This window comes from Bubalus bubalis, chromosome 4, assembly GCF_019923935.1.
Source record: "Bubalus bubalis isolate 160015118507 breed Murrah chromosome 4, NDDB_SH_1, whole genome shotgun sequence".
In the NCBI taxonomy this organism is placed as follows: Eukaryota; Metazoa; Chordata; class Mammalia; order Artiodactyla; family Bovidae; genus Bubalus; species Bubalus bubalis.
Genome location: NC_059160.1, coordinates 92,849,050 through 92,903,535, shown reverse-complemented (window position 1 = coordinate 92,903,535; position 54,486 = coordinate 92,849,050). Strand labels below are relative to the sequence as shown.

Below are 54,486 nucleotides of genomic sequence, written 5' to 3'. Positions count from 1 at the left end.
TCATTCCCTTGAGCTTGGCGTCAGTCATTGTTTATAAAGGAATCAAGACACACAATTCAATATGAGACACACAAATAGGTCTGGGCTGAGACACGTGACACTTTAAGGAGGGCTCCAGTCCCATAATTGTCTCCAAATGACAACGACTGAAGCTTCTGATATAGGTCAGCTAAGTCTATAACAGAGGCCGTGATAGAATTCAGCAAATGTAGCACAAAGCAGTACAGCTCAAGTGCAAGCTTGACAGAAGGTGGCAACACAGCTCAAAGAGCCCACTGGCCAGAATGCAGCAGCTCAAAGTGCACATTGCCATGCTGCAAGCCAAAACAAGGAAAGAAAGATCCCAGTGATAGCAGTCATCATCTAGACATCTTGCTCACAACACCAATTATTGTGAACACCTTCACTCAAAATGTAGTTCCACTATTGAGGCTGATGACTTCACAAACACACACATACACACAGATGGTATGAAAATGACATTACTCACATAACAAGGTGTTCTGAAAAGAGCAGGGCAGGCCTCCCAAGCGGGTTCACTATTGTTTAAAAGAGACCAGAGTGGGTTTTTTATGGTGATTAGGAATGGGGCCAGGCCAAGGAACCCCGCACCTACTTCGAAATTTCCACTAGTTATAAAGGAGGGATCATCTGGGCTTTCTTACCAGTTTTCTCAGGTGTAGGTAGAAGGGGAAGGGCAATGGGCGGGGCTTAGAAGCTGTCAACATTCATCAGAGTAGAAAGAATGAAATTGTATAATATATGTTCATATCAAAAATATAAATAAATCAGAAATGAATAGCAGATAACTGGCTATACCCCCAATACAAAATAAAAAATTTAAAGGGTGAAAAAAATTAAAACCTTCTGCTCTGCAAAAGATATTGTCAAGAGAATGAGAAATCAAGCCACAAACTAGGAGAAAGTATCTGCAAAATATATATCCTTTACAAAAGACTGTTATCTGAAATATAAAGAGCGCTTGAAACTCAACAATAAGAAAACTAATAACCCAGTTAGAAAATAGGCTAAAGATCTTAGCAGATACTTCACCAAAGAAAATATACAGATGGCACATAAGCATATGAAAAAAATGCTCACATCATATTTCATTAGGGAAATTCAAGTTAAAGTAATGACATACTGCTGCACACCACTAGAATGGTAAAAATCCAAAACTCTGAGAATACCAAATGCTGTCCAGAATGTAGAACGAGAACTCTCATTCACTGTTGGCCAGAATGCAAAATGATACAGCCACATTGGAGTCAATTTGGGCATTTCTTAAAAAACATACTCTTACCGTGCACCCCAGCAGTTGCACAAATTAGTGTTTATCCAAGTGAGCTGAAGTTTTGTTCACACGAAAACCGGTTATGTGATGTTTATAGCAGTATAGATTCATCGACTGTAAAAAATGTACCACTCTGATGTGGGATGTTGATGGTGGGGAAGGCTATGCATGTCAGGGACTATATGGGAACTCTGTACTTTAAGCTCAATTTTGCTGTGAACCTAAAACAGCTCTAAAAATTGAAGGGTATTTTAAAAATGATTCAATCATTTTAGAAAACACAGACATTTACTTGTGTGTAAGTGTGTGTGTGTGAGAGAGAGGAATGGAATTTACTATGGTTCTGGTTATGTACACACACTGTGCGCCTGGCTGGACTGGTTGTACATTTACTGCTGATGCAACTATATTCCCAGGTATTTATTTAAGCAAAATGAAAACATACATCAACACAAAAACTCACAAGTATGCTTACAACTGTTTTATGGAAGGAAACTTCAAACTGGAAATATTTTAGGAAGCCATCAGTCAAAATGGGTAAAGAAACTGTGGTTTGTTCATACAATGGTACTTCACTCAGTAATAAAAAAGGATGAACTACCAATATTCACAGCCATCTGGATGAACTCAAAAACATTTTGCTGACTGCAAAAATCTAGACACACAAATATATACATATATATTTATAAATATGTACGTATAGGCTATATGATTCCATTTATATAAAATTCTAAAATAAATTAATTCAAGGTGTAAACATCACCACAGTGATTGTTTAGGGGCAGTGGGCTTAAAGAGAAAGAGCACAAAAGAATTTTCTGGAGAACTGGAGATGTTATATATCTTGATATTGTGTGGATACTGAAGTGTGCAAATTTGTCAAAATTGATTGAATGCTACACTTGAGATCTGTGCTTTTCACTGTATATAAATTATACCTCAAGAAACAAAAAAAAGTTAAGACAAAGAATATTTCATGTTTCAAGTTTCTAAAGGGGAAATGGAAAAGAAAAAAGTAAATTGGGAATGGAATCTAGATTAGCCAAATCAACAGTTTCTGCCACAGATCCAAACTTTTCTAGCCATCTTAAGCGCTCTTCTGGGCCTATCAGAAAAACCCAAGGTATTTCCAGGGAGTGGCTGAGGGAAGAGCAGAGGAAAGGAGGTTACATATATCAGATCCCCCTGAGGCCTCCTGTGCAATGTTAGGTGTGCAGACTTGGGTCGGAATATCAAAGATCTGTCACTAATTCCAACCCCAGGCCTAAAATGAGGTTATAAAGGATTAACAAATGGAAGTAGCCACTGAATGCCAAAATATCTCGGAAGAGACGGAGGCATGTTTGCTTTCTAGGACATTCAGATGATTTTGAGATGAATTTTTTTTTGGGGGGCGGGGGAAAGAATTACTCCAGATCATCCTGAATTGGTAGGAGGAATTATCCAGCACATTCATAATTCATCAATATTTTCTCTTTACTAAAATAAAGGGAGTTTAATCAGAAGACAGAGGAAGTAAGACATCGGGCATAAGGTGGCATCTCATCCAATCATGCTATTTGAGTCAGATACTCGGTGTGTCTTATTAAAGTGTTGGAGTATTTTCACCCAACTATACTTTTCTTTTAATAACACAGTGTAGTGAGGTGGCTGCTGCAGAAGTGAGGAGGTGAAAACCAGGAGCTCAAAGAGGAAATAAGAAGGGACACAGGGATGCTAGGGAGGCAGTGGAGAGAGAAAGAAACGAGTCCACTGGGAGTTCTTGGACACTTTCTTGGTCCCCCTTGGAGCCCTGGTTTGACTGCCTTTAACCCCTGTTCTTACTGAGAACTGAGGACACATGATGAAGGAGCATCTGGCTCCTTGTCCTCTCTCCATGCTTTTTTTTGCTGCTTATCCTACCCATGCTCCACACTAGCCCTGGAGTTCAGCCTGTTCTCTCCCCATCCTTACAGCTTCTCTAAAACACTTCTCACCTGTAGCATCACTATTGCCTCAGAGCATCAAAATGCCTCACTCACAAGATATCCATTGCTCTTCCTCCAGCTAGTTTTCCCACATTGATTAGGAAAGCCAGGGGTTGTCTCTTCATCCAAATATGCCCTTCAGTCCCAGCCCAATGATGTACTTATCCGTGACTTACACTTTCAAGTACAAATACCTACCCAATACCAATATAGGGTATTGTATAGGGCGAGTTGAAAAGAAATGGACACTTTAAAAAATGTATAACTCAGTAACTAGGTTTTATAAGAACATGTACTAAAATCAGTTGAAGGGAATAATCAGGTTTTTTTTTCTTTCTATAACTGTACAAACACTCAATTTGTGTCCCTCAGGGCACATGACACGCCCCAATTCTGTAAGCTAATATTGCACCCCAATTCATTCCAGACCTTTTGCTGCATATTGCTTCTGGTTGTTGAAATGGCAGCCACAATGCTTCCCTTCATCTCCTCCAGGCTATGAAGAAGAGGTTGGAAAAATACAAGGTTCTTGACTTATCCCACTGGAAGTCACGTGGAATGACATCTCGGGATTTGGGACCACGGTTTCAGAAGTCAATACTTTGAACTAAGCAATCCACTGAGCATGGTGGAGGTGTTTTTCCATCATCTCTGGACCCCAAGATCAACCTATGGTTGAGCCCCATCCTGCTGGAAGAAGGAGTTGACAGAAACTCTCTGCAGCCGTGGATAAAGCCACGGAGATAATCATATCCAGATATGTGACCTTTCACTGTGTTCTCTGCCAAATATGGGTGGTCTGTGGGTGTGAAAATTGAGAAGGGGGACAGTCTACCACACATGTTCATAAACAGCCTGGTTACTAAGTAATATAATTTTGAAAGTTTCAGTATTTTCTGAACCACTCTGTAAATCATAGAAGGCTGCACTTTCCACTCCAACTTTGGTGCTGAGACAGGCTGGGACCTGGGACCCTTTGTTTGCACCTGGACAAACAGCTTCCATGGCAACAAAATACAAAGAAACTAGAAGAGATTAAAAATAACTGTGCACATTGGCAGTTGAGGCAAATTATGAACAACTAGATACAAAAAAGACCAAAACACACCCCAACTGCCACTTCTGAAAACCTAGAGCAAAAGCAGAGTGTGAGTGCTCTCTGCACACAACATCACCAGAGGCGGGGGAGGCAAACCACCCAAGCTACCCCTCCGGCCAGACCCCTGGACACACCCCTACTCTCACCCCCTTTAAGGAACCAGCTGGCCCCTGGGTTAACAAGGAAACCTATTACTTGTTTTTACTCTCCCCTGCTGCAGTAGGAGCCCCAGGAAAGCTTTGCCTGAATTTCTTGTCTGACCTCTGATCAGTTTCTACTGATTAAGAAGGCCAAGAACCCTGATCAGCAACAGAGCTCCTGTCCCCATCCTTCACACATGTGGCTGCATGTTTTTCTCTTTCGATGGGTGCTCCCCAGGGACAGGATTATGTCTGGGATTCCCTTGGAAAGACATCATCCCTCATTGGGGTTTGTAGGATTAGGATCAGGAATCCTACTCTGGAGTTTGCAGGATTAGGGATTTAGTCTTGAGTTTTTGATGGAATGTGACAATGGCCTGTTCCTCCTTCTCATCTGTCAGCTCCACCCAGGGAGGCAGAAAGACAAAGCAAATCCTCTTGATGCAGACTTGCCATGGGCTCAGGCGTCAGGGGATCCCTCTTGCCTTTCTCCATGCTGGGAAAAAAATGCAAAGAGTACACACAGGTTAATCCCTGGACCATAGAACAAAAGCCTTCCTCATTCCACGGCCATCAAAGACAGCACCAGCCTGGATGGAGGCTCCCTGGGCACAGAGTAGAGCCTGGACTTGGCAGCCTGCTGGGGAGGAGGCTGGTTATTGTCAGAGTTACTCACACTGCTTTGTTTTAGTTTCTCTCACATAGCTGCCTGAACGATCACTCTTTGTTTTAATCTTATTATGACGGTCTGGCTTCCCCACCCTGCTCCTCTGGGAAACTATAACTCCCTTAGGCTCCATTATGGGACATGATTTGTGATCACTGAAGAGATTTCATCTGGGAAGTCAATTCTCTAACCATCCAGTGGGTTCCCACTGCCTATGAATACAACCCTCTCCTGGGCACTAAAGCAGGGGAAGAGCGCAGAGGACCAGACTCGGGAAGTGGAAAGAAGTACAGTTTAGTCCAGGTAGCTTTACATTGCTGGTGCTGTCTAGTACACAGGCCAAACCGCACTGGATAATATGTTGCAGTTAAATCATCCTCTGAGAGGCCCCTTACTAACGCGGCACAAACCAGCAATGCTGGTTGCATTTCCTCCCCCTTCATAGGCAAGTACAGGCTGCTCCTGTGTTCAGTTCTTGAAGTGAATGTGAGGTTCCTTCTGCAATTGAATTATATACTTCACTTGAGGGTGAGACACACAGTCCTAAAAGAGGAACAGATCTGATTACCTGTGCTGGTTGATAGAAGCCTGTTCTGGTGTGCACAGCTCAGACAAGGACCCAGCAGAGGGTGGTGCAGGGGAACTTGACTCCACAGGAAGGAGAGGGCAGCCTGCCACGCTTCTTTCAAGGACTCGGATTCTCCCTCCCTCTGACCACCAGTTTTCTTCCAGCCCCTTGGGCAGGGAGCCTCATCCTCTCTGGAGCAGAACTCTCCTCTGACTGCTGCAGTGAGTGCCAGCAAGCTTGCAAATCATACTTCTGATCTCATGCCTCTGCATGGCCTCTGGCAACACTCAGCCAACTTTTATTTGTGGCTTTTGATCCTTACTAATGTGGTACAAACCGGCAATGCTGGTTGCATTTTCTTCCCCTTCATAGACACTTACAGATTGCTTCTGTGTTCAGTTCTTAAAGCTTCTTGTGGATCCCTGAACACACCAAGCTTCTTCATACTTCCATGATAATGACGATATTAGCTCATCTTCGTTGAGAACTTATGCACGCACAGAGTGCAGAGACCTTTACATCAATTATTTCACATAATCCTCACAGCACTGTGAGATAGGTACTATTTTCATCCCCAGTTTACAGCTCTAAAAATGAGTAATTTGCATAAAGATGCACAGGAGCCTGTGAGCCTAAGTACCTTGCTTGACTCAAGAGCTCTTGCTCTTAGCCAGGGGTTGGCAAATTTTTCTTTAAAGGGCCATCTAATAAATCTTTTATGCTTCGCTGGTCACACACCATTCTGTTGCAACCACTACTCAACTCTCTTATTACAATGTGAAAGCAGAAACAGACATGGGACATTGACATAGACACAGGGCATTGGAAAAACAGGATGTTGCTCCAACTTGACTTGCTAGCCCTTCCTACCCATCCCGGCCTCATTCATGTCAAGCTTAAGGACTTTATCCCAAGAAAGTAGCTCAGAACACCATGCCATGGGAAGGAAAACTTCTTTCTCAGAATTGGGTGGAAGAATACTTCTTGGTAAGGCATTGTGCAACCAGGGTGGAGGAAGAGGAGCTGCTTCCATGGCCTTGAGAAGGTATCTCTTTCCTGCCAGATGCCGAATAAGCACTTCTTTAGGTAGGGAATGCCCTGCTCCCCTGGAAACTGCCTCCATAACACTGGAGAGATTGAATTGCTTATAAAATAGTCACAAGAGCTTTTCTCAGGCTCATCTCAGTGTGGGAGTTTGTCTTTCCTCCCCTGGCTGTCCATTTAATCAAACAGTCTTATAAAACACCCTGTCTACAATTGCTCTCAATACTCCTCCATAGTGCTTAATTTATGGACTAAAACAATCAATCTCCTTCCCCCTTAAACCAAGCACCATGATCACTTGGCAGCCTTCCCTCCCTCTAAGAATGTGTCTGGAAATTTAAGATTTCAAGCACTGAGATTAGGAATATAAATTTGGAAGTTACTTGTGACATCATCACACCTGTAAAGACACATTTTTATGATTCACTGTTTCTATATGCCCCTCAACTTTCTGTACACACCCCATTAAGGTGTCTGATCTTGACTCCTAAGAAATGTCAGAATCTATGAGAATATAAATTCAGTGAATTCCCTTCATGATTTTTGTCCTACTCATTTTAGATTCTCAAAATTAAGTTCTAAGTGAACATTCCAAAAAACTGGAGAAAAGGGTGCCTGTGAATTCCATTTGGTAGGAAAAAAAAATGTCCACAGTCACCAGCTCAATGGGAAAGCAAACACTGGGGAGGAAGGTGCAGGCATGGGTAGAAACCATGAGAAGTAAGCTTTTTGGGCAGAGTGGACTTGGGTGATCTCTTATCCTATATCATGAAACTGCCAATTCCACACAAGACAAGCTTGTTCTTATGCTGTAAAAACTCATCTCCTTTGTCCCTCTTGCTTTTCAAAGGAGTGTCATGTCCCCAGAGTAGCCCCCAATTCCCAGGCCAGGCCACCAGGAAGGCAATCAGGAGATCCAGAAGGACATGTTCAAACATGGCCAAAAACCACCGCAAGCCACTTCTTGCTCAGACCACGGGGCAAATGCCTATTAACCCTCAGAGACAGTTCAACCTGATGGGAAGGGTGGTGTGAGTGGAGAAGAAAACTTGTGTGGGAAGGGGGCAAGAGAAGAGTGTCTGAGTAAGCAGAAGGAGGGGACAATTATCACAGATCAGCTCCTTGTCTCCTTTGTTTGAGAACATGACTAACCCATGACTTCAGTGAATTTACATCCAATGGTATTGTGTTGGGATCAAGTCAAGGCTAGAAGCCAGAAGAATTTCTCCATGACTAAAGGAAACCAAAGAAGCAATATTCATACTTCATACCTTTCTAGAGGCAGGGGGTGATCTCACTATTTGTAAAGCCCAGCCCTTCCTAATCTGCAGGCTCACCTTCCAGGACTGAGCCCGGCCCATTTTTTCCATATATAAGCTGCTGCCGGGAAGCTCCTCTCATAGATCTGCTCCTTTCAGCTCTGCCTTCCACCTCTCACACCCTTCTCAACCTATTCTTCTTCAGGAACCATGTCTTACAAATCCACTGTGAAGACCCAAAGCATCAGCCGCAAGGGCTTCAGTGCCGGCTCAGCCAGAGTCCCTGGGGTGTGCCGCTCTGGCTTCAGCAGCGTGTCCCTGTCCCGCTCCAGGGGCAGTGGCGGCCTCGCTGGAGTGTGTGGAGGAGCTGGCTTTGGCAGCCGCAGCCTCTATGGCCTGGGGGGCTCCAAGAGGATCTCCATCGCAGGGGGCAGCTGTGCCATCGGTGGTGGATATGGTGGCAGAATTGGAGTTGGCTATGGCTTCGGAGGTGGAGCCGGGAGTGGATTTGGTTTCGGTGCTGGGGCTGGTAGTGGCTTTGGGCTCGGTGGTGGAGCTGGCTTCGGAGGTGGCTTCGGTGGTCCTGGCTTCCCTGTGTGCCCCCCTGGAGGCATCCAAGAGGTCACCATCAACCAGAGTCTCCTGACTCCCCTCAACCTGCAAATCGACCCCACCATCCAGCGGGTGAGGACTGAGGAGCGGGAGCAGATCAAGACCCTCAACAACAAGTTTGCCTCCTTCATCGACAAGGTGAGCTGGGAGCATCTGCCCCAGTGGGGATTGCAGAGTGCCCAAGAGAGACCCAACCAATGTCTTACCAGAGGGAGCCTTGGGATTTTCAAGAGAGAGGGGACTCAGGCTAGCTCTCCACTGGGATGCAGGGCAGGACCACATCATGTGGACCACAGGCAGAAGGTGATGGTAACCATTTACAATTACTGATCTCTTAAATGTCTTCCATAATTGTGAGGGAAGCATTCACAATTCTTGATAACCCTGAAGCAAAGAAATGAACTGAAAGAATGGAATGAGTTAGCTTGATCTGTTGAACAGTGTAAGAAATAAAAAGGGGAATTACAGTGGAAAATGTACTTCAGCCTTAGTTGAGCTGGAGGGTGTAGGGGCAGAAGGAAAGAAAACTTAAAAAAAATAGAAATTCCAGGGGAAAAAAGACTCAAAAATATGTGAATACCCATAGAAATACTCAACTTGTAGAACCAGATCATAAGCACTAAGAGAGTTTATTTTAGAAGGACTCATACTCTAAATAGGAAACAGGATTAAATCCAATTATTAATAGGATTGGAATTTAATCATTAGATTATAGACATTTTAACATCTCTTTAACTGAAATATGCTCTTTAAAAACCTCTGTGCAATATATGAGAGAAATATGAGTTTTAAATTACATTTGTGATTGTGCTTATCAAAAGGAAGAACAGAAAGGTAAAAAGTCACTGACAGACGTCTCTGGAATAGAGAGGGAGGGAACATCTGACAGCTCCCTGGGGAAACTCGGCTATGAGACCTGTGTGGTGTGAAGCTAAAAAGTCAGGGGAGCAGAACTGTCAGCCTCTGTACAGGCTCTGGAGCAGCCCAGCACCACCAGGACCACCAGATCAGCCTGGGGACTTGTCAACTCACAGATAACTGTCTTGTCTTCCTGCAGGTCCGATTCCTAGAGCAGCAGAACAAGGTCCTGGACACCAAGTGGACCCTGCTGCAGGAGCAGGGCACCAAGACCGTGAGGCAGAACCTGGAGCCTTTGTTCGAGCAGTACATCAACAACCTCAGGAGACAGCTGGATAGTATCCTTGGGGAGAGAGGCCGCCTGGACTCAGAGCTCAGGGGGATGCAGGACACGGTGGAGGACTTCAAGAACAAGTGAGTGACAGGAGACAGAAAGGCTCAGTTTCACGAAGCCCATATAATTAGTTTCAAGCTAATTATATGATCAGGTTCAAATGAGGGCATGATCTTAGTAAAACATGTCCATGAAAATGAAACCACAATTCTTACCTAAACACAAACTCTGGAAAACATAAGGGCCATGCAGGTAGATGGGGAGAGTAATGGAGTAAATAATATAGTGACCACAAAATTCACCTTTGAAGCTTACTGGCTGGAAAGTCCCATTTGCATATATCCATTCTGGGAAGTTGAAATTCCAAGCTGCTTTTTCTGTATCATCTTCACCCCTGACTCAATTAGATTTTATCCTTTCTAATTCCAGATATGAAGATGAAATCAACAAGCGCACAGTAGCAGAGAATGAATTTGTGAATCTGAAGAAGGTGAGATGAGTCAGATCAGGGGTTCTGGTTTCTTTGCTGAAGGGGAAGACTCTGAGAAAACTGTATCAGGGAGACTAAAAGAGGAGCAGACTGGGCATGAGGGCTCATCTGATCTCAGCCTGTTGGCTTCTTTCCCAGGATGTGGATGCTGCTTACATGAACAAGGTTGAACTACAGGCCAAGGTAGACGCTCTCACAGATGAGATCAACTTCCTAAGAACCTTCTATGACGCAGTAAGCATCTTTTCACATTCTGCTTTATTGATTACACTGAGATTTGCAAAGGGTGGAAAATCTCTGGCTGGGTATACCTGTCTAAACGTCATGATCAAAGATGATCGGATGATCTCTGGTTCTGCAGGAACTGGCTCAGATGCAAACCCACATCTCAGACACTTCTGTGGTCCTCTCCATGGACAACAACCGCAACCTGGACCTGGACAGCATCATCGCTGAAGTCAAAGCCCAATATGAGGAGATCGCTCAGAGGAGCCGGGCTGAGGCTGAGTCCTGGTACCAGTCCAAGGTGAGTGGTGAGGCGGCAGCTGAGGAAGAATCCTTGTGCCTCTTCTGTGAACATCAGTGAGGCTGTAGACTTCAGTGGGGAAACTACAACTAAGAAGTGGGGGCCTCTCAGGGTAGACCTTTTGGGTAATTATGTCCGAGTCTCATAGGTCAAAGACCCAAATGTAGGACAAAAGCTACTGTAGATAAAGGCAGAGTGATCTTTGCTTTAGATTTACCCTGATGCTGGTTCTCAGCAAGAGTACAGAACATTGCTTGTCCTGAAGAGAACCAGTCAGTCAGTGGTAGTACCAAGGATGGTATGTGATGGGTACACAGTGTCAATGACCTAGTAACACCAATTTTCATACAATGTCTTGTGGAGAAACCATTAGTTTTGATTTGATAAAACCTTGATTAGTGTCCCGGGAAGCCTATGGACAGCCCCCTTGTCTCCCTCTGGTTTACAGTACGAGGAGCTGCAGGTGACAGCGGGCAGACACGGGGATGACCTTCGCAACACGAAGCAGGAGATCTCTGAGATCAACCGCGTGATCCAGAGGCTGAGATCTGAGATTGACCACGTCAAGAAGCAGGTATGGAGGGGTCCATAGAGCAGAAAAGCATTGTTTCCTTCCTAGACCATCAGGTATCATCAACCATCATGTGGGAAATTTCTGGGCATCGTGAGGGAAAAGCAAGAAGAGCTCCCTCAGGTTAAAGATACGGAGCCCAGCTTACAAGCAGGAAACAGACTCAGGACAGACCAATTCCCACTGGTCAGTGAGACAAAGATACAGTCTAGAGGCAATAAAATGAGATTCTGAAAGGGGAATGATTGATTTGGGAATACAAGACACATGTAGGCAAAGAAACTTTCAGGTCAGAAAGTGTGAAGAAGAATGTTGCATATATGCTCAGATTCAATATGAAAAAGAAGCTGAGAAAAGGCACAGGACAAATGAGGGTTATCCAAGTCTGTAAAGTGGAAGGAAGGCAAGGTCTCAAGAGTTTGAGATGAAATTGTCTTCTCAATGAGAATGTTTGTGGTTTTGTACAAGTTATTATACATCCACATAAACTTATCTAAACTGTCAACATTCAAAACAGAGCAGTAGTTCCATTTCTTTCCATGTCCTCTGGCTTTATTCTGCTGTGGCATCTCCCAACCCCATCCTCACTGATGTGGTTAACACAGAGGGAAATAGGTTTTCATTAGGGACACTGAGACTAGTTAAGGTTTGTAGTTTGAAGAAAGACTGGACAATGAATCAACCTCCTTTTCCACGAGATCTGGGCTCTAGAGCCCTTCCTCACTGGGAAAGTACAGCTATGTTTCCTCTGCCCTGGAGTCCAGATTCAGGTTCTGCCCTCCTCCCCTCTAGTGCGCCAGCCTGCAATCTGCCATCGCCGATGCCGAGCAGCGTGGGGAGCTGGCCCTCAAGGACGCCAGGAGCAAGCTGGCTGACCTGGAGGACGCCCTGCAGAAGGCCAAGCAGGACATGGCCCGGCTGCTGAAGGAGTACCAGGAGCTCATGAACGTCAAGCTGGCCCTGGACGTGGAGATTGCCACCTACAGGAAGCTGCTGGAAGGCGAGGAGTGCAGGTGAGTAACTCACACAGCCTCCGCAACCATCTGGCTCCATCTCCAAGAAGTCCTGCCAATGAGCCCAAGTGGAAGGCGCTCTAGCGGTGGTCATAGTGCTACTGCCAGGAGAGCACTGAGAAGGCAGGCTCCTGGGGACTCTCCTCACACGGAGGCTTCCCATGCGGGGCCAGCTGTGGCTCTGGGTCTCATCGTGGCTGTGTCTTCTGTCTCCTAGGCTGAGTGGGGAAGGCGTTGGACAAGTCAACATCTGTAAGTGCCTTCACCTGCCCCCATCCCGTGCCCTTGTGTCCCTCTGACTGGACTCTGTGTGGCAGAGTGAGCTCACCATCCTGTCCTGACCTCGTCCCTTTGCCTCCACAGCCGTGGTGCAGTCCACTGTCTCTGGTGGCTATGGTGGTGCCAGCGGTCTCGGCAGTGGCTTAGGCGTGAGTGGAGGAAGTGGCTACTCCTACGGCAGCGGTCACAGCCTTGGAGGTGGCTTCAGTTCTGGCAGTGGCAGAGCCATAGGGTGTGGCTTCGGCTCCTCTGGGGGCAGCAGTTCCACCATCAAATACACCACCACCACCTCCTCCTCCAGCAGGAAGGGCTACAAGCACTGAAGTCGTGTCATGGGCTCAAGCTCCCACAATGTCTCAGGCTCCCTCTCCAGCTTCACCACCCTCTCCTCCAATTATTTCCTCTCTCTGCTCCCTTCTTCTCTTACTCCTTGAGTTAGAACTGAAGTTACTTAGTGCCCTTATCTTCTCTCTCCCAAAACCTGTTACCCATGAGGTTCCATTGTTCAGCATTGGAAGGTCACCTCTTGAGTCCTACTCCATAACAGGGCAATCCCACTTGCTTTCCACTGGCCCAGGAGGTCCCATCTCAGAGGTGTTATGTTCCTCCCTTGCAGTGATTACTAAAGTACAAGTGACTGGTTCTTTGATGTACAGGGTTTGTATCCCTGTGGTGCTTCCTCTGCTCTTTTCTCACTTGTATTGCTAAATAAAGCAGATTTATAATATAATGTGTGGTTTCATATAGCTTTTCTTTGTCACCAGTGGTTCTTGAGGTTTTCATCTGATAAATGCCTTCTCAGGAATGAAGCATATGCCCAGTCCCCATGTGCTTCACTCTCCTTGTTTAGATAAATTCAAGAAACAGCAGTTTAGCATCCTGATGCTCAGCAGTCCTCCCATAACACTTGGCATGTGGAGTGGGAAGGATCTGGTTCCATCATCATAGTAAAGTCTGGTTTTACTGCTTGGATCAGGTCTCAGCAGTTTGGTTTCTCTGACTTTTCTTTATGATTCTACCTCCTTCTGCACCTGTTGTCATTCATCAACCTCAGAGAATCATATTACAGTTTAATTAGATCAGGAGAACACTGACTAGAGGGTTAGATGTTTGATATGTTCTAAAATGCCTCATGACCAAGAAACTGTGCCTGACAACATGTATCAGGAGTAATTCAAATGCCCACGTTCCTCAATTGAAAGTATGCTTCTAGCAGTGTATCCTGAGGAAACAGTACAAATACAAGAACTTGTACTTCTGGGATATGAATCCCAATAAATTTCTACCAGGAAATCTTGGAAATACTGGTTAATTTCAAGATCCACAGACTCAGAAACAAAATGCAGGTGCTAATTTTTTGAAGTGTGGAGACAAAATAGGAATGAGAAGGTCTTTTTCCTCACCCCAAAAGCCTCTCACAGAGACTCAAAGAAGTCGAGTCTTTGCTGCTCCAAAGACATGGTCTTGAAACCTCTCTCAGCTGTGTCTTGGCTTCCTTTGACTGCTATGAATGGGAAAGGAAATGTCAGGATACAGTGCAATCAGTATCAGTAGATCAGTAGAACAGTAGATCAGTCATCTTCTTCCTGAGAGCCAGTCACTGTTTTGTCCATGTCCCTAATTCCAGGTTTATACCTCTGGAGAATTCCACCTAATACCTTTAGGAATTAAAGTTCCCTTCTGAGGAATCAAGGAGATAACAGGAGATTCTAGAAATCAAGGAGATTCTAGGAATGGGGTGAAATATACACTAAAAGATGATCTTGGAGCATCTTTTAGTGCCAAAAATGAAGAAATAGTAAAAAAAAGACACTGTAAGAACTCTTAGTAGCCAAAGTGGAACAACTTGAGCTATAAATAAATAGATAGAACATAATGCATTGGAATAAATCACAAATTGTGAAATAATTATTCGTGGAAACTACTGATGTGAATGTGGTTGACTAAATTAATTAATAAGGCATGATTGTCAAGTCTCAGGCAAAAGAATTTCCTTTAATTACGTATGTGGTTCCCATTCAAAGAAGGAGTGAACAAGTACTCCCTGCTGTGTGGGCTGGGCCCAATGAACTCCTTCCAAAGAGTACAGTCTAAAAATGGGGGCAGAGAGTGACTTTCCTGCAGAGAAATTAATCAAACACTTCCTCGGCCAGGTGATCAAGGTTAATACCAACAGTAATAAGTTTTTTCATAGCATGTATCCTGATATGATGTGATGAGAAGTGCAGGACACCTCTGTGGTCTTCCTCCCAAACACCATAACTCTGGTATATTCATGAGACAACATCAGAGAAATCCCAATTTTGGACATCTACAAAACACCTGGGCAGAGTTCCTCAAAGCTTTCTAGGTTGTGAAGACAAGAAAAATCTAACAAAGTGTGTTACCCAAAGAGGGTCTAAGGAGACCCGTGACTAAATGAAAAGTAGCTATTATGAAAAACACTTAAGCTATGGGGCTCAAGGTATTATCTGTATTTTTTACTAAACTAATTTTCACACAAAATCATAAAGCAAGAAAGGTAGAGAGAGAGTCACAAAGAAACAGAAAGACAGTTGGAGGGACAGAGATGCAGAGAAATTATTGAATGACATGTAAAAATAATATTGATAATCTCGTGTTGATTTAACTTCATTACTGTATTTTTTAAGTTGTGTACTTTCTAAATTTTCTGATGTCAAACCTTGTTATTTCAAAAAAGAAAGTGTATCCCCCACGATGTCCTCATTCTATGACATCTGAGATTAAATGTGGTTACACTTTCTGGTATTAAGGAAGAAAAGATTCAATCTCTTGATTAAGGTGCATGAGATTAAAACTTTCAGACTGATTTCCTTTGCCCATTGAGGACTGAATAAGAAGAAACATTTCTTTTGAAACAGCAAAGACTTGTTTTTGAAGCAAGGAAGAAATCAGTAGTACCAAAGGTGGTTAGATACTGGATTTGACTCCTAAGGAGGCTAGCCAACTGCCTCCTTCAATATCAGGTCTGTACACCTGAAAAATACAGAAAGTACATCTTTTATATAACAACCTTAAATAGAAGAATTTTTTCCAGTTAGAAGTTATATCCAAAATTCATCTTATCTGAATCCTCTGTGATCCAGGATGATCACTTGCAAGCCATACAAGGTAGATTCTAGCTATGTTGGCTAGAATCCCCAGCACAGATCAATAATGAATGACATCACAGCTCATGGTGGGGGCAGAGGGCTCAGCACAGCAAGAGGAGGGGACATTTCTGCAGGTCCCGATTGCTCTGCCTGCTGCGTGCACCAGGAGGCATCCCTATGGATCCCCATGACAGCTAACTCTTCATTATACTTGGCCTTGAGAAAACCTAACAGTAGACCTCAGGATGAGAGGAAAAAGGTGTTAAGGAGTCCATCTCTGACAGCAGCTGGATCCCTTGGACCATGACTTTCTCTGGACCATCCTTTCTCTTCAAGGCTGTCACGTGCTGGGCTCCAAGGGTATTCCTTTAGCACTAGAAAGTGAGTAGGGCAGGAAAACCATCCTCTCTGGGTCTTGGAGGCTGGTCCACTCAGATGTGCTATTTCCCAACACTCTTACTGTCCCCAGACTCCACATGTAACTATAGAGCCCCTTCTTGAGCCCCGCTGCCATCTGTATCTGTACTCTCTCACTTAAGAAACTCCTCTCCATCAAATTGAATAATGGAAGACATTTCTTTCCTGCTTCTGTTTGCAACTGCAAAGCTAGAGTTTATCTGGATTCTCATGAAAGTTTCCCTTCATCCCCATTTTCTGTCTCTCCATTCCTCTTGCCTAGTCGGATTTTCTTCATAGCACATGGAGAGTGTAACCACAAAGAAATTAGAAATTGCATTTAGTAGACCTTTCTTTTCTCTTAATATTAGTATTGTTATTTTGCTACTGTCATAGGTTTGTTGTAGGATAGAGCAAATAAGTTAATATGTCATTCAGAGCTAAGCTTTTCAAAGTTAGTAAAATAAATAGTTATAAAATCATCCTGTTTTCTTCTATTAAAACTTGAAATATAGCTACAAACTTCTGATTTAAGTATTTTCTAATAAGTTTTTACATATTTCAACCTCTGTCTTTTGAAAAAGACTTCAAATCTAGAAGAACCCAGTAATGAAGAGCACGCATAGCATGAAAATTCTAGCTTATAAATACCACTTCCAAGTAAAGACACCAGAACTACTCACAGAAATGGCTAATTCCATATCTGTTTCGAGATAAGTGTAAGATAACCTTGAGACAATTGTTCCTGTCAACAAAGAAGCTTTTGGAGTCTAATGGGGCCCTGTCAAAAAGATGCAGGAGCCAATCTGAAGAATTCAAGAGGCCTAAAATGCGACGGTTTATGCACCAAAAGGATTAATGCCTGCAATGGATTGAAACATATAAAATATGGTTTTTCAACTGTGAGTTTATAATTATATAAAACCAAAATAATAAGCAAAACTTCCTTGACTGCATTTGGAAATTACTGTGGTCCCAAATCAGTAGTATAAAAAATTCAAAAGTACAAGCAAGAAGCACTTATTCTGCCTTTCTTGTCTGAATAATATACATACTAGGTTATCTAAAAAGTGAACACTAAAGATTCCATCTTTATAGATGACTCCCAGTTGATAAATGCAGTGGAGGGATATTAAATTCAAAATTGCGAATTTGCAATGTCTAAAGAAACAGTCAATGTGGGAATTGACCAATGAATGTTAAAACATTAGATGATGGATTTACTTGGCACTACTTAATGAAGGGATAAGGCTGGAACTACAGCTAAACTACAGATCAGTCTTAACATCACTAAACTGGACAGCTAGTATTATGTGCCTCAAAATTTCATGCAATATAAAGCACACAGGACCAGCTGGGACATGATTTTTCCTGAAACAATGGAATAAATCTAATTTGCCCATAGAACTAGTACACAGGAAAAACTGGGGTTAGAAGTTATGTGACACCAACAGGAAACAATGAACCAAATCCAGTGTGTAGATACCCTAGAGAAAAAAAACAATTTGTCCACAGATGCTGCTGCTGCTGCTGCTAAGTCGCTTCAGTCATGTCCGACTCTGTGTGACCCCATAGACGGCAGCCCATCAGGCTCCACCATCGCTGGGATTCTCCAGGCAAGAACACTGGAGTGGGTTGCCATTTCCTTCTCCCATGTATGAAAGTGAAAAGTTAAAGTGAAGTCGCTCAGTCGTGCCCAACTCTTAGCGACCCCATGGTCGCTGGTAGCCTACCTAGGCTGGACTGCAGCCTACCAGGCTCCTCCGTCCATGGGATTTTCCAGGCAAGAGTACTGGAGTGAGGTGCCATTGCCTTGGCATTCAAAAGGGATCTATTACAGTATGAAAGAATCTTCAGATCAGATCAGTCCCTCAGTCGTGTCTGACTCTTTTCGACCCCATGAATCACAGCACGCCAGGCCTCCCTGTCCATCACCAACTCCCAGAGTTCACTCAGACTCACATCCATCGAGTCAGTGATGCCATCCAGCCATCTCATCCTCTGTCGTCTCCTTCTCCTCCTGCCCCCAATCCCTCCCAGCATCAGAGTCTTTTCCAATGAGTCAACTCTTTGCATGAGGTGGCCAAAGTACTGGAGTTTCAGCTTTAGCATCATTCCTTCCAAAGAAATCCCAGGGCTGACTCCTTCAGAATGGACTGGTTGGATCTCCTTGCAGTCCAAGCGACTCTCAAGAGTCTTCTCCAACACCACAGTTCAAAAGCATCAATTCTTCGGCACTCAGCCTTCTTCACAGTCCAACTCTCACATCCATACATGACCACAGAAAAAAACATAGCCTTGACTAGACGAACCTTTGTTGGCAAAGTAATGTCTCTGCTTTTGAATATGCTATCTAGGTTGCTCATAACTTTCCTTCCAAAGAGTAAGCGTCTTTTAATTTCATGGCTGCAGTCACCATCTGTAGTGATTTTGCAGCCCAGAAAAATAAAGTCTGACACTGTTTCCACTGTTTCCCCATCTATTTCCCATGAAGTGATGGGACCAGATGCCATGATCTTCGTTTTCTGAATGTTGAGCTTTAAGCCAACTTTTTCACTCTCCACTTTCACTTTCATCAAGAGGCTTTTTAGTTCCTCTTCACTTTCTGCCATAAGGGTGGTGTCATCTGCATATCTGAGGTTATTGATATTTCTCCCTGCAATCTTGATTCCAGCTTGTGTTTCTTCCAGTCCAGCGTTTCTCATGATGTACTCTGCATAAAAGTTAAATAAACAGGGTGACAATATACAGCCTTGATGAAATAGCTGTGAAAAGAAGAGAAGTGAAAAGCAAAGGAGAAAAGCAAAGATATAAACATCTGAATGCAGAGTTCCAAAGAACAGCAAGAAGAGATAAGAAAGCCTTCTTCAGCAATCAATGCAAAGAAATAGAGGAAAACAACAGAATGGGAAAGACTAGAGATCTCTTCAAGAAAATTAGAGATACCAAGGGAATATTTCATGCAAAGATGGGCTCGATAAAGGACAGAAATGGTATGGACCTAACAGAAGCAGAAGATATTAAGAAGAGATGGCAAGAGTACACAGAAGAACTGTACAAAAAAGATCTTCACGACCCAGATAATCACAATGGTGTGATCACTGACCTAGAGCCAAACATCCTGGAATGTTAAGTCAAGTGGGCCTTAGAAAGCATCACTATGAACAAAGCTAGTGGAGGTGATGGAATTCCAGTTGAGCTATTCCAAATCCTGAAAGATGATGCTGTGAAAGTGCTGCACTCAATATGCCAGCAAATTTGGGAAACTCAGCAGTGGTCACAGGACTGGAAAAGGTCCATTTTCATTCCAATCCCAAAGAAAGGCAATACCAAAGAATGCTCAAACTACCGCACAATTGCACTCATCTCACATGCTAGTAAAGTAATGCTCAAAATTCTCCAAGCCAGGTTTCAGCAATATGTGAACCGTGAATTTCCTGATGTTCAAGCTGGTTTTAGAAAAGGCAGAGGAACCAGAGATCAAATTGCCAACATTCGCTGGATCATGGAAAAAGCAAGAGAGTTCCAGAAAAACATCTATTTCTGCTTTATTGACTATGCCAAAGCCTTTGACTGTGTGGATCACAATACACTGTGGAAAATTCTGAAAGAGATGGAAATACCAGACCACCTGACCTGCCTCTTGAGAAACCTGTATGCAGGTCAGGAAGCAACAGTTAGAACTGGACATGGAACAACAGACTGGTTCCAAATAGGAAAAGGAGTACGTCAAGGCTGTATATTGTCACCCTGTTTATTTAACTTATATGCAGAGTACATCATGAGAAAGAATCTTAAGAGACCCAAGAATCTAGTTAGGATGTTGGCACCAACAGGAAACAGCGAACCAAATCAAGTGTAGACATAATAGAGAAAAAAACAATTTTCCTACAAATCAATGTTGTTAAAAAGGGATCAAATACAGTATGAAAGAATCTTAAGAGAACCAAGAACCTAGTTAGGATGTAGCTTCTAGTAAACCAGCATAAAAAGACATCTTGAAATAATCAGAGAAGTGTGGACATAAATGGACATTCAGTTTCATTATGAAGCAACTGTTGCTATTGATATAAAACTGTTATATAGTTAGATTAAAAAGTCATTCTTACTTAAGCATGTATGCATATATTAAGTGAAGTGACTTAACGTCTTAATTTTCTTGAAGATACATCAACAAAAAAGTAGAAGATTTCAATAGGAGAAGTGGGGGAATTAGATGAGATAATACCAAGAGATGTGGATCAGTATTTAATCTGGGAGATTGGTGCATGGATGTTTACATACTATTCTCTCTCATTGTATCCACTGGACTTCCAATGATACAAATTTTGATTAAGTAGTAAAGGAGGTTGTTCCACTGAGAAGAACACTAATATATTTGGGAATGAAATTTCTGATGATGGTAAGTAAATCTGATGTATTGTATACAACTTTCAGGTGACCCCAACAGGCTCAGAAAGGTGAGGGCCCTGAGCACAATGATGTCTTCATTGAACCCAATAGTTCCCATGTAGTGCAAGAAAGGAACAGTAATATTTCTAGCAGCAATTATTGCTTAATATTTTAAATGCTATGTGTTTTAAATATAAATATAAGAATGAAAGACTTCTGAACATAACCAAATGGAGGAAACATTTCCTCCTTAGGAATTGCCTTAAACCAAACAGGGAGAACAAGAATCATAAAAGTAATCTCCACCCTCAACCACCAAAAGGAAAACATCTTAAATTCCTTCAATTAGAAAAAAAAAAAAAGAAAGAAAGAACAGAAAACTCTTCCCACAAAAAGAGAGAAATAAATCACAGATGTTGGGAAACTCAGAGAGAAGATGCCCTCAATGCACATCTCAGAAAATCCAGTGAAGAACACTCTTGAAAACAGACAAATCAGAAGTAAACAATGTGGGAAACACAGAAGAACAGTACACAAAGCTAGCCCTGAGGTCTCCCGTTGCCAGGCACCTCTGACTCATGCAACTCCTACTGCGAGAATGTGAAGAACACATCCTCAGGTGCATATCCAAGAATCGAAGAATCAGTCTTTGCAACAGTCAGAAGTGGATGTGTGGGCCTAGGCAGGGCCTATTTGCCCTGAAGTTTCAAGACACAGGGAAGGCAGGGTTGGGTAAGGAATCAGAGGCAATGCCTATTGGCAGCTTGTCATTGGAGAAGCAAAGAAAACTGAGACTGAACTGTGAGCCACTCTGCAGACATCTTCCTTGGCTTGGATGAATTAAAATTAAAAGAACTATTTACACAGCCTGTGTCCTACTGAGAATTCCTGTTATTCTGGTTGTGGCCTCTCCTCCCAGAAGACTGTCTGTAAAGGCAAGTCCAGAAGGATCTCAAATCATTCAGAGATGAGCCCTTGTTAGGAAGGAACCATTCCAAGTCCCACGAAGAACACTTTACATGAAAGCAAACAAATAAACAAGCAAACAAAAAACACAAGGAACAGTAAAAGCAAGAGGCACTTAAAAGCATTCAACAAAAAAAAGTCAGAATAAAGTATTTCCTAAAAGGGAGTGAAATAAACACCAAGATGAAATAAGAAAGCCAAGGGGCAATAGAGTGAGAAATAAATGATTAAGTATTAGCAGGTAGAGCTCAAACAGAAGAGAAAAAAAGATAAAGCCACAAGAGAAATGAATGCCAAGCTGAAAACAACACAGGACCTTGCCAATGCACAACAATGGACCATAGGTTAAAGGTGAAGAAAACAACCCATAGGAAATAGCACTTGAGACTGCCACAGAATTGAGAAAAAAACAGAGATATGGGAGGAAAAGTATGTACATTACAAGCATAATTGCAAAAGAGAATATATATGTGTTTCATATCTACATATCAGTTCAGTTCAGTCACTCAGTCATGTCCAACTCTTTGCGACTCCATGAAGCGCAGCATGGCAGGCTTCCCTGTCCATCACCAACCCCCAGAGTCCACCCAAACCCATGTCCATCAAGTCGGTGATGCCATCCAGCCATCTCATCCTCTATCGTCCCCTTCTCCTCCTGCCCCCAATCCCTTCCAGCATCAGGGTCTTTTCCAATGAGTCAACTCTTCACATGAGATGACCAAAGTATTGGAGTTTCAGCTTCAGCATCAGTCCTTCCAACGAACACCCAGGACTGATCTCCTTTAGGATAGACTGGTTGGATCTCTTTGTAGTCCAAGGGACTCTCAAGAGTCTTCTCCAACACCACAGTTCAAAAGCATCAATTCTTCCATGCTCAGTCTTCCTCACAGTTCAACTCTCACATTCATACATGACCACTGGAAAAACCATAGCCTTGACTAGACGGACCTTTGTTGGCAAAGTAATATCTCTGCTTTTCAATATGCTATCTAGGTTGGTCATAACTTTCCTTCCAAAGAGTAAGCGTCTTTTAATTTCATGGCTGCAATCACCATATGCAGTGATTTTGGAGCCCATAAAAATAAAGTCTGACACTGTTCCCCACCTATTTGCCATGAAGTGATGGGACTGGATGCCATGATCTTAGTTTTCTGAATGTTGAGATTTAAGCCAACTTTTTCACTCTCCTCTTTCACTTTCATCAAAAGGCTTTTTAGTTCCTCTTCACTTTCTGCCATAAGGGTAGTGTCATCTGCATATCTGAGGTTATTGATATTTCTCCCTGCAATCTCCATTCCAGCTTGTGCTTCTTCCAGCCCAGCATTTCTCATGATGTACTCTGCATAGAAGTTAAATAAGCAGGGTGACAATATACAGCCTTGACGTACTCCTTTTCCTATTTGGAACCAGTCTGTTGTTCCATGTCCAGTTCTAACTGTTGCTTCCTGACCTGCATTCAGATTTCTCAAGAGGCAGGTCAGGTGGTCTGGTATTCCCATCTCTTTCAGAATTTTCCACAGTTTATTGTGATCCACACAGTCAAAGGCTTTGGCATAGTCAATAAAGCAGAAATAGATGTTTTTCTGGAACTCTCTTGCTTGTTTGATGATCCAGCAGATGTTGGCAATTTGATCTCTGGTTCCTCTGCCTTTTCTAAAACCAGCTTGAACATCAGGAAGTTCGCAGTTCACATATTGCTGAAGCCTGGCTTGGAGAATTTTGAGCATTGCTTTACTGGCATGTGAGATGAGTGCAATTGTGCGGTAGTTTGAGCATTCTTTGGCATTGCCTTTCTTTGGGACTGGAATGAAAGCTGACCTTTTCCAGTCCTGTGACCACTGCTGAGTTTTCCAAATTTGCTGGCATATTGAGTGCAGCACTTTCACAGCATCATCTTTCAGGATTTGGAATAGCTCAACTGGAATTCCATCACCTCCACTAGCTTTATTTGTAGTGACGCTTTCTAAGGCCAACTTAACTTCACATTCCAGGATGTCTGGCTCTAGGTGAGTGATCATACCATCGTGATTATCTGGGTCGTGAAGATCTTTTTTGTACAGTTCTTCTGTGTATTCTTGCCACTTCTTCTTAATATCTTCTACTTCTGTTAGGTCCATACCATTCCTGCCCTTTATTGAGCCCATCTTTGCATGAAATATTCCCTTGGTATCTCTAATTTTCTTGAAGAGATCTCTAGTCTTTCCCATTCCGTTGTTTTCCTCGATTTCTTTGCATTGATCGCTGAGGAAGGCTTTCTTATCTCTCCTTGCTATTCTTTGGAACTCTGCATTCAGATGCTTATGTCTTTCCTTTTCTCCTTTGCTTTTCACTTCTCTTCTTTTCACAGCTATTTGTAAGGCCTCCCCAGACAGCCATTTTGCTTTTTTGCATTTCTTTTCCATGGAGATGGTCTTAATTCCTGTCTCTTGTACAATGTCATGAACCTCCGTCCATAGTTCATCAGGCACTCTGTCTATCAGATCTAGTCCCTTAAATCTATTTCTCACTTGCACTGTATAATCATAAGGGATTTGATTTAGGTCAAACCTGAGTGGTCTAGTGGTTTTCCCCACTTTCTTCAATTTAAGTTGAATTTGGCATTAAGGAGTTCATGATCTGAGCCACAGTCAGCTCCCTGTCTTGTTTTTGCTGACTGTATAGAGCCTTTCCATCTTTGGCTGCAAAGAATATAATCAATCTGAATTTGGTGTTGATCATCTGGTGATGTCCATGTGTAGAGTCTTCTCTTGTGTTGTTGGAAGAGGGTGTTTGCTATGACCAGTGCGTTCTCTTGGCAAAACTCTATTAGCCTTTGCCCTGCTTCATTCTGTACTCCAAGGCCAAATTTGCCTGTTACTCCAGGTGTTTCTTGACTTCCTACTTTGCATTCCAGTCCCCTGTAATGAAAAGGACATCCTTTTTGGGTGTTAGTTCTAAAAGGTCTTGTAAGTCTTCATAGAACCGTTCAAGTTCAGTTTCTTCAGCATTGCTGGTTGGGGCATAGACTTGGATTACTGTGATATTGAATGGTTTGCCTTGGAAACGAAGAGATCATCTGTCATTTTTGAGATTGCATCCAAGTACTACATTTCGGACTCTTTTGTTGACCATGATGGCTACTCCATTTCTTCTAAGGGGTTCCTGCCCACAGTAGTAGATATAATGGTCATCTGAGTTAAATTCACCCATTCCAGTCCATTTTAGTCCATTCGCTGATTCCTAGAATGTCAATGTTCACACTTGCCATCTCCTGTTTGACCACTTCCAGTTTGCCTTGATTCATGGACCTGACATTCCAGGTTCCTATGCAATACTGCTCTTTACAGCATCAGAACTTGCTTCTATCACCAGTCCCATCCACAACTGGGTATTGTTTTTGCTTTGGCTCCATCCCTTCATTCTTTCTGGAGTTATTTCTCCACTGATCTCCAGTAGCATATTGGGCACCTACCGATCCGGGGAGCTCCTCTTTCAGTATCCTATCATTTTGCCTTTTCACACTGTTCATGGGGTTCTCAAGGCAAGAATACTGAAGTGGTTTGCCATTTCCTTCTCCACATTCTGGACCACATTCTGTCAGACCTCTCCACCATGACCCACCCGTCTTGGGTGGCCCCACGGGCATGGCTTAGTTTCATTGAGTTAGACAAGGCTGTGGTCCATGTGATCAGATTGGCTAGTTTTCTGTGATTATGGTTTCAGTGTGTCTGCCGTCTGATGCCCTCTTGCAACACCTACCATCTTACTTGGGTTTTTCTTACCTTGGACGTGGGGTATCTCTTCATGGCTGCTCCAGCAAAGTGCAGCCACTGCTCCTTACCTTGGACAAGAAGTATCTCCTCACGGCTGCCCCTCCTGACCTTGAACATGGAGTAGCTCCTCTCGGCCCTCCTTTGCCCGTGCAGCCGCCACCCCTGACCTCGGACGTGGTGTAGCTCCTCTCAGCCACTCCTGTGCCGACGCAGCCTGGCACTCTCTGTCCCCGCCCCTGACCTTGGTAGCTCCTCTTGGCAGCACTTCTGTGCGGTCCGTCACAGCCAGCGATGTATATATGTATGTATATATTCAACATATATTCTCACATGCATCACACGTGCTGTGCTAAGTCTCTTCAGTCATGTCCCACACTTTGCGACCCCAGTGACTGTAGCCCCTCAGGCTCTTCTGTCCCTGGAATTCTCTAGGCAAGAATACTGGAGTGGGTTGCCAAGCCTTTCTCCAGGGAATCTTCCAGACCCAGAGTTCGTACTAGCGTCTCCTGCAGCTCCTGCATTGTAATCAGATTCTTTACCACTGAGCCACTGGAAAGCTGTATGCATCACACATGCCCCAGGAAAAGCACAGAAACATTCAAATGAGGTCACTACAAGGATACACAGGGAAGTAGCCAACACTGCATAGTCTTCCAGTACAGGACTGGGGAATGGCCTTCAGCACGTAATTTTTTCCTCAGCCATGTATTACTTATTAAGTATTTTAAATAAATAAGTAGATGTTTAATATCAATAGCATATAAATAGGCATTCTATGACATTTATATCTGTAATGTTTAAAGTGATAGCTTATTAAACTTCTACTTTGAATTGTCACTTCACAGGATACACGAAGGACACAAGACCACCTAAAATAAGATGACATGATTATGCAGGTTAAACACTCCAAGATTGGACAACTGCAGAAAACAAATACCCTGTTTTTTTTTTCTCACAAATAAACTGCAAGTGGAAAGGTGGAGGCAGATTTAATGACCTGCAATATTATAAAGACATATAACCCAAACACAAAATGAATGGAATTTACTAGGATCCTGATTTGGGAAAACAAAAAATAAAATACAAATAATACACAGATGTATTTCAAGGTTGAATAGATACTCCTTGATGTTAGTGAACATCTAGTATTTAAGGATATATAAATGGTGGTTAGTAATTTTAGAGACCAACTCATTTAAATTTAAATATTGAATTGTATTCTTTTTTTTTATTTTATTTTATTTTGAAACTTTACATAACTGTATTAGTTTTGCCAAATATCAAAATGAATCCGCCACAGGTATACATGTGTTCCCCATCCTGAACCCTCCTTCCTCCTCCCTCCCCATTCCATCCCTCTGGGTCGTCCCAGTGCACCAGCCCCAAGCATCCAGTATCGTGCATCGAACCTAGACTGGCAACTCGTTTCATACATGATATTTTACATGTTTCAATGCCATTCTCTGAATTGTATTCTAAAGATACAACAAGATATCTGGAAATTGCTTTTCAATATATTAAGGTTAATGAGGAATTGCATGGTAGCATGGAAGAAATAAGGCTGACCATGAGACAATAATTCTTATAAAATCGACTAATAGATATTCAGAGACTCATTTATATTGCAGTTCTATGCTCCTATTTGTGGGACATTTTTAGGGAGCAAAAAAGTCATATTTAACTTCAGTAATTAATGACAAATACTAAGTTATAGGAAAAGCAATAGGTATTTTGCTTTCTGGGATCTCTGGCTAGTGAGTGAAACACCATGGGAGAAGAACTCTACATTTCACACACGAGGATTACATGGACAACCTTTGTGTGAGTTGCTGACTAACTCCCAGCTCAGTGAGTTGAGACTAGTCTTACTGTACTCAGAGCTGTCAAAGCTGGAAGGCAGGAGAAATTTTCCCTGACTAAAGGAAACCAAATATGCAATCTTCACATTTTACAACTTTTCTAATAAACCAGATGTGATCTCACTCTTTGTAAAGCCTGGCCCTTCCCAACCTGCAGGCTCACCTTCCAGGACTGAGCCCGGCCCATTTTCTCTGTATATAAGCTTCTGCTGGGAAGCTCCTCTTACAGATCTGCTCCTCTCAGCTCTGCACTGCACCCCTTGCTCTTTCCTCAGTCTCTGCTTCTTCAGGAACCATGTCTTGCAGATCCACCGTGAAGACCCAAAGCATCAGCCGCAAGGGCTTCAGTGCCGGCTCAGCCAGAGTCCCTGGGGTGTGCCGCTCTGGCTTCAGCAGCGTGTCCCTGTCCCGCTCCAGGGGCAGTGGCGGCCTCGCTGGAGTGTGTGGAGGAGCTGGCTTTGGCAGCCGCAGCCTCTATGGCCTGGGGGGCTCCAAGAGGATCTCCATCGCAGGGGGCAGCTGTGTCATTGGTGGTGGCTATGGCGGCAGAATTGGAGCTGGCTATGGCTTCGGGGGTGGAGCCGGGAGTGGATTTGGTTTCGGTGCTGGGGCTGGTAGTGGCTTTGGGCTCGGTGGTGGAGCTGGCTTCGGAGGTGGCTTCGGTGGTCCTGGCTTCCCAGTGTTCCCCCCTGGAGGCATCCAAGAGGTCACTGTCAACCAGAGTCTCCTGACTCCCCTCAACCTGCAAATCGACCCCACCATCCAGCGGGTGAGGACTGAGGAGCGGGAGCAGATCAAGACCCTCAACAACAAGTTTGCCTCCTTCATCGACAAGGTGAGCTGGGAGCATCTGCCCCAGTGAGGGTTGCAGAGTGCCCAAGAGAGCCAACTAAGAGACCTGTTCTACCGGAGGGGAGACTCGGGGAAGAGGTGGGTGGGACTCAGGCGAGCTCTCCACTGGGATGCAGGACAGCCTACATGTGGACCCCAGGCAGAAGGTGATGGAAATCATTTATAACTACTCATCCCTCACATGGCCCCATTCCTGCCAAGGAAATAGTCACAGTTCTTGATAATCCTGAAGGAAAGAACAGAAAATAAGAGAATGCAATGAGATGGCTTGATCTTCTGGATGGTCTAAGAAAGTTAAAAGGGTATTGAAGTGGAAACTGCATTTGAGTCATAGATGGATGCTGGATGGAGGAAGGAAAGCAAAAAACAAAAGGGAATTTGAGGAAAAACAACTCAAGTTTATATCCATAGAAATACTCACCTGTAGAACCAGAAAATGAGCCATAAGGGACTTTGTATCAGCCGGATTCATGCACTATATGGGAAACAAGATTAAATCCAACCATTAATAGAATTGGAATCTAATCATTAGACTATAAACATCTGATATCCCTTTAACTGAGGCATGTGCTTTGTGAAAGCTCTGTGCAATATGAGAAAAATGCTATGATAAAGTACATTTGTGCTTGTTCTTGTCACGAGGAAGACAGGAAGGGTTGAAAGTCACTGACTGACAGTCTCCATAAGTGAGAGGGAGGGAACATCTGACAGCTCCCTGGGGAAACTTGGCCATGAGACCTGTGTGGTGTGAAGCTAAAGAGTCAGGGGAGCAGAACTGTCAGCCTCTGTACAGGCTCTGGAGCAGCCCAGCACCACCAGACCACCAGATTGGCCTGGGGACTTGTCAACTCACAGATAACCATCTTGTTTCCCTGCAGGTCCGATTCCTGGAGCAGCAGAACAAGGTCCTGGACACCAAGTGGACCCTGCTGCAGGAGCAGGGCACCAGGACCGTGAGGCAGAACCTGGAGCCTTTGTTTGAGCAGTACATCAACAACCTCAGGAGACAGCTGGATAGTATCCTTGGGGAGAGAGGCCGCCTGGACTTGGAGCTCAGGGGGATGCAGGACACGGTGGAGGACTTCAAGAACAAGTGAGTGACAGGGGAGAAAACACCTTAGATTCCTGAAGCCCACACTTCGGTCTGTTAGATGACCAGGTCCAAATGAGGGCATGATTCTTAACAAAACATGTCAATAGACATGACATTACAGTTGTTACTAAACACAAACCCTGAAGAACAAAAGGGCCATAAAAGTTGAATGGGAAGAGTAACGAGTAAAGAAATTAGAAACCACAAATTACAACCTTTAGGCTTATTGACAGAAGTCTCATTTGTATATATCCGTTCTGGGAAGCAGAGATCTCAGGCTGCTTTTTCTTGTATCATCTTCACCCCTGACTCAATTGGATTTTATTCCTTTTAATTCCAGATACGAAGATGAAATCAACAAACGCACAGCAGCCGAGAATGAGTTTGTGAAGTTGAAGAAGGTGAGATTGAGTCAGATCAGGGGTTCATGGCCCTTTCCTGAAGGAGAGGAGTCTGAGAAAAGAATCACTGAGGAGACTAAAACAGGAGCAGACTGGGTAGGAGGGTTCATCTGATCCCAGGCTGTTTGCTTCTTCCCCAGGATGTGGATATTGCCTACATGAACAAGGTTGAACTACAAGCCAAGGTAGATGCTCTCACAGATGAGATCAACTTCCTGAGAACCTTCTATGATGCTGTAAGTATCTCTCTACATTCTGTTTTATTGCCTTTAAAGAGATTTGTTAAGAGTGGAATATCTTTGGTCTGCTGCTGATGCTGTTAAGTCGCCTCAGTCGTGTCCGACTCTGTGTGACCCCATAGACGGCAGCCCACCAGGCTCCCCCGTCCCTGGGATTCTCCAGGCAAGAACACTGGAGTGGGTTGCCTTTTCCTTCTCCAGTGCATGAAAGTGAAAAGTGAAAGTGAAGTCACTCAGTCATGTCTGACTCCTAGCGACCCCATGGATTGCAGCCTACCAGGCTCCTCTGTCCATGGGATTTTCCAGGCCAGAGTACTGGAGTGGGTTGCCTTTGCCTAGGTACCTCTAAACATCATGACCAAAGATGATTGGATGATCTCTTGTTCTGCAGGAACTGGCTCAGATGCAAACCCACATCTCAGACACTTCTGTGGTCCTCTCCATGGACAACAACCGCAACCTGGACCTGGACAGCATCATCGCTGAAGTCAAAGCCCAATATGAGGAGATCGCTCAGAGGAGCCGGGCTGAGGCTGAGTCCTGGTACCAGTCCAAGGTGAGTGGTGAGGCAGCAGCTGATGAAGAATCCCTGTGCCTCCTCTGTGAATATCAATGAGGCTGTAGACTTCAGTGGGGAACCTACAACTAAGCAGTGGGGGACCTCTCAGGGTAGACCTTTTGGGTAATTATACCAGAGTCTCGTAGGTCAAAGAACCCAAGTTAGGATGAAAGCTAATGTAGATCAAGGTGAGTGACCTTTGTTTTAGCTTTATTTCAATGTTGACTCTCAGCAAGAGTACAGAACATTGCTTGTCCTGAAGAGAACCAGTCAGTCAGTGGTCTTACCAAGGATGGTGTGTGATTAGTGAAGAGCGTCAATGACCTAGTAACACCAGTTTTCTTTAAATGTCTTATGGAAAACCATTAGATTCTATTTTGAAAACCTTGATTAGTGTCCTGTGAAGCCCATGGACAGCCCCCTTGTCTCCCTCTGGTTCACAGTACGAGGAGCTGCGGGTGACGGCGGGCAGACACGGGGATGACCTGCGCAACACCAAGCAGGAGATCTCTGAGATCAACCGCGTGATCCAGAGGCTGAGATCTGAGATTGACCACGTCAAGAAGCAGGTACAGTGGGGACCATGGAAGAGAAAAGCATCCTTTCCTTCCTAGACCATCAGGTATCATCAACCATCATGTGGGAAATTTCTGGGAACTGAGGGAAAAGCAGGGAGAGAAGGCCGTGTATTTCCTCTCTGGGAGAGTTTCCCCAGGTTAGAGAGATGGAGCCCAACTCAAGAGCAGGAAACAAACTCAAGATAGGCCAAATCTCTACTGGTCACTGGGACAAAGATACACTCTACAGGCATTAAAATGAGATTCCACAAGTGGAGTGATTGAGTTGATAATTCAAGCTGCAAGTTGACAAAGAAGAGTTTAGGACAGAAAGTGTGGAGGAGAATGCTGCATATATGCTCAGATTCATTATAAAAAGAATCTGAGAAAAGACACAGGAAAAATGAGGGTTGTCCAAAACTGTGAAGAGGAAGGAAGGCAATGTCTCGACAGCTTAAGATGAAATCATCTCCTCACTGAGGATGTTTGTGGCTTTCTATAAATTATTGTACATCCACATGAACTTACCGAAACTGTCAACATTCAACACAATTCAGTGGGTCCGTTTCTTCCTTTGTTCCCTGGTCTTTGGTCTGCTGTGGTATTGTCTAGCCCATCATCATTTGGGTGGTTAACACAGAAGGGAATAGAATTTCTTAAGTTGCTCCTAGAATAGTTAAGGTTTGCAGCACTGAGAAAAACTGGACAAAACGAATCAAACCTCCTTTTCCACGAGACCTGGGCTCTAGAGCCCTTCCTCACTGGGAAAGTACAGCTATGTTTCCTCTGCCCTGGAGTCCAGATTCAGGTTCTGCCCTCCTCCCCTCTAGTGCACCAGCCTGCAATCCGCCATCGCCGACGCCGAGCAGCGTGGGGAGCTGGCCCTCAAGGACGCCAGGATCAAGCTGGCTGACCTGGAGGACGCCCTGCAGAAGGCCAAGCAGGACATGGCCCGGCTGCTGAAGGAGTACCAGGAGCTCATGAATGTCAAGCTGGCCCTGGACGTGGAGATTGCCACCTACAGGAAGCTGCTGGAAGGCGAGGAGTGCAGGTGAGTAACTCACACAGCCTCCGCAACCATCTGGCTCCATCTCCAAGAAGTCCTGCCAATGAGCCCAAGTGGAAGGCGCTCTAGCGGTGGTCATAGTGCTACTGCCAGGAGAGCACTGAGAAGGCAGGCTCCTGGGGACTCTCCTCACACGGAGGCTTCCCATGCGGGGCCAGCTGTGGCTCTGGGTCTCATCGTGGCTGTGTCTTCTGTCTCCTAGGCTGAGTGGGGAAGGCGTTGGACAAGTCAACATCTGTAAGTGCCTTCACCTGCCCCTATCCCGTGCCCTTGTGTCCCTCTGACTGGACTCTGTGTGGCAGAGTGAGCTCACCATCCTGTCCTGACCTCGTCCCTTTGCCTCCACAGCCGTGGTGCAGTCCACTGTCTCTGGTGGCTATGGTGGTGCCAGCGGTCTCGGCAGTGGCTTAGGCGTGAGCGGAGGAAGTGGCTACTCCTATGGCAGCGGTCACAGCCTTGGAGGTGGCTTCAGTTCTGGCAGTGGCAGAGCCATAGGGTGTGGCTTCGGCTCCTCTGGGGGCAGCAGTTCCACCATCAAATACACCACCACCACCTCCTCCTCCAGCAGGAAGGGCTACAAGCACTGAAGTCCTGTCTTGGGCTCAAGCTCCCACAATGTCTCAGGCTCCCTCTCCAGCTTCACCACCCTCTCCTCTAGTTGCTTCCTGTTTTCTACTCTCTTCATCTCTTACTTTAATTTAGAACTGAAGTTATTGAGTGCCTTCATCTCCCTCTGCCAATACCTGCTCTACCTGAGCTTCCATTGTTCACCATCAGAAATTAACTACTTGGTCCTAGTCCAGACAGGGAATCCTCCTTGCTTTCCACTGGCCCAGGAAGTCCCATCTCAGAGGTGTTGTGTTTCTCCATTTCAGTGATTGTGAAAGCAGGAGTGACTGGTTCTTTGATGTACAGGGTCTGTATCTCTGTGTTGCTTCCTCTGCTCCTTGCTCACTTGTATTGCTAAATAAAGCAGATTTATCATATAATGTGTGGTTTCACATAGTTTTTCTTTGTTGCCAATGGATCTTGAGGTTTTAATCTGATAAATGCCTTCTCAGGAGTGAAGCATACTCCCAGTCCCCATTGTGCTTCACTCTCCTCCTTTAGAGAACTTCAACAGACAGCAATTTAACATCCTGATGCCAGGACTCCTCTGAGAACAGCTTGGCATGTGGAATGGGAGGGATCTGGGTCCATCATAGTAAAGTCTGGTTTTACTGCTCAGATTAGGTCTCAGCAGTTTAGTTTCTCTGACTTGTCTCTATGATTCTACCTCCTTCTGCCACAGTAGTTATCCATATTCCTCAGAGAATCATATTACAGTCTAATTAGATCAGAAGAACACTGACCAGAGTGTAAGATGTCTGATTTATATTTTAAATTGCCTTATGACCATAAGCCTGACAACATGTATCAGGTGTAATTTAAAAGTATATACTTCTGAACTGAAAGTATGCTTTTAGCAATGTATCCTGAGGAAACAGTACAAATGCAAGGACTTGTACTTCTGGGAAATGAATCCCAATAAAGTTTCACCTGGGAAATAAGGGAAACATTGGTTAATTTCCAGGATCTACAGACTCAGAAACAAAATGCAGGTGCTGATTTTTTAAAGTATGGAGACAAAATAGGAATGGGAAGGCCTTTTTCCTCACCCCAAAAGCCTCTCAGAGAGACTCAAAGAGGTTGAGTCTTTGCCACTCCAAAGACATGGCCTTGCATTCTCTCTCAGCTGTGTCTTGGCTTCCTCTGACTTTCTGAATGGGTAAGAAAACTCTCAGATACAGTGCAAGGTTGGTCTGAGAGTCAGGCAATGTTCCTGAGATTTAGTAATTGTTTCCAGTCTGTTTTGTCTGCAGCCCTAATCTCAGATATGTCTCAGATGATGTCCACCTAATACCATGCAAGTTCTCTTCTGAAGAATCGAGGAGATATGTCTGATTCCACAAATGGGGAGGAGTGTATGCAAAGGTGATTCTGGAGCATCTTTCAGTGGCAAAAAGTGAAGAAATAGTCACAGAAGACACTGAAAGAGCTATTAGTAGACAAACTGAAACTTCTTGAGCCATACATAAATAGATAAATAAATAATATTTGGATTAAAACCCAATTATGAAATAATTATTCACGATATCTACATCGACAAAACAGACTGGCAGGGTTCCTCAAAACTTTCTAAGTCATGAAGACAAGGAAAATCTGACAAACTCTGTTAAACCAGGAAGGGTCTAAGGAGACACAATGACTAAATGAAACATAGTTATTATGGAAAACATTAAGGCAAGGGGTTCAAGTATCATCTGTATTTTTTACTAATTTTCATACAAAATTATAAAACAAACAAGGTAAAGAAAGACAGAGTCACAAAGAAACAGAAAGACAGTTGGAGGGACAGAAATACAGAGAAATCATTGAATGGCTAATGATAAAACAATAATATTGACAATCTCATGTTGGTTTTAACTCCAGTAAACTGTATTTTTTTAATCTGTGCACTTCCTAAATCTTTTGATGTTGAACCTTGTTATTTCAAAAGAGAAAGTGTGTTCCCCATGATGTCCTCACTGTATGACATCTGAAATTAAATGTGGTTACTATTTTGGTATTAAGGAAGAAAAGGATCAATCTCTTGATTAATGTCCATGAGATTAAAACTTTCAGATTGATTTCTTTTGCTCTTTGAGGGCTGAATAGGAAGAAACATTTTTTCTATTGAAACAGTAAAGTCTTGCTTTTGAAGTAAGGAAGGACTCGGCAGTACCAAAGGTTGTTAGATACTAGATTTGACTCCTAAGGAGGCTAGTCAATTGCTTCCTCCAGTATGGGGTCAAGGTACCTGGAAAATACAGAAAATACATCTTTTTCATAACAGTCTCAAGTAGAAGAACTTTTCCTACTTAGAAGCTATATCCAAAGTTCACCTTACCTGAATCTTCTGTGATCCAGGATGATCACTTGTGAGCCATACAAGGTAGATTCTAGCTATGTTGGCTAGAATCCCCAGCACAGACTAATGAATGACATCACAGTTGGTGGCGGCACAGGCTGTGGCACAAGCAGTAGAGGGAACATTTCCAAAGGTCCTGAGAGCAAATTGGTCTTCTCTGCCCGCTGCATGCCCCAGGAGGCATTCCCTACAGACTCCCTGATAACTAACTCTTCATCATACTTGTCCTTGAGAATAGCTAACAGTAGACCTCAGGATGGGAGGAAAAGGTGTTGAGGAGTCCATCTTTGAGAGCAACTGGATATCTTGGACAATGACTTTCTCTAGGCCATCTCTTCTCTTCAAGGCTGTCACCTTGAAGACTCCAGGGATGTCCCTTCAACACTAGAAAGAGAGTTCAGTTCAGTTCAGTTCAGTTCAGTCGCTCAGTTGTGTCCGACTCTTTGGGATCCCATGAATCGCAGCACGCCAGGCCTCTCTGTCCATCACCAACTCCCGTAGTTCATCGAACTCATGTCCATCGAGTCGGTGATGCCATCCAGCAATCTCATCCTCTGTTGTCCCCTTCTTTTCCTGCCCCCAATCCCTCCCAGCATCAGAGTCTTTTCCAATGAGTCAATTCTTCACATGAGGTGGCCAGAGTACTGGAGTTTCAGCTTCAGCATCAGTCCTTCCAATGAACACCCAGGACTGATCTCCTTTAGGACGGACTGGTTGGATCTCCTTGCAGTCCAAGAGACTCTCAAGAGTCTTCTCCAACACCACAGTTCAAAAGCGTCAATTCTTTGGCGCTCAGCTTTCTTCACAGTCCAACTCACATCCATACATGACCACAGGAAAAACTATAGCCTTGACTAGACAGACCTTTGTTGGCAAAGTAATGTCTCTGCTTTTGAATATGCTATCTAGGTTGCTCATAACTTTCCTTCCAAGGAGAAAGCGTCTTTTAATTTCATGGCTGCAATCACCATATGCAGTGATTTTGGAGCTCAGAAAAATAAAGTCTGATACTGTTTCCACTGTTTCCCCATCTATCTGCCATGAAGTGATGGGACCAGATGCCATGATCTTCGTTTTCTGAATGTTGAGATTTAAGCCAACTTTTTCACTCTCCTCTTTCACTTTCATCAAGAGGCTTTTGAGTTCCTCTTCACTTTCTGCCATAAGGGTGGTGTCATCTGCATATCTGAGGTTATTGATATTTCTCCCAGCAATCTTGATTTCAGCTTGTGCTTCTTCCAGCCCTGTGTTTCTCATGATGTACTCTGCATATAAGTTAAATAAGCAGGGTGACAATATACAGCCTTGACATACTCCTTTTTCTATTTGGAACCAGTCTGTTGTTTCATGTCCAGTTCTAACTGTTGCTTCCTGACCTGCATATAGGTTTCTCAAGAGGCAGGTCAGGTGGTCTGGTATTCCCATCTCTTTCAGAATTTTCCACAGTTTATTGTGATCCACACAGTCAAAGGCTTTGGCATAGTCAATAAAGCAGAAATAGATGTTTTTCTGGAACTCTCTTGCTTTTTTGATGATCCAGCAGATGTTGGCAATTTGATCTCTGGTTCCTCTGCCTTTTCTAAAACCAGCTTGAACATCTGGAAGTTCACGGTTCACATACTGTTGAAGCCTGGCTTGGAGAATTTTGAGCATTACTTTACTAGTGTGTGAGATGAGTGCAATTGTGTGGTAGTTTGAGCATTCTTTGGCATTGCCTTTCTTTGGGATTGGAATGAAAGCTGACCTTTTCCAGTCCTGTGACCACTGCTGAGTTTTCCAAATTTGCTGGCATATTGAGTGCAGCACTTTCACAGTATCATCTTTCAGAATTTGAAATAGCTCAACTGGAATTCCATTCTCTCCACTAGCTTTGTTCGTAGTGATGCTTTCTAAGGCCCCCTTGACTTCACATTCCAGGATGTCTGGCTCTAGGTCAGTGATCACACCATCGTCATTATCTGGGTCATGAAGCTCTTCTATACAGTTCTTCTGTGTATTCTTGCCACCTCTTCTTAATATTTTCTGCTTCTGTTAGGTCCATACCATTCCTGTCCTTTATCGAGCCCATCTTTGCATGAAATGTTCCCTTGGTATCTCTAATTTTCTTGAAGAGATCGCTAGTCTTTCCCATTCTGTTGTTTCCCTCTATTTCTTTGCACTGATTGCTGAGGAAGGCTTTCTTATCTCTCCTAGCTATTCTTTGGAACTCTGAATGCAGATGTTTATATCTTTCCTTTTCTCCTTTGCTTTTCGCTTCTCTTCTTTTCACAGCTATTTGTAAGGCCTCCTCAGACAGCAATTTTGCGTTTTTGCATTTCTTTTCCATGGGGATGGTCTTGATCCCTGTCTCCTGTACAATGTCATGAACCTCCATCCATAGTTCATCAGGCACTCTATCAGATCTAGTCCCTTAAATCTACTTCTCACTTCCACTGTATAATCATAAGGGATTTGATTTAGGTCAAACCTAAATGGTCTAGTGGTTTTCCCCACTTTCTTCAATTTAAGTCTGAATTTGGCAATAAGGTGTTCATGATCTGAGCCATAGTCAGCTCCTGGCCTTGTTTTTGCTGACTGTATAGAGCTTTTCCATCTTTGGTTGCAAAGAATGTAATCAATCTGATTTTGGTGTTGACCTGGTGATGTCCATGTGTAGAGTCTTCTCTTGTGTTGTTGGAAGAGGGTGTTTGCTATGACCAGTGCGTTCTCTTGGCAAAACTCTATTAGCCTTTGCCCTGCTTCATTCCGTACTCCAAGGCCAAATTTGCCTGTTACTCCAGGTGTTTCTTGACTTCCTACTTTTGCATTTCAGTTCCCTATAATGAAAAGGACATCTTTTTTGGGTGTTAGTTCTAAAAGGTCTTGTAGGTCTTCATAGAACCATTCAACTTTAGCTTCTTCAGCATTACTGGTCGGGGCATAGGCTTGGATTACTGTGATATTGAATGGTTTGCCTTGACAATGAACAGAGATCATTCTGTTGTTTTTGAGATTGCATCCAAGTAGTGCATTTCAGACTCTTTTGTTGACCATGATGGCTACTCCATTTCTTCCATTTCTTCTAAGGGATTCCTGCCCACTATATCTATATAGTAAATATAATGGTCATCTGAGTTAAATTCACCCATTCCAGTCCATTTTAGTCCATTCGCTGATTCCTAGAATGTCGACGTTCACTCTTGCCATCTCCTGTTTGACCACTTCCAATTTGTCTTGATTCATGGACCTGACATTCCAGGTTCCTATGCAATACTGCTCTTTACAGCATCGGAACTTGCTTCTATCACCAGTCCCATCCACAACTGGGTATTGTTTTTGCTTTGGCTCCATCCCTTCATTCTTTCTGGAGTTATTTCTCCACTGATCTCCAGTAGCATATTGGGCACCTACCGACCCGGGCAGTTCCCCTTTCAGTATCCTATCATTTTGCCTTTTCATACTGTTCATGGGGTTCTCAAGGCAAGAAAACTGAAGTGGCTTGCCATTCCTTTCTCCGGTGGACCATATTCTGTCAGACCTCTCCACCATGACCCTCCCGTCTTGGGTGGCCCCACACGGCATGGCTTAGTTTCATTGAGTTAGACAAGGCTGTGGTCCGTGTGATCAGATTGGCTAGTTTTCTGTGATTATGGTTTCAGTGTGTCTGCCATCTGATGTCCTCTCGCAACACCTACCGTCTTTCTTGGGTTTTTCTTACCTTGGACATGGGGTATCTCTTCACGGCTGCTCCAGCAAAGTGCAGCCACTGCTCCTTACCTTGGACAAGAGGTATCTCCTCGTCACCGCCCTTCCTGACCTTGGACGTGGGGTTGTTCCTCTCGACTGCTGCCCCTGACATTGGACGTGGAGTAGCTCCTCTTGGCCACCGCCCCTGACCTCGGACGCGGGGTAGCTCCTCTCAGCCACCGCCCCTGACCTCGGACCTGGCGTAGCTCCTCTCAGCCGCTCCTGTGCAGATGCAGCAGAAAGGGAGTAGCGGTGGGAAATCATCCTCTTTCGTCTTAGAGCAGGTCCACTCAAATGTGCCATTTTCTCCAATACTCTTATTGTCCCCAGTCTTCTCATGCAACTGTAGCAGCTCCTTTTTGAAGTGCATTGCCATCCATATCTGTACTTCCTCACTTAAGAAACTTCTCTCCAACCAATGTAATAATGGAAAATCTTTTTTTCCTGCTTCTATTTGCAACCACAAGGCTAGAGTTAATCTGGAGTCTCATATTGTTGTGAAAGGGAAAGACACTCAGCTGTGTCCAACTCTTTGCAACCCCGTGGACTACACAGTCCATGGAATTCTCCATTCTGGAATACTGGAGTGGCTAGCCTTTCCCTTCTCCAGGGGAATCTTCCCAACCCAGGGATAGAACCCAGGTCTCCTACGTTGCAGGCAGATTCTTTACCAGTTGAGCCACAAGGGAAGCCCAAGAATACTGGAGTGGGTACCCTATCCTTTTCCCAGTGGATCTTCCTGACCCAAGAATCAAAATGGGTCTCCTGCATTGCAGGCCAATTCTTTACCAACTGAGCTATCAGGGAAGCCTGGATATCAGGTTTGTTGTAGGACAGAGCAAATAAGGAATACACCATTCACAGCTAAGCTTTTCAGATATAGTAAAAAGAAATATAGTTATAAAATCATCCTATATTCTCCCATTTGAATTTGAAATATATCTACAAACTTCTGATTTAAGTATTTTCTAATATGTTTTCACATATTTCTAGATCTGTATTTTGAAAAGACTTCAAACCTAGAAGAACCCAGTAACAATGAACATCCATAGCATACAAATTCTAGCTTATAAATATCATTTCCCAAAAAAGGCACCTTAGCTACTCACAGAAATGACTGATTCCATGTCTGCTGCAAGGTAAGTACAAGGTAACTTGAGACTTCTCTTCCTTGTCAACAAAGAAGCTTTCAGAACCCAATGGGGCCCTGTCAAAAGGACCCAGAAGAAAATCTGAACTCAAGTGGCATAAAATGGGACAGTTTAAGTACCCCAAATATTTAATGCCTGCATTGGACAGAAACATATTGAATATATTTTTTGAACTATGGATTTACAACCATACAAAACCAAAATAACAAACAAACAAAACTTTTTCAATTATATTTGGAAATTATGGTGGTCCCAATTCACCGTTATGAAAATTACAAAATTATAAGAAAGAAGCACTTATTCTGCCTTTCCTGTCTGAATAAAATACATATTACTATCTAAAAAGTAAACCATAAAGATTTCTTCTTTATAGATGACTCCCAGTTGATAAGTGAGGAGGAGAGATGTTAAATTCAAAATTACAAATTTGCAACCTCTAATGAATAATCAATGTGGGACTTGACCAATGAATGGTAAAATATTGGATGACAAATTTATTTGGCACTTTTTAATGGAGGGATAAGGCTGGAGCTACAGCTCTACACTACAGATCAGTCTTAACATCACTAAACTGGACAGCTAGTGTTATGCGCCTCACAAGCTGAGGCCATATGGGCACACAGGACCAACTGGGACATAATCTTACCTGAAACAATGGGAAAAGTCTAATTAACTCATGTGACTACTATATAGGAAAAACTGGGGTTAGCAGTTACGTGGCACCAATAGGAAACAACAAACCAAATCAAGTGTAGACATACTAGAGAAAAAAACAATTTTTCTACAAATCAATGGTGTTAAAAAGGGATCTATTACAGTATGAAAGAATCTGAACAGACCCAAGAATCTAGTTAGGATGTTGCTTCTAGTAAACCAGCATAAAAAGACATCTTTGAAATAATCAGAGAAGTGTGGACATAAATGGACATTTGGTTTCATTATGAAGCAGCTGTTGCTACAGATACAAAACTGTTATACAGTTAGATTAAAAAGTCATCCTTTCTTAGGCACACTTGCAAATACTGACAATTGAAATGACTTAATGTCTTAATTTTCTTGACAATACATCAACAAAAAAAGTAGAAGATTTCAATAAGAGAAGTAGGGGAATTAGATGAGACAATACTGAGAAATATGGATAAGTGTTTAACCTGGGAGATTGGTACATGGCTGTTTACATACTATTCTCTCTCATTGTATCCACTGGACTTCCAATGATACAAATTTTGATTAAGGAGTAAAGGAGGTTGTTCCACTGAGAAGAACACTAATATATTTGGGAATGAAATTTCTGATGATGGTAAATCTGATGTATCATAGACAGCTTTCAGGTGACCCCATCAGGCTCAGGAGGGGGGCCCTGAGCAATGATGTCTTCATTGAACCCAATAGTTTCCATGCAGTGCAAGAAAGGAAAAGTAATATTTCTAGCAGCAATTATTACTTAATATTTTAAATGCTATGTGTTTTAAATATAAATATATGAATGGGAAACTTCTGAATGTAGCTGAAATGGAGGCATCTTTCTTTCTTAGAAATTGCCTTAAACCAAACAAGAACAAGAATCATAAAAGTAATCTCCACCCTCAGACACCAAAAGGAAAACATCTTAAATTCCTTCAATTAAAAAAAAGAATACAAAATCCTTCCTACAGAAAGAGAGAAAACAATCACAGATGTTGGGAAAACTCAGAGAGAAGATGTCTTCAATGCACATCTCAGAAAATCTGGTGAAGAACACTCTCAAAAACAGATGGATCAAAACTAAACAATGTGGGAAACAAAGAAGAACAGTACACAAAGCTAACCCTGAGGTCTCCCATTGCCAGGCACCTCTGACTCATGCAACTCTTACTGCATGAATGTGAAGAACACGTCCTCAGGTGCATATCCAAGAATCGAAGAATCAGTCTTTGCAACAGTCAGAAGTGGGTGTGTGGGCTATAGGCAGAGCCTATTTGCGCTGAAGTTTCAAGACACAGGGAAGGCAGGGTTGGGTAAGGAATCAGAGGCAATGCCTATTGGCAGCTTGTCATTGGAGAAGCAAAGAAAACTGAGACTGAACTGTGAGCCACTCTGCAGACATCTTCCTTGGCTTGGATGAATTAAAATTAAAAGAACTATTTACATAGCCTGTGTCCTACTGAGAATTCCTGTTATTCTGGTTGTGGCCTGGCCTCTCCTCCCAGAAGACTGTCTGTAAAGGCAAGTCCAGAAGGATCTCAAATCATTCAGAGATGAGCCCTCATTAGGAAGGAACCATTCCAGGACCCACAAAGGACACTTCACATGAAAGCACACAAATAAACAAGCAAACAAAAAACACAAGGAAAAGGAAAAGCAAGAGGCACTTAGAAAACATTCCATAGCAAGAAGTCACAGTAAACTATTTCCTAAGAGGCAATGAAACAAACATAATGAAATAATAAAGCCAAGGGGCAATAGAGTGAGAAATAGATTAAAATATTAGCTGGCAAACTGCAGATAAGTAGTAGAGAAAAAAAAAAGCCATTGTGGAAATGAAGGCCAGGCTGAAAACAGCACAAGACCTTGCTGATGCACAACAGTGGATCACAGGTAAAGGCGAAGAAAACAACCCATAGGAAATAGCACTCAGAGAATGCTGCATGAGAACTGAGAGAGAGCAGAGATATGGGAGACGAAGTACATATACCATAAGCATAATTGTAAAAGAGTATATATATATATATATATCTCATATATATGTGTATATTCAATATATGTTTTCAGGTGCTTCACACATGCCCTAGGAGAAGCACAGAAATATTTAAGTGAGGTGACTACAAGGATACACAGGGAATGGTAACACCTTTACCTGTCTTACTATATAGGACTGGGAATGGCCTTGAGCATGTAATTCATGTTATTACATATTTGATATTTTAAAATGAATAAGTCGATGTGTAAATATCAATATTATGTATATAAATAGGCATTCTGACATTTATATCTGTAATGTTTAAAGAGATAGCATATTAAGCTTCTAGTTTGAACTGTCAGTTATAGGATACAAGAAAGACTTGAGACCACCTTAAAGAAGATGACACGATGATGCAAATTAACACTCCCACATTGGACAACAGGAAAACATAAATAAAATCATTTCTCTCTTTTTTTTTCTTCACAAATAAACTGTAAGTGGAAAGATGGAGGCTGATTTAATGACCTTCAATATTATAAAAATATAATACATTAAATATATCACCCAAATACAAGATTTATGGAACTTATTAGAATCCTGATTTGGAAAAGCAAGACACAAAATATAAATAACAAAAACAGGCTTTTCCAAGAGTGAATAAATACTTCTGGATGTTAATGAACATCTAAGTATTAAGGATATATAAAGGGTTTGTGTAAAAGAGCAACTCATTTACAGATAAATATTGAATTGTATTCTAAAGATGAAAGAAGATATTTGGGAACTGCTTTTCAGTATATTAGACTTGATAGGGAATTGCATGAGAGTGTAGAGGTTATAACTCTGACCACGAGAAATTAATTTTTATAAAATCCAGTGATAGGCATACAGAGACCCATTTATATTGCAAATCTACATACCTACCTGTGGGAAATTTTGAGGAAAGCAAAAAAAGTCATGTTTAACTTCTGTAATTAATGACAAACATAATAATTATTATTATAAGAAAAGCTAGGCTATTTTGCTCTCCAGGATTTCTGGCTGGTGGGTGAAACATCAGGGCAGATGAGCCTCAGTACATTTCACACACGAGGATTACATGGACAACCTTTGTGTGAGTTGCTGACTAACTCCCAGCTCAGTGAGTTGAGACTAGTCTTACTGTACTCAGAGCTGTCAAAGCTGGAAGGCAGGAGAAATTTTCCCTGACTAAAGGAAACCAAATATGCAATCTTCACATTTCATAACTTTTCTAATAAACCAGATATGATCTCATTCTTTGTAAAGCCTGGCCCTTCCCAACCTGCAGGCTCACCTTCCAGGACTGAGCCCAGCCCATTTTCTCTGTATATAAGCTGCTGCTGGGAAGCTCCTCTTACAGACCTGCTCCTCTCAGCTCTGCACTGCACCCCTTGCTCTTTCCTCAGTCTCTGCTTCTTCAGGAACCATGTCTTGCAAATCCATTGTGAAGACCCAAAGAATCAGCCGCAAGGGCTTCAGTGCCGGCTCAGCCAGAGTCCCTGGGGTGTGCCGCTCTGGCTTCAGCAGCGTGTCCCTGTCCCGCTCCAGGGGCAGTGGCGGCCTCGCTGGAGTGTGTGGAGGAGCTGGCTTTGGCAGCCGCAGCCTCTATGGCCTGGGGGGCTCCAAGAGGATCTCCATCGCAGGGGGCAGCTGTGTCATTGGTGGTGGCTATGGCGGCAGAATTGGAGCTGGCTATGGCTTCGGGGGTGGAGCCGGGAGTGGATTTGGTTTCGGTGCTGGGGCTGGTAGTGGCTTTGGGCTCGGTGGTGGAGCTGGCTTCGGAGGTGGCTTCGGTGGTCCTGGCTTCCCTGTGTGCCCCCCTGGAGGCATCCAAGAGGTCACTGTCAACCAGAGTCTCCTGACTCCCCTCAACCTGCAAATCGACCCCACCATCCAGCGGGTGAGGACTGAGGAGCGGGAGCAGATCAAGACCCTCAACAACAAGTTTGCCTCCTTCATCGACAAGGTGAGCTGGGAGCATCTGCCCCAGTGAGGGTTGCAGAGTGCCCAAGAGAGCCAACTAAGAGACCTGTTCTACCGGAGGGGAGACTCGGGGAAGAGGTGGGTGGGACTCAGGCGAGCTCTCCACTGGGATGCAGGACAGCCTACATGTGGACCCTAGGCAGAAGGTGATGGAAATAATTTATAACTACTCATCCCTCACATGGCCCCATTCCTGCCAAGGAAATAGTCACAGTTCTTGATAATCCTGAAGGAAAGAACAGGAAATGAGAGAATGCAATGAGATGGCTTGATCTTCTGGATGGTCTAAGAAGTTAAAAGGGTATTGAAGTGGAAACTGCATTTGAGTCATAGATGGATGCTGGATGGAGGAAAGAAAGCAAAAAACAAAAGGGAATTTGAGGAAAAACAACTCAAGTTTATATCCATAGAAATACTCACCTGTAGAACCAGAAAATGAGCCATAAGGGACTTTGTATCAGCCGGATTCATGCACTATATGGGAAACAAGATTAAATCCAACCATTAATAGAATTGGAATCTAATCATTAGACTATAAACATCTGATATCCCTTTAACTGAGGCATGTGCTTTGTGAAAGCTCTGTGCAATATGAGAAAAATGCTATGATAAAGTACATTTGTGCTTGTTCTTGTCACGAGGAAGACAGGAAGGGTTGAAAGTCACTGACTGACAGTCTCCATAAGTGAGAGGGAGGGAACATCTGACAGCTCCCTGGGGAAACTTGGCCATGAGACCTGTGTGGTGTGAAGCTAAAGAGTCAGGGGAGCAGAACTGTCAGCCTCTGTACAGGCTCTGGAGCAGCCCAGCACCACCAGACCACCAGATTGGCCTGGGGACTTGTCAACTCACAGATAACCATCTTGTTTCCCTGCAGGTCCGATTCCTGGAGCAGCAGAACAAGGTCCTGGACACCAAGTGGACCCTGCTGCAGGAGCAGGGCACCAGGACCGTGAGGCAGAACCTGGAGCCTTTGTTCGAGCAGTACATCAACAACCTCAGGAGACAGCTGGATAGTATCCTTGGGGAGAGAGGCCGCCTGGACTCGGAGCTCAGGGGGATGCAGGACACGGTGGAGGACTTCAAGAACAAGTGAGTGACAGGGGAGAAAACACCTTAGATTCCTGAAGCCCACACTTCGGTCTGTTAGATGACCAGGTCCAAATGAGGGCATGATTCTTAACAAAACATGTCAATAGACATGACATTACAGTTGTTACTAAACACAAACCCTGAAGAACAAAAGGGCCATAAAAGTTGAATGGGAAGAGTAACGAGTAAAGAAATTAGAAACCACAAATTACAACCTTTAGGCTTATTGACAGAAGTCTCATTTGTATATATCCGTTCTGGGAAGCAGAGATCTCAGGCTGCTTTTTCTTGTATCATCTTCACCCCTGACTCAATTGGAGTTTATTCCTTTTAATTCCAGATACGAAGATGAAATCAACAAACGCACAGCAGCCGAGAATGAGTTTGTGAAGTTGAAGAAGGTGAGATTGAGTCAGATCAGGGGTTCATGGCCCTTTCCTGAAGGAGAGGAGTCTGAGAAAAGAATCACTGAGGAGACTAAAACAGGAGCAGACTGGGTAGGAGGGTTCATCTGATCCCAGGCTGTTTGCTTCTTCCCCAGGATGTGGATATTGCCTACATGAACAAGGTTGAACTACAAGCCAAGGTAGATGCTCTCACAGATGAGATCAACTTCCTGAGAACCTTCTATGATGCTGTAAGTATCTCTCCACATTCTGTTTTATTTCCTTTAAAGAGATTTGTAAAGAGTTGAATATCTTTGGTCTAGGTACCTCTCTAAACATCATGACCAAAGATGATTGGATGATCTCTTGTTCTGCAGGAACTGGCTCAGATGCAAACCCACATCTCAGACACTTCTGTGGTCCTCTCCATGGACAACAACCGCAACCTGGACCTGGACAGCATCATCGCTGAAGTCAAAGCCCAATATGAGGAGATCGCTCAGAGGAGCCGGGCTGAGGCTGAGTCCTGGTACCAGTCCAAGGTGAGTGGTGAAGCGGCAGCTGATGAATCCTTGTGCCTCCTCTGTGAACATCAGTGAGGCTGTAAACTTCAGTGGGGAAACTACAACTAAGAAGTGCGGGCCTCTCAGGGTAGACCTTTTGGGTAATTATGCCCGAGTCTCATAGGTCAAAGAACCCAAGTTAGGATGAAAGCTAATGTAGATCAAGGTGAGTGACCTTTGTTTTAGCTTTATTTCAATGTTGACTCTCAGCAAGAGTACAGAACATTGCTTGTCCTGAAGAGAACCAGTCAGTCAGTGGTCTTACCAAGGATGGTGTGTGATGGGTGAAGAGCGTCAATGACCTAGTAACACCAGTTTTCTTTAAATGTCTTATGGAAAACCATTAGATTCTATTTTGAAAACCTTGATTAGTGTCCTGTGAAGCCCATGGACAGCCCCCTTGTCTCCCTCTGGTTCACAGTACGAGGAGCTGCGGGTGACGGCGGGCAGACACGGGGATGACCTGCGCAACACCAAGCAGGAGATCTCTGAGATCAACCGCGTGATCCAGAGGCTGAGATCTGAGATTGACCACGTCAAGAAGCAGGTACAGTGGGGACCATGGAAGAGAAAAGCATCCTTTCCTTCCTAGAGCATCAGGTATCATCAACCATCATGTGGGAAATTCTTGGGCACTGAGGAAAAAGCAGAGAGAGGAGGACATGTCATGGTTGAGTTTCCCCAGGTTAGAGAGATGGAGCCCAACTCAAGAGCAGGAAGCAAACTCAGGATAGGATGAATCTCAGCTGGTCAGTGTTTCATACACACAGTCTAGAGGCATCGAAATGAGATTCCATAAGGAGAATGATTGAGTTGGGGATGCAAGACACATGTTGGCAAAGAAAAGCTCAGGCTAGAAAGTGCGGGGGAAGAATGCTGCAAATATACTCATACTCAATGTGAAAAAGAATCTGAGAAAAGACACAGGACAAATGAGGGTTGTTCAAAAAAATCTGTGAAGTGAAAGGAAGGTGAGGTCTCAAGAGTTTGAGATAAAATTGTCTTTCAGGGAGGATGTTCGTGGTTTGTATAAGCTATTGTACATCCATGTGAACTTATCCAAAGTTCAACATTCAAAACTAGGCAGTAGGTCTATTTCTTCCCATGTCCCCTGGTCTTCAGTCTTCTGTGGTATCTTCCAGCCCCATCAACATTAGGGTGGTTAACAGAGAAGGGAATAAATTTTCTTAAAGGACTTCAAGACTAGTTAAGGTTTGTAGAATGGAGAAAACTGGACAAAATGAATCAAACCTCCTTTTCCACGAGACCTGGGCTCTAGAGCTCTTCCTCACTGGGAAAGTACAACTGTGTTTCCTGTCCCCTGGAGTCCAGATTCAGTTTCCTCTGCCTTCCTCCCCTCTAGTGCGCCAGCCTGCAATCCGCCATCGCCGACGCCGAGCAGCGTGGGGAGCTGGCCCTCAAGGACGCCAGGATCAAGCTGGCTGACCTGGAGGACGCCCTGCAGAAGGCCAAGCAGGACATGGCCCGGCTGCTGAAGGAGTACCAGGAGCTCATGAATGTCAAGCTGGCCCTGGACGTGGAGATTGCCACCTACAGGAAGCTGCTGGAAGGCGAGGAGTGCAGGTGAGTAACTCACAGCCTCCGCAACCATCTGGCTCCATCTCCAAGAAGTCCTGCCAATGAGCCCAAGTGGAAGGCGCTCTAGCGGTGGTCATAGTGCTACTGCCAGGAGAGCACTGAGAAGGCAGGCTCCTGGGGACTCTCCTCACACGGAGGCTTCCCATGCGGGGCCAGCTGTGGCTCTGGGTCTCATCGTGGCTGTGTCTTCTGTCTCCTAGGCTGAGTGGGGAAGGCGTTGGACAAGTCAACATCTGTAAGTGCCTTCACCTGCCCCCATCCCGTGCCCTTGTGTCTCTCTGACTGGACTCTGTGTGGCAGAGGGAGCTCACCATCGTGTCCTGACCTCGTCCCTTTGCCTCCACAGCCGTGGTGCAGTCCACTGTCTCTGGTGGCTATGGTGGTGCCAGCGGTCTCGGCAGTGGCTTAGGCGTGAGTGGAGGAAGTGGCTACTCCTACGGCAGCGGTCACAGCCTTGGAGGTGGCTTCAGTTCTGGCAGTGGCAGAGCCATAGGGTGTGGCTTCGGCTCCTCTGGGGGCAGCAGTTCCACCATCAAATACACCACCACCACCTCCTCCTCCAGCAGGAAGGGCTACAAGCACTGAAGTCGTGTCATGGGCTCAAGCTCCCACAATGTCTCAGGCTCCCTCTGTTGCTTTGCACTCTCCTCCAGTTGCTTTATCTTTCCTGCTTCCTTTTCTTACTTCTTGAATTAAAACTGAAGTTGCTGAGTGTCCTCATCTCCTCTCTCCCAAAACGTGTTGCAACTGAGCTTCCATTGTTCACCATTGGAAGGTCGTTACTTGGGTCCTAGTCCAGACAGGGTAATCCCACTTACTTTCTACTGGCCCAGGAGATCCCATCTCAGAGATGTTGTGTTCCTCCCTTGCAGTGATTGTAAAAGCCCATGTGACTAGTTCTATGATGTACAGGATTTGTATCCCTGTGTTGCTTCCTCTGCTCTTTGCTCACTTGTATTGCTAAATAAAGCAGATTTATCATATAATGTGTGGTTTCATATAGCCTTTCTTTGTCACCAATGGTTCCTGAGGTTTCCATGTGACAGATGAAGCATACTTCTCGGGCATGAAGCACACTCCCCACCTCTATGTGCCTCACTCACTTCCTGTAGGGAACTTCAACAAACAGCAGCTTGGGATACTGATAATCAGCTTTCTCTCACAGATACAATTTAATCCAAATGTTTGGCAAATGTAATGGGAGGACTCTGGTCCAGCATCATGTATACTCTGCTTTTTATTGTTGGGGCCAAGTGTAATCAATTAGTCTCTCCTCCTAAGACCACTCAACCCACACTCAGGGGGTCAAGTCTTAATGTTCATTACAGGAATCATGTTTATGGCCCATCAGAGCAGAACAATATTTAGCAATTAAATAGGATATTTGATCTTTACTTAGAGTTAACTTCCTGACCAACAAACTTACCTGAGAAAGTATATCAAGGATAATTAAAGTGTATGTACTTTTGAACCAAAATTCTATTTCTGTATATGTATCCTGAAGAAATAGAACAAACACAGGAAGAAGTATATACATGGATGTGAATTCCAACCATCTTCCCAGCATGGAAAAACTGACAGTGGGAGAGTTGGTCACATTCAGCAGAAAACTCAGATGCTGGTTTCTCAAAGTGTGAAGGCAAAATAAGAATGGTAATTTCCACCTTCTCACACCTTAACACTCTTTAGGAGATGGACAAAGCTGAGTCTTTCCTCTCTCCGGTGTGATCTGGCTGCTGTGACTTCTCTGAATGGGGATAATTTAAACTCAGGATATGGTGCAAGGCTCCTCACTCATTGGTGCTGTCTTTTGGCCATGCCAGTCCCTATTTCCTCATGAGTGACCATTATCTCCTTTGCCCCCAGGCTCTTACATCACGAGAGAAAGTTCCTTGGTTTCAATAGCATGGAGAGGGTGCCTCAGGATCCCCTTATCAGTATACTGCTGTGTTCACCTATAACCATTCCCCCAGAGAGGTGGGCAGCCTCTCACACTGGTATCTTCTCATTCTCCCTAGAATTCCCCAACAGCAGGTATGTGATGACTGGGTTCCAAAATCCATGCCCACTTAGTGTCTGTATTATTATGTACCTATGAGAAGTAATGGAAAGAAAATACTGACTAGGAAAAATACATAGAATACAATAATTAATAATAAGCAGATTGCAAAATAATATGTAGACATAGATTTTTCTAATGAAAATCTTAAGGTGCAGATGTTGATAGCAAAATAGCAGACTGGAAAGCACCAAACTCTCCTTTTGCTAAAGAAACATTGAAAAAACAACCAGAAGCTGTCTGAACATTGTAGGAGCTCTGGAAAACACTCAAAATTTGCAATAGCCAAGCAAATGCCCTCTCAAGAAAATCCATCTTCCATATTACAGCAAAATGTCATGACAATGTTCCTAGCGCTTTCCCTCCCCTATATGCGGTGCAGTTGTGGCCTTGAGCAGACAGCAACCTTGTTCGTAAACTTTTTTTCCAATCTCCCTCCCACACTCCAGTCACCCCTCAAACCCATTTGCTCCTCTTGGTCACCCTTCACCCACCAGCACATGCATCTTGAATCGAAGATGCAGATGCAGACTATTTGCAAATTATCATGCAAGTCTCTTCAAACACATCTGGGGGGCATTCCTGAAGAAATGTTGCAAGGGTCTCATCTTTGTTTCCCATAAATTCAGATGCAGGCAAGAGAAGTAGCAGGAACACTCAGTAAAAACTACAGGGCAAACTACAACTACATCGACACCTGGGGCAAAAGACTACGGGAGAAGACACACAATAGACCCTCTGCCCATCCAAGGTCCAGAGGCTAAGCTGCAGTGAGACTCTTTGGGAAATGAGGACATTCAAAGGCAGCTGTGCATAGGAGAACATTTAGAAAACTGTGCCTAGGTCCAGGCAAAACACACGTACAGAAATGTCTTGAGCAGTCTTAAGCATTCATCTGGGACTGCTCTCTAGGTTCAGAGCAAGCCCTGTTATGTGGTGAAGGAGCGTCCCATCACAGGGAGAGGTGGTTGTTCTCAGTCTGCTGTTTTGGCTTTTTTATTGTTGTTGTTTTTCAGCTCCTGGTATACAAAAACATCTTCATCAAAAACAGTAGCTGAGCACAAGCTATAGGAGCAGCCTCATGTTGAGGTGTTCAGCATGCCAGGCGCGGTTGACTCATTTAACACTACTAGTCAATGTGAAGCATAGGTCCTCAGGCACAAACCCAAGAATCTCTTGTTTGCAAAAGTCATGGCGTGCATGGATGACCTGAGGCAGGACCCTGTTAGTCATGAACTTTCTAGAAACTGGGAAGTAGAATTGGATAAAAAAATCAGAGACATTTGATTGCCTATTGGCAGCATTTTGTTAAACAAGAGGGAAAAAAAGCAGAGACTGTGAATTGTAAGTTATTCTGCAATGATTCATTGGGTAAGGTTTTTAAGGAATAATAGAATTATTCACTAACATGTTAGCCTGAATATGCCCCCAGCTCACTCCCCATAATATTTTCTGCCAACAACTCATCTAAAAGGAGTTCAGTCTTTCAAAGATGAGCACTAGTCAGAAGGGAACCATTCCAGGACCAACAAGAGATACACATTCAAAAATGAAATGAATAGGAAAATAAAAAGGCAGATAATGAGCACTCATCAGAACAAAGTCACCATAAAATATTGCCAAAATAAAATAAATCCTCTATAAAATTCAAGGGAAAAAAGCATATAATGAGAGAGTAAGATAGAAAACATTACTTAGAGAAGTCACATATGAGGCAGAGAGAAAAATAAAACTAGCAGGAAGATGAAGGTCAAGCTGATGTCAGTACAAAGGGCAATACACATGCTGAATGCACAGCAAAGAGCATATGGGATAATACTGAGGAAAGAGAATCAGGGATCTTCAGTTCAGTTCAGTCGCTCAGTCGTGTCTGACTCTTTGCGACCCCATGAATCGCAGCACTCCAGACCTCCCTGTCCATCACCAACTCCCAGAGTTCACCCAGACTCATGTCCATCGAGTCAGTGATGCCATCCAGCCATCTCATCCTCTGTTGTCCCCTTCTCCTCCTGCCCCCAATCCCTCCCAGCATCAGAGTCTTTTCCAATGAGTCAACTCTTCGCATGAGGTGGCCAAAGTACTGGAGTTTCAGCTTTAGCGTCATTCCTTCCAAAGAACACCCAGGGCTGATCTCCTTCAGAATGGACTGGTTGGATCTCCTTGCAGTCCAAGGGACTCTCAAGAGTCTTCTCCAGCACCACAGTTCTAAAGCATCAATTCTTTGGCGCTCAGCCTTCTTCACAGCCCAACTCTCACATCCATACATGACCACAGGAAAAACCATAGCCTTGACTAGACGAACCTTTGTTGGCAAAGTAATGTCTCTGCTTTTGAATATGCTATCTAGGTTGGTCATAACTTTCCTTCCAAGGAGTAAGCGTCTTTTAATTTCATGGCTGCAGTCACCATCTGCAGTGATTTTGCAGGGGTCTTAGTGGGAGTTAATAAGAGGTTAAAGAAAGGTCAAGAGGCTATAGGATAGACAAAGAATACAAAGGAGATTCAACACAAGCATAATTTGAACAACTAATGGAAAAGAATGTACACACACACACGCAACCTCACACATACAAATGGTCCCTCCCAAAGCACAGAAACATCTTCAATTAGGTGATTGGGGATTTGTGCTGAGATTCATTTGACAAATAAATATAGGCAAATGTGTGTAATTTAGTCGTTTTAAAATATGTAAAACCTAGACAGTATATTAAAAAGCAAAGACATCATTTTGCTAACAAAGATCCATCTAGTCAAATGGTTTTTCCAGTAGTCATGTACAGATGTGAGAGTTGGACCATAAGGAAAGTTGAGCACTGAAGAACTGATGTTTTCAAACTGTGGTGTTGGAGAAGACTCTTGAGAGTCCCTTGGACTGCAAGGAGATCAAACCAGTCAATCCTAAAGGAAATTGATCCTGAATGTTCATTGGAAAGACTGATGCTGAAACTCCAACATTTTGACTAGCTGATGCAAAAAGCCAACTCATTGGAAAAGACCCTGATGCTGGGAAAGATTGAGGGCAGGAGGAGAAGGGGAAGACAGAGGATGAGATGGTTGGATGGCATCACTGACTCAATGGACATGAGCTTGAGCAAACTTCGGGTGAGAGTGAAGGACAGGCAAGCCTGGCGTGCTGCAGTCCATGGAGTTGCAAAGAGTTGGACATGACTTAGTAAATGAACAAGAACAACAAATATTATATGTGGGTATAAAGAATGAAGTCTTGCAGCTTGTGACAACATGGATGGATCTCTAGGGCTTTACGTTAAGTGACATAAGTCAGACAGAGAAAGTACAAGTATTGCAAATCTCTCATATGTGAAATCCAAAAAGCAAATGCATTTTCAAAAATTTAAAAACTAAACTCATACATGCAGAGACCAGATTGGTGGTTATCAGAGGTGGGGAGAGGCGGGAGAGGTGAGAGAAATGGGTGAAATGATTTTGCAGGTTTTAAGTTTAAATAAATTAAAATTTTTAAAAAACCCCACAGAGATACAATCATATATTCTTGGAATGTGATGGCTAACATCACAATAATTGAGGATACCAAAGCAACAATATGGGGCAACTGGAACACTCATACACTGCTGTGGAAACACAAAATGATGCAAGCATTCTGCAAATATATATACATATATATTTATACATTTGCCTATACCTATATATCTATATAGGGCTTTCTTGGTGGCTCAGGTGATAGAGAATCTGCCTGCATGGAGAAGGAGTTCAGTTCATTCAGTCACTCAGTTGTGTCCGACTCTTTGCAGCCCCATGAATTGCAGCACGCCAGGCCTCCCTGTCCATCACCAACTCCCAGAGTTCACTCAGACTCACGTGCATCGAGTCAGTGATGCCATCCAGCCATCTCATCCTCTGGCGTCCCCTTCTCCTCCTGCCCCCAATCCATCCCAGCATCAGAGTCTTCTCAAATGAGTCAACTCTTCACATGAGGTGGCCAAAGTACTGGAGTTTCAGCTTTAACATCATTCCTTCCAAAGAAATCCCAGGGCTGATCTCCTTCAGAATGGACTGGTTGGATCTCCTTGCAGTCCAAGGGACTCTCAAGAGTCTTCTCCAACACCACAGTTCAAAAGCATCAATTCTTTGGCGCTCAGCCTTCTTCACAGTCCAACTCTCACATCCATACATGACCACAGGAAAAACCATAGCCTTGACTAGATGAACCTTTGTTGGCAAAGTAATGTCTCTGCTTTTGAATATGCTACCTAGGTTGGTCATAACTTTCCTTCCAAGGAGTAAGCATCTTTTAATTTCATGCCTGCAGTCACCATCTGCAGTGATTTTGGAGCCCAAAAAAATAAAGT

General features: G+C 43.6%; 3 protein-coding genes across 3 annotated transcripts; all 3 read left to right on the top strand.

The window, feature by feature from the left end:
- Positions 1–8,171: 8,171 nt before the first annotated feature.
- On the top strand, positions 8,172–13,451 carry KRT6A (keratin 6A). Its single transcript, XM_045165484.1, has 9 exons — positions 8,172–8,788; positions 9,708–9,922; positions 10,272–10,332; positions 10,471–10,566; positions 10,694–10,858; positions 11,307–11,432; positions 12,222–12,442; positions 12,660–12,694; positions 12,806–13,451. The coding sequence occupies exons 1-9, from the start codon at positions 8,249–8,251 to the stop codon at positions 13,042–13,044; spliced, it is 1,698 nt and encodes a 565-aa protein (XP_045021419.1). The 5' UTR covers positions 8,172–8,248; the 3' UTR covers positions 13,045–13,451.
- Positions 13,452–27,479: 14,028 nt separating this feature from the next.
- On the top strand, positions 27,480–32,595 carry LOC123465694 (keratin, type II cytoskeletal 6A-like). Its single transcript, XM_045165483.1, has 9 exons — positions 27,480–28,034; positions 28,930–29,144; positions 29,485–29,545; positions 29,686–29,781; positions 30,176–30,340; positions 30,787–30,912; positions 31,731–31,951; positions 32,169–32,203; positions 32,315–32,595. Exons 1-9 carry the CDS (start codon positions 27,495–27,497, stop codon positions 32,551–32,553), a joined length of 1,698 nt encoding a protein of 565 aa, XP_045021418.1. The 5' UTR covers positions 27,480–27,494; the 3' UTR covers positions 32,554–32,595.
- An 11,229-nt stretch (positions 32,596–43,824) lies between these two features.
- On the top strand, positions 43,825–49,085 carry LOC102408195 (keratin, type II cytoskeletal 6A). The gene is made up of 9 exons (XM_025284231.3): positions 43,825–44,442; positions 45,337–45,551; positions 45,892–45,952; positions 46,093–46,188; positions 46,315–46,479; positions 46,922–47,047; positions 47,864–48,084; positions 48,300–48,334; positions 48,446–49,085. Exons 1-9 carry the CDS (start codon positions 43,903–43,905, stop codon positions 48,682–48,684), a joined length of 1,698 nt encoding a protein of 565 aa, XP_025140016.3. The 5' UTR covers positions 43,825–43,902; the 3' UTR covers positions 48,685–49,085.
- Positions 49,086–54,486: the final 5,401 nt, after the last annotated feature.

What these genes read in the sequence shown, in the direction of transcription:
- LOC102408195 (XM_025284231.3), top strand. Translation starts at nt 43,903, where the DNA reads ATGTCTTGCAAATCCATTGTGAAGACCCAAAGAATCAGCCGCAAGGGC. An exon ending in TGAGAACCTTCTATGATGCT is followed by an intron (nt 46,189 to 46,314) that starts GTAAGTATCTCT and finishes CTTGTTCTGCAG; the next exon opens with GAACTGGCTCAGATGCAAAC. An exon ending in CTGGAAGGCGAGGAGTGCAG is followed by an intron (nt 48,085 to 48,299) that starts GTGAGTAACTCA and finishes TCTGTCTCCTAG; the next exon opens with GCTGAGTGGGGAAGGCGTTG.
- LOC123465694 (XM_045165483.1), top strand. Translation starts at nt 27,495, where the DNA reads ATGTCTTGCAGATCCACCGTGAAGACCCAAAGCATCAGCCGCAAGGGC. An exon ending in TTGACCACGTCAAGAAGCAG is followed by an intron (nt 30,913 to 31,730) that starts GTACAGTGGGGA and finishes CCTCCCCTCTAG; the next exon opens with TGCACCAGCCTGCAATCCGC. An exon ending in CGTTGGACAAGTCAACATCT is followed by an intron (nt 32,204 to 32,314) that starts GTAAGTGCCTTC and finishes TTGCCTCCACAG; the next exon opens with CCGTGGTGCAGTCCACTGTC.
- KRT6A (XM_045165484.1), top strand. Translation starts at nt 8,249, where the DNA reads ATGTCTTACAAATCCACTGTGAAGACCCAAAGCATCAGCCGCAAGGGC. An exon ending in TTGCCTCCTTCATCGACAAG is followed by an intron (nt 8,789 to 9,707) that starts GTGAGCTGGGAG and finishes GTCTTCCTGCAG; the next exon opens with GTCCGATTCCTAGAGCAGCA. An exon ending in GTGGAGGACTTCAAGAACAA is followed by an intron (nt 9,923 to 10,271) that starts GTGAGTGACAGG and finishes TTCTAATTCCAG; the next exon opens with ATATGAAGATGAAATCAACA.